Source organism: Enhydra lutris, unplaced genomic scaffold (genome assembly GCF_002288905.1).
Source record: "Enhydra lutris kenyoni isolate GAN:26980312 unplaced genomic scaffold, ASM228890v2 scaffoldscaffold26, whole genome shotgun sequence".
NCBI classification, from domain to species: Eukaryota; Metazoa; Chordata; class Mammalia; order Carnivora; family Mustelidae; genus Enhydra; species Enhydra lutris.
Window position 1 is genome coordinate 25,674,706 of NW_019154110.1, and position 72,089 is coordinate 25,746,794.

The 72,089-nt window shown below is 40.3% G+C and overlaps 2 protein-coding genes across 3 annotated transcripts; both read right to left on the reverse strand.

The window, feature by feature from the left end:
• Positions 1–9,976: 9,976 nt before the first annotated feature.
• Positions 9,977–30,827, reverse strand: LOC111151306 (SWI/SNF related, matrix associated, actin dependent regulator of chromatin, subfamily e, member 1). 2 transcript variants are annotated; one of them, XM_022509201.1, is made up of 11 exons: positions 30,644–30,734; positions 28,596–28,647; positions 28,382–28,425; positions 25,309–25,413; positions 20,004–20,084; positions 18,983–19,114; positions 18,556–18,727; positions 14,902–15,074; positions 14,273–14,374; positions 13,432–13,642; positions 9,977–11,256 (listed from the first exon to the last, which is right to left on the reverse strand). In XM_022509201.1, exons 2-11 carry the CDS (start codon positions 28,600–28,602, stop codon positions 11,048–11,050), a joined length of 1,236 nt encoding a protein of 411 aa, XP_022364909.1. In that variant the 5' UTR covers positions 28,603–28,647; positions 30,644–30,734; the 3' UTR covers positions 9,977–11,047. The 2 variants fall into 2 exon arrangements, with proteins under 2 accessions (XP_022364909.1, XP_022364910.1); XM_022509202.1 differs by lacking the exon at positions 28,596–28,647 and having other exon boundaries at positions 30,644–30,827.
• A 5,711-nt stretch (positions 30,828–36,538) lies between these two features.
• Positions 36,539–45,922, reverse strand: LOC111151728 (keratin 222). Its single transcript, XM_022509895.1, has 6 exons — positions 45,526–45,922; positions 41,889–42,017; positions 40,947–41,167; positions 39,338–39,414; positions 39,029–39,164; positions 36,539–38,631 (listed from the first exon to the last, which is right to left on the reverse strand). The coding sequence occupies exons 1-6, from the start codon at positions 45,619–45,621 to the stop codon at positions 38,403–38,405; spliced, it is 888 nt and encodes a 295-aa protein (XP_022365603.1). The 5' UTR covers positions 45,622–45,922; the 3' UTR covers positions 36,539–38,402.
• Positions 45,923–72,089: the final 26,167 nt, after the last annotated feature.

Here is a 72,089-nt window from a genome sequence, read left to right on the forward strand (position 1 = left end):
CTTTCCCGGGCCCCCTTGGGGAGACTCCATTGTGTGGCTTAGTTGAACTGAGAATGTTTGACAGATATCAAATATAGGGCTACAGGGGACCCCTGCTGGGGGCACCAAAGTGCCCAATAGAGAAGCAGCAGGATCGGCAGGATCGTTGTGCAGGAAGCTCCCCCCCCCCAACTCCCTGCACCCGCCGCCCGCCCAAGGCTCGCAGTCTCTCTCTTCTGAGCTCCTCTGGCTCAGGGGGCCAAGCAAGTGACCCCTGCTGGAGGCATTCAGTCCATCTCTCTTCTCTGTCTCCAAGGTTCCCGCTCCTTGGGCCTGTACCCGGGCCCCCCTCTTCTCGGATTATGCCCCATCACCTCGCTGTCGAGTAAGCTGTCAGGAAGTACGGAATGAACACGTGACAAAGATCCATCCCTCACTCCCTGGCCTCTGCCTACCATCTTCTTTTCTGGAGAACAGGCAGCTTGCTTTTGTCTGTGTCTGAGAAAGAGGCTGGGGACAGAGCTGGGAAGAAAATTGCACAGCAAATTCTCCCCAGATCTGGGAGAGCTGAAATCTTGTCAGGGTCAGGATTCAGGCTCCAGGGTCACCCAGCCAGGGCCACTGGGAATAACAGAGCAGTTTGCTGGTCTGAGACAGGAGGAAGAGGGCAGAAATGTTTGCAAACTGGGCACCCGGCATTGCAGGAATTGGCCTGGCCTATGGGCTTGGGCCTGGTCAGTTGGATTTCAGCTGAATCACTTCTCGGCCTTTTGGATAAGATCAAGTGTGGATTTCAGCTGAGGCCAGGAAGGTTCTATCCAGGTAGATTCCAGCTTCTTCTGTCTTCTTCCTAGGGTACAGCGAGTGGGATGAATGACAAGGAGCAAAGGTGCTGGGCATCCTCTCAGGGTGGCCACTTTGGACCGACCCCAGAACCGTGTTTGCAAATGGGTAAAGCTCTGGTACAGAGCTGACTCAATAATGATTCAAATTTCCTACAAGCTAATACTTAGTTCCTTGTCCACAATCCAGGCCAGGCCTTGGGTGTGGGGGTGGGGGAGGCCTTGGGTCCTGGGATAAGCGCTGGGTGGAGAACATAATGGGATGGAGCCTCACTGGTTTCCCTGGAGCCTTGAAACTGGATGAACAGGAAGCATCCTGTTTAAAACTTACACAAACAACCCTAAGCCTTTTCTAAAGTTCCATGGAGAGGGGGCTAGACGGGGGACAGGGAGCCTGGGGTGCGTGTGAGGGGCTGAGGAAGGGAGAGGCCGCTGGGCGGCTGTCTCCCGTTGGCACTAGACCCACCTCTGAGCCCCAGAGCTGGCCCTCAGCAGCTGGGAACCTGTCCTGGTGGCTTCCGGGCCACCTTTGTTATCCGCACACACGCCAGGGCTGGAGGACGCCACTCGTCCCGGCCTGGCTGTTGAGTCAGCCTCATGTCTTCATTTCGATGGCAGCTTGAATTTATTATCCTTCAAAGATCATCTGTTGGAAGGACTCCCACCTCTTGTTCCATCTCCTGTCCTGCCTGCGGGCCGCTCTGCAAAGCCAGTGTCTCTACCTGGGGCCTGGGTGCTCTGACGCCAGCTCCGGCGCCGGCAGGGTGGGGAGATGGACAAAATAATTAAGCCCCATGAGTTGAAAGGAGAATTAATTCCCTTCTGCCAACGTCGGTCCCTTCTCTTCCTGGGTAACTTCAAATGTATTAATCTAGGACTGTCCTTTGTTTTGGAACAGGTCTCATTCATAGCCATCGTGGAGGGGTTTTTGGCTTTATTTTTCAGTAGCGTGTAGCACATGAGAACTTTATATAAATATAAACTGAGTTTTGAAAAGAGAAGAATTGGGGGCACCTGGGTGGCTCAGTGGGTTGAAGCCTCTGCCTTCAGTTCAGGTCATGATTCCAGGGTCCTGGGATCAAGCCCCGCATCGGGCTCTCTGCTCAGCAGGGAGCCTGCTTCCCTCTCTCTCTCTCTGCCTGCCTCTCTGCCTACTTGTGATCTCTGTCTGTCAAATAAATAAATAAAATCTTAAAAATAAAAGTCCTTTGAAAAGAGAAGAATTAAAGAATCACCCCTCATCTGACCACAAACCCCCTGGATCTAGTTTCTGTCTGGACTCAGTTTCCCTTCCAGTCCTCATCCAGATGCATATTTAATTATACATGATATGATCTCCAAAGACATTTACTTTTTGAAACAACCTAACCGGAGAGCCTATGCATATGTCCCATGTGGCTCCATCATCTTTCTCATCATCATTAACCCCCCCAAAATACCTCTAGTCTCATTACTTATTTAATCAGCCTCCTGTGGTTGGAAATGTGATTGCTTCTTCTTTTACACTCTGAGCCTAAGTGTTCACCTATCTTTTCTGGGCTCTGTCCATCCCTGGGGGCCAGGCAGATGAGGTGGTCTAGCTCCTGCCCCTCTCTCAGAATTCTGCTCTCTCCTCTCTGTTCTCTGATTTCAACCACAAAGTGATGATGGTCTAATAATGCAGGGTCTCAGGGCGCCTGGGTGACTCAGTGGGTTAAGCAGTTGCCTTCAGCTAAGGTCATGATCTCAGGGTCCAGGATCAAGCCCCAAGTTGGGCTCACTGCTCAGTAGGGAGTCCGCTTCTCCCTCTGCCTGCTTCTCCCCCTGATCATGTGCTCTCTCTCTCTCTCTCTCAAATAAATAAAATCTTTTTAAAAATTCAGGGTCCCCACTCCACCACCTACAACCAGCTTTAGATCCCCTTTTAGTCAACACTGTGGCCAGCTTGTCTCAGCTTGCCCAGGACTTCCCCAGTTTTAGCACTGAAAGTCCCCACTCAGTCCCAGTGAAACCAACCGGAGGGTTTTGTCCCCCCAGCTCCCTGCGTCCAGTTCTTAACAGTGTCCTATAGAGGGCGCCGGTAGGCACAGCCCGGGATACAGGCGCCCAGGTGGAGGGAGCATTTGTTGGCCCTCCCAGGTGTGAGGCAATACCACATGACACCATCAGACTATCATTTTTGTCTCTGGCCAGAAGCAGTCAGAAATTAGCCCATCTCCTCCCCCTCCCGCAGGAAGCTGACACCTGTTGCAGAAGAGGGTGTTACCTCGTCAGACAAGCCTGGTGCTCGGAGCCCTCTCTGTTTCTTGGCGGCAAGAAGGCAAATCATGTATAAATATATTGCTCTTCATCTTGGGCTCTCAGACTACCCAGTGTGTTCTAGCCGATGACAGCTCTGGTGACCCTGCCAGCCAGACACTCCAGCTGTGTCCGCCTAGACTGTCTCGGGCCATAGCAGAACAAACTGGCTTACTTCTTTCTAAGCATGTCTATCAAGTACTCACCTGTCCCTGGTTTACGGACCTACCTTGGGAAGTGGGAGATCATAAAATTCACTTTCACAAATGGGGGGCGCTAATGGTAAGAGAATCTTGCTACAAGAGAGGAGACCCTTGCAGATCCTGCTCTGGCCGTTAGCCTGGCTGTGGCCAACAGCGAGTCAGCTATTTCGATAAGCACAGATTTTCTGGTGCTCCACGCGTCAGCCCCCTGCTTTCGTGCGTGACCCTGACTGCTGAAGCATAGAGGTGCTCAGCTGGGTTGCAAAGTGTTTAGAACCAGATGCTATCGTGGTGGGGTTGTTACCTATTCTTGTATTTGCTCGCTCTTTGTTATGAAGCTTCGTATTTTGGTGATAATTCCAGTTCAACGGGTATTCTGTGAGATCTGTTTTGTAAGGAGGGCCTGGCTGAAAACACCAACATAATGGTGTAAAAACACAGAGCTTCCATTTGTGACTTGACATGTCGTCAGCGTGGGTCTTTCCACCTGCGCAAGTATCTGGGAACTGCCAATTAGGATACGAGGCTTTGTTATGCTCTTGAAAGAGAAGGTGTTGGTTTTTAAGCCCGCCTCCCTCATAAAAAAATCATTTCAAGAACTGGTACTTTGAAAGAGTTGCAGAAGAGAGAAGGCCAGGGTCAACGGGCAGTCTGAGTCCATATGTCACCGCTGGAGGTATCCATTCTCCCTAGCGCTGGACTCCCGTGGGTCTGGGATGGGAGAGGGAGGCATCCTGTCTCCACCAGGAATTGTGTGATCTTCGACAAGTTATTTCACTTCTCTGAACCTCAGTCTGTCCATCTTTAAAGCTGATCTCGTCGGGTTGTTGTGAGGGTTAAATGAGATGGTGCCTGTGGAGCACTGAACTCTGAGCCTGGCCACGGGCCGGGGTTCCACAACACTTTGTTGAAGAATAGAGGGCCTCCCTTTACCTGCCCTCCAAGCTGACAGCCTACTGGCTCAAGCCAATACTGCATCAGCTAGAATATGGCAGTTAAGTAAGGCTTTCTTTGTATTTTGATACACTTGTTTAGTGGGTTTGACTGTTTCCCATGCTTTCCCAGGCAGGCACTTGGTCACTCGGTCTTGAGCCACTGTCATCGTCCTCACCCCCGCTATGCACTGCGTGCGTCCCATGTACCAGACATCGGGCAAGGTACTTTCATCTGCCTCTCGTTTGCTTCTCCCAATCACCCTGGGAAGCTGATAGTGCAGGAACTTGTCTCCCATTGTGCAGATGGCGTCCAGGCACTTGAACCCAGAACTGCACTAAAGCCTGTGTTCTTGACCCCACTCTTCACTGCCTCTCTTCATGGGGGGGGGATCTCACCCTTTACCAGTTGGATTTCACGGCTTTTGCTTTTGCAGAGTCCATCCAACTCTGCTCCTGGATACTGGTCACAACCGGTTTTGGGTGTCCAGAGACAACACAAGCAGCTGTCAGCTGCTTGTAGGATTTCATTGCAAGGAAAGTGACCCTGATCTAAATAAACTGGCATGATGGGAAACATTCAAGAACGACATCAAACATTTGGCAAAGTTCAGTTTGATTAGGCTGGAGCAGGGTTTTTTGTTTGTTTCTTTCTTAAGTAGGCTCCATGCCAGTGTGGAGCTTGATGTGGGGTGTGAACTCACGACCCTGAGATCAAGACCTGAGCTGGGAGCAAGACTTGTAGGCTCAACCTACTGAGCTACCCAGGCACTCCTTGAGCAGGATTTTGAGGGTCTGATCTCCCCAGAAGAGGCTATAAAGAACAATTCTAGGACTGGCTCCTATGGCTGGTTCCTAGATGAGTCACTCAGTTCTCTTCCTTGGACCTCAGTTTCCCCTTTAGGAAAATGAGGGGATTAAACCAAATTGATGTTTCTCAAAGCTTTGATATCCTAGATTCCTAGGCTCTAATTCAGTAGGGTTTGGTGGGGCCCTGGGCAGGCTCCCTGGGGAAATTCTGATGCTCATTAATTTCAGAATTGTCCACCTGGACCATGACTGACATTTGATTTGAAAGCTGATATTTCAGGATATGTGGAGTGTTTTTTGAGGAGGAGGAAGACCCATCCAGAGCGCACACACAGGAAGAAGAGGTGGGTAAAGTTTAGAAATGCCTGACAGCCATCTGATATTGGTACTTCCTGAAATTTCTGAGACTCAAGTCTTGTAAAAGGTTCCCCAAAGCTCACAGACTGACAGGAAACCACAACAGGGGTAAAATGCAAACATAACACACCCTATCAGACACGGGGGCCGTTCTCCATGCAGCACGGTAACTAGTAGCACTGAGGTTTAGAAGTCATTTGTTTTAAATCTGTGCATTTTTCTTTTTTTTTTTTTTTGGTGGTATGGAGAACTCTGAAGGAAAGGAGATGAGGATTCAAAAGGGAATAATTTTTACACATTTATCTCCCAGTATAAGAACACTGATCTCCAGGTAGTTTCTTTTGTCTTTAAGTCTTTCAGATTATTGATCCACAGTGATGAAATTCTAGGACACATACGCAATCTCCATTTCATTTTATTCTCTTGGGCTACAGATTTTTTTTTCCCCTCCAACAAACTGGTTTGTAGGGGTTGATTAACTCCGGCCCAAGATGACAAAGACAGATTTCACTGGTAAAGTGATCTACTCTAATATTAACTTTAGGAAATTAGAAAACAAGACTCAGAGGTATTAAAAACACATGGGTATATCGTAAGTGCTCAAAAAATGTTGGCCTTTAATATTAGGTCATCACAGGATCAGCTTTCACTAATTTGACCTCGAGTTACAAACTGCTGTTGACTCAGGGATCATTTTTAAGAAGACAAGGGCTCCTGAACCTCCAGGTAGCAGGAAATATCCTTCCCTTCTAGTGCAGCTTTCTCCAAGGACCTTTATCCAGACTACTCTGCGAGATCCTTCGGATGATTTTGGATAATGTGCAGATCTTCTAAATAATGTTCTTTAGAATAGTACTCATTTACATATAAACATCACTAGTAAAATATCTGTATTCAAGAGTATTTTCTTTTTGGGGCTTCTTGGTGGCTCAGTCGGTCGTGTCTGTCTTCAGCTCTGGTCATGGCCTCAGGGGCCCGGGATGGAGCCCTGAGTCAGTCTCCTGGCTTAGTGCAGTGCCTGCTTCTCCCTCTACCTCTTTCCCCCCCACCCCCTGCTCTCTCTCTAGCTCAAATAAATAAATAAAGTCTTTTTTTTTTTTTAAAGTGTTTTCTTTTTATGAAAAAGACCATGGTTTCACATTTATGCTGATATAAAGTTTCCTTCTAAAATGAATGATTCAAGTGGAATAAGTAAGTTGATTCAGAGAAAGCTGTTAAGTAGTAATAGTACAGATGGTACCCAGAAATGGTAGAAATTGGGGCTGTCCATGCAAATGACTGAGTTTTGAGAAGTACTGTGTTAGTGAATTAAACCCATTTGCTCCCAGTTTTGCTCCATATGGAACTATTAATCAACACTCATTTTATGGAGTTTGCATCTGTACTATTTTTTTAAAGATTTTATTTATTTATTTATTTGTCAGATAGAGATAGAGAGCGAGTGCACAAACAGGCAGAGTGGCGAGCAGAGGCGGAGAGAGAAGCAGGCTCCCTGCCGAGCAAGGAGCCCGATGAGGGACTCGATTCCAGGACCCCGGGATCATGATCTGAGCAGAAGGCAGCGGCCCAACTGACTGAGCCACCCAGACATCCCTGCATCTGTACTATTATAAACATTTTGTGTTGGACAGGACCTTAAGGTCATCAAAGAGCAACCCCTTCTTATTTTAGGTGGTTTCTGAGGTCTCGGGATGTTCCTTGACTAAGGGCAGTACATGGTGAAGGAACTATGATTTTCTTCCATTAGAGAAAACATGAATGCTTTCTAGTAGTGCAGACCTCAAGGGTAGAAAAAGGCATAGTCTTTTACCTCCAGTTCATTAAGAGACACTGAAAGAGAGAAGCTGTATCCTATGGCAGGATCTCAAGGTGCACTTGTCTTGAAATACCTGAAGGTCTTTTATTTGGGAGAGGATTACATTTATTCTATTTGATTTCAAGGTGTAGAAGGACAAGGGGGTTGACAGGAAGGCAGATTTTAGCTCAGTGAGAAGTACTTCAACTAAACAACGAATGAGCTGTGTTCAGAGAGGATGGGCTCCCCAAGACTAGAGGTGTTTATTTCAGCAGGACATGACAACCCTAGGGAACACAGGGAAGGGGATGCTCTCTATCCAAGGACCGGATAGGACCGAAGTTCTTTGCCACTCTTCAATGTCAAGGAGTCTGAGGTAGCTTTTTCTTCCTTTCAAATGGCTTATCATAGGAAACCATTATCTGCAATTGTCTCAGTTTTGTGTAAAAAACAAATCATTTGGGAATTTCCCCTCCCAACATAACACTTGATTAAAAAAATTATGCAAAAAAATTATTAGAACCTTTTTGGTACTAAATGAGAAAACATGTGAACATAAGCCCGCTGGTTTAACTACTTCCTGCAATGTATTTTCAAAACCAGGTGGGGATTTGCATTTTAATCAGGACTTTGTTTAACAATATGCAGTAATTATTAGAGAGGTATGTAGATCAGTCTGGTAATCAAAATTTCCATCATTTTACACTCAGAAAGCTGTTCTTAAGAGCTTATACTTGGACTGTAAAATGCAGAATTATTAGGTTGAATCAGGTGAACTCGTTATTTTGTAGACAAAAACCTACACTGGCAATCTCCTATAGTTCAACCTGATAATGCAGACATTTATAAACAGTTTTATAACTTTTGATGCATTTGGATATTGTTTTCTACTAAATCCAGAATTTTACTTTGCATACTGATCAAAGAAACATTATCACAGTAAGCAGAATTATAATTCAGCATGATTTCTTCTAAAAAGGCTCTGAGTTCCTTTTGACTTGTTATTGCACAGCGGATTTTTCATTTGCAAAGACGTTAAGCCCTCTAATGTGCAAACCATTAAGAAGTCAATTGTTCCAGCAAGGTTTGCCCAGTGGTGAGAAACAAGATAAAACTCTTGTGCATGCTGAAACCAGGTGGAGAGTCTGTGTGTGGTAGTGCTTGGGGGTAGAGGAGATCTATTCATGAAATGAGGATTGAACAAAGCATAATCCCAGCATCCTTGCCGGTTCACATGAGAAACCAAAGCTTCAAATTTAACTGCAGGCGGTGGGAGTTTCACACTGTCAGCACCAACTGTTTGAAACCCCAAACTGGTATCTAAATGTGATGGACCAAAACTAAAAAATTTAGAGTGACTTAGTTAAATGTCAGATTCTCTTTTCAAATATACCGAACTGTTTTATCTTTTCCATAGGATGTTCATACGGTGTTAAAATGGGATAGCTCCTACTAACTTTCCCTCCAATTTCTCTTTGTCAGAGTAATATCCACGTACTGCAGCAGAGCCATTTAAAAATACATGCTAGTTGACAGGGAAAGATAGGAAATTTGAAACTCTGGTGAGAAAACTAGGGGGCTGTGGGGGATTTCCCCCTCCCATTTTTTGTTAAAAATTAATGAAAATAGAAGCCTTTAAATTCTATGCATTCGTATGCAAAATAAATGCACTCCAAGTCATGGCTTTTTGGAGCAGTAAGGGCACGAGACAAAGCAGCTCCATCCATTTTGAAGTTGAAACAGGCTCTGAGTTTAAGTGACTTGCCCAATGCCTACAGGGATATGGGAAGAGGAAAAAAAAAATCAAAGACCTCAATTATATCCCACATTCTCAAAGAAACTAAGGAACATCTCCAACATTGGTGATTTCTGCAACAGATCACTCTGACACAGGGGAATATTAATTCAATCTTCCTTGCCCTGTGGTTAAAAGCAGTCAAATCATAGCTGATTAAATTCATTCTCCAGCCGGTTGCCCTAGCATGCTTGTGGGCAGGCTGAGCGGATGTGCGTTCCCCGGTGCCCTCTCTGGCCTGGCAAAGGCGCCACTTCATCGTCTCAGGGACTTCAATACCACAGAAAACAACCCGATGCTGCTCTGGCACTCTCTCCACACACGTACTCAACAACCTCTCTGCCCCATTTGGAGGGGGAATGCACCAACGGAGCTATCTAATCTGTTGGGTAGATGGCTAAATTCTTAGCCCTACGACGTCCAACACCCGGAAGCTCATCTATTTGGTTAGTTCTTCAACTCACAAGCAAGAGAAAGATCCCGTGCTGTTTAGAAAAACCGAGATGGAGGGTTGTTTCCACCCCGTCTGAAGCTTCCTTTCCTCCTCTCATTCTCAAGGGGCTGAACAAGTGCGGTCAGCCATAGGCACCGTGTCGTGAGCTCAAGTTCAACAGTGGTGGATTGTCGGAGTCGCTATAAATGAAGTCACGCCCTTGCGAGGTTTCCTGCACGTAAGCAGAGGGCTTACGTTTGTTTATTTACCTACTTCTTCAAAGGTAATTTAAATGTAGAAACATATTTCCTTTTTACTTTTGGAGTTAAAGGCCAACCTTGATACGTGACGTGACTATAAGGAAACTGATTTTTCGAATGTCTTGAACTTGAATACTCCATCGGTTTATAGACGTCGTTGGGTGAGCCAAGGGCCCTACCTGAGGATGCAAATCTGTAATGGCTTTGGGAACCCGCTCCCTGCTGTCCCTGCGTTATAGTAACAAAATAAATACACTTGCTTTGCATAAAAATAGTGATAAAAACACGGAGACTTTTTTTCCACTTATTTATTACATTTGGACCTTTAAGAAACATTTATCACCAGATACACCACTATTCAGTAAAAATCTATTCTAGGTTTTGGGAAGCATACGGGTCACAAACTACCTTGCTTCTAATCTCCAAGGCTTTACTAAGAGTTTATCAAAAAGGTAGGCTCTGATCTATGGGATGCTGAGCCTTGAGGTTTTGAGTTTCGATTATTGTAGAACAGTTTCAAAGGGACGAACTGAATTCCCACTGTTTTCCATCTGGAATGGGCTAATAGTTTTGAAGTTGTCTAGTCCACTGCGAGAATATTCAACTCCTTAAGCTTTGTGGCCTATTCTGTCTTTGGGAAACTTGGTAAAAAAGTACTTCTTTTTTTCTGTACAGTAAGGATGAATTTATCAGAACACACCCAATATGAATTATAACAAAAAGCCGTGTACATAATGTGTATACGTCATGTTCATTTTAATGACTACTTCATAAGTTGGTAACTATTCGAACTTTGGAGACTATTTCTGGATCAGTACGATCCAAGCTTAGTTGCAGTCAACTCCTTAACACAACTCTTGGTATGCGACACTGATTAAAAATAAAAAAGGTAAGTGAACAAATATATACTCATACATGATTATGTTTTCAAGAAGCTACTCTTTGTGGAAGTATAGAGGAATGGGGACTTTCGGGAAGCTGCTGAAGGGGACTGGGAAGTTTAAAGCTATGGCTCTGGTAAGCACCCCAGTGAGCTGTAGGAAGGCATTTGTAAGAGTAGATTGTGCAGCATCAAAGGATAACTCTCTAAAAGAGGTGGGCATTTTCTCAATTAATTTAAATTCTGAGGTTTTCAGTAGTTGAGGGCTAGAAATAAGACCCAAAGAAAAGAACCATCTTCACAATGGCTCAGGAAAGGTGACCGTGCCATTTGGCTTGTGATGCTAAATGGTCCAAAAGCCTTTGGTGGTGTGATATGGACAAGAAAAATATTAATACACAAACCACATAACACCATTAAAACTCAAAAACCATTTTTTTTTTCATTTAAAAAAGTATTTAGAACACATAAAACAAGGCAACATTTATTCTTTCTTCTCGTCTTCCGGGGCGGGGTCTGTTGGCGGCTCCTCCACTGTGGCACTGTTGCTCTCCGAGCCAGTGTTACTATCACTGGTCCCTTCCTCAGCCATACTGTCCACCCCCTCCTGCCCGCTCTCCTTGTCCTCAGGAGTAGATGTGCCTTCTTCACCGTTCTGTTGGCTTTCCGTCGCTTCTTCAAGGTGTGTCTCCTCTGTAATCACACATGTGTCACTGTCAGTTCCAAGACAAAAGTTTATTCTTCTAATTACGCCGACAGTCTCGAGCTATGCCGTCTAACGTGGTAGCCACTCACCGCACATGATATTAAGCACCGGAACGAGCTAGGGGGACTGAGGAACTGTTAGCACCTTTGAAACAATTCAGGTTTGAAAATGTACTTCTTGGCTGTAAATTTACAAAAGCTAAATACAGACCAAGTATTTCTGTTGAAAATTTAGCTTCTAAATTTAGATGTGCTACAGGTAAAAAACACACATCAGATTTTGAAGATTTAGTATGAAAATGAATGGAAAAGTTAATCCTTAAAAATGTTGATTACATATTGAGATATTGTTTAAGACATACTGGGTTAAATAAATATATTATTTTTTAAGATTTTATTTATTTGACTGATAGACAGGGGGAGTGGGAGAGGGAGAAGCAGGCTCTCCGCTGAGAAGGGAGCCTGATGTGGGGCTCGATCCCAGGGCCCTGGGACAATGACCTGAGCTGAAGGCAGACGCTTAACTGACTGAGCCACCCAGGTGCTGCTAAATATATTATTATTAATTCATTTGTTCTCCTTTACTTTAAAAAATGTTAGAAAATTTACAATTACACAGGGACTTACATTTTCTTTCTATTGGACATAAAGTTGTTCTGTGCTTTGGATTTAATTAGTGAGAAAGCAGGTATGGAAATGATATAAGGGCAATATTTTAGGTACATTGTTCAATGTAATGCTGGGTTGTTTTCTGTAAGAAATTAAGAACCTGAGGGTTTCTGCTCTAATAGTCTCAATTTTGTTTTTTCTTTTAGCTAAAAGGATAAAATCTGAGTGAAGACCCATAGGCATGCTCTACTCATAAATGACAGAACAGAGGCAAAGGACAGAGTGTTCTGTCTAGTTGCAAAATGAGCAAAGAATCATGCTCCTTACCCTAATTCTCAAGCTCCTGCTTTAACCATAAAAATATACTAATGCTCCAAATTTGTTAAGATAAAAAATATGTTCACAAAAAAACAGAAAAAGGCTCAGATAATGAAACTTAAAATCTGACTATCTGAAATGCTAATCTGCTGAATGAAATACTGTAGTAACATCTGGTAAAGTGACCTATATTCCATTAAATGTTTTCCTGACGTCAAACCGGAAGTTGTCAGTTGAATGCCAAGTATGACTACTGTCCCTCCCCTTGCTTGCAGTGATGGTCCAGGGAGCCTTTGGCTGTACTTCCTAGAACACTTTTAACTTACTCCTGCTTACACAGGGCACTGGGCAGGGTCAAAATAGTGCCTGAAGGTGAAGTAATCTCAAAATTTCAAATAATCGGTTTAATTGGTATTTTATGAAAGTTTTACATGTTATTTTGTGTCTTGAGGAATGCTTTTAACCAGGAAAATCAGTCTGCCTGGAAGTAAGAACTTCCCTTGGATGGTATCAACCAACCTTCCCCATAAAGGCTAGATAGTAAAGATTTTGGGTTTTGTGGTCCAGGTGTCTCTGCACCGACTCAACTACACTATGGTAGCCCCAAAGTAGCCACAGATAATACGTAAACACACAGGTAAGGCTGTGTTCCAACCAAAGTTTCTTTATGAAAGCAGGTGGCAGGACAGGATTTGGCCTGCAGGTTTTCCTTGCCCAACCCTGTCCTAGGACACCAAAGATGCTTGATCCTAAAAGCAACAACCACATATTACATTTTAGCAATAAAGGTTAAAACACTGAGTGCCAATATCACGTGAAATCCAGTCCAAAGTGATTTTATAAATCCAATATTAAGTGATTTTATGTACATTTCCTCATTTTTCCTCTGGAACTCTCAGAGGCTGGTACTAGAGCACCTAAAAGTGAGGAAACAGATTAAGTAATTTATCCACTCCTATGCTAGCAAGTTGTGAAAGAGTATTAGAGCCAGGTATGTCTGACTCCAGGGCCCATATTCTCAACCATTACTATCACTATACTTTATACACTTAACCCGGAAAGTGACATGACTCAATCTGGACAAATAACCAAGACCTCAAATAGCCAGACTAAAGACCAGTGCCTCACTGCTGTTTGTACGGACATTAACATTTTATGTTAGGATTTGGAAGGAGATGCGTAGATCAGATAGAGAATAGCCCTTGACACTGACTTTGTGGTCAGCGGGCAGGTTACCTGTCTCCATGGGGATGCTCTCGTCATCCTTCTTCTCTTCAGTCTTACTCGCAGCTTGCTCTTCCTCAGGAACCATGCTGCTCTGACTGCGTTCAGCTTGCTCTGCTGCCTCTTTCTCTCTTTCCTCCTGCCTTTTTCGAGCCTGCTCCTCTGCCTGTGCAATTTCAGCAGCAATTTTTTCCATATCCACTTCTACTTTTAAACCGCACAACTAGTAGTCAGAAAGAAAGAAAACTTAGTAGTGTTCTTTTCTTATGACCTCTGAACCAGAGAAATTATTTCATGAGTGGGTTTTCTTGGTTATGAACTATATACATATATATGGGTGTGGGGGGGTAGCGATTCTAGGTCTTCTCTGAAACTCCTGTGTCTACAGGAAAGGAAAGTTGCTGTAGTGGCCATGTACCAGCAAGTGGCACGGAATGGTTGGTGAGGCAATGCTGAAAGCACTGGATTTACATAGAAGGCTTCCAGTTCCTATTTCAAGCTACCAAACACAGGATCTACTTGTTTTAACACAAAGTGTACACTATAAGCTACATTTAAAGAATAAGTCTCAATAAAATGAAACAACTCATGACTGCATGCATTTAAATTAAAACGCCCAGGGATTCTAGGGACTACAGGCTAGTTAGTACATGTGTGGATACTATATGATATCTTAAACCTACTGAAATTTTGTCAGAAAATGGGAATAATTTCAAAAGCAAAGACCTTACCATTAGAGCAAAGTTCACCCTATTTGAAAGTGAACAACATTCAATAAAAACACTATTTTGGAGAAAGGAACAAGAACAAAGTCACAGTGATAAGAAGTACAGTGAACACATTGAATTAATACCCTTTTAAGTTCATTGTTAAATGAATCTGTGCTTTCCAGGAATTTCCTCTTCTTTTCCTGGTGTCGCTCCTCTATTTGAAGAAGTTCAGCTTCTAGTTTTCGCTGAAAGACATATGATTAGGCTTTATTACTACTGAATTATTTTCTTGAAAGCAAAATACATTTTTTTAATGGACATTTCTTAATGGTCCATGCTTTCTCACAGTGTGACAAAGGTTTTTGAATTTTTAAATTAAATCACTTACTGCACAATGTGTCTAGCTAAGATTTTAAAAACATAAAATGCAGCATAGAGGAGTGACTACAATTAACAAGTATACGTCAAAGAACACTCCTTCAGGAATTTCTTCAGGAAAAAATATTTAGTTAAGCAATAAAGGTTGAGAAGATATCTTAAAAATTCTTAATGTGCAAACTTTCTATCACACGAGTCTGTATTACAGTTTTAATGACAACTTATTAAATCTCCGGGAAACCTCTACTTCTGCAAGCCTCTGCCCTGAATCAGGAACAGGTTAGACTGAACACAGAAATATTTAGCTCACAGACTGGTGCACAGTATAAAATTATGCCACTGGGGCTCCGTGACATAGCCCCAATTTATTATAACAAATGCTTTGTGTCTTTACCTGATGAACCATTAAGGATTGGACCTGTCGTTTGAGGACCTGCATTCTAGCTGTTGTGACAACAGACCGAACATCTGGCACCACACTCTCACTGAGGATTTCACTGATGAGGCGGTGGTTTCTCTGGAAACGGGCGGTGGCTGTATGCTTCATTGAAAAGCCATCATCATAATCTGGCATAAACAAGAAGTTTGGAAATAAAGTTGCCAGCAACCATAAACAGGACAGAGTGACAATGTTAACACCTGAACACCAAGGAGTCTTGGTCCTCACTGGTCTAACAAGCGGGACCTTCCCTGCTCAGGGAGGAGTCTGTTTCTCCCCCTCTCTCTGTACCCCGCCAATGCTCTCTCTCAAAGAAATCAACCAACCAATCAATCAATCAACCAAATCTTTAAAACAAAAATAATCACAAGGGGGCCTTAAGGGCATCATGGGAGCACTGGGGAAGTCATTCGACAAAAGTCTTGAGGAGGACATAATGTGTTCATTGGCCAGGGTACTGGTTATTCTCACTCTGTCTGAGAAGGTCTTGAATGAAACACAAATGTGATAAAAACCATGTATCTTCTGGCCTGGAAATCCACAATGGGAAGACTGCATGTTACAGCGAGACTGCAATGCTGCTGAAAGGTTCACTCTCTTGGTGGCAATTTAAGGCATTTACACCTGATGACAGCACAGGAACTGAGCAGTGTCTTTAATACTAAAGTAATACAATGAAAATGCCCACTGCAGACAGAACATTATCTCTAGCAATACTGTGTCCCAGACCACCACATACATTTTATTTGACTAAAAAAACCCATTAAAGCCCTAAGGCAATTTTATAGAAAAAGAATATTTACTACCAAATTTTACTTTTAATTTTTGTCAATCTATACATGTACATGGTTTTCAGTGCGTAAAGATACTATGCTGTTTTCACTCCCCCAAGTTCATATACATATGGCATGGATCTGGTTTATATGCTTATTTTTAATAGCTATGCAATAGTGTTTCCTTCATTTCAACCTCTGCCTTATCACCTCCACAGTTTTGGACATATCTGCTAAAAAGCCATACTATCATTTATTTAATATAGTCACTTAAATTAACTCACTTTTTAAAAAAAGCTTCCTCTTAAACAATACACATTAAAATAAAAGTTCCTGGGCGCCCCGGTGGCTCAGTCGTTAAGCGTCTGCGTTTGGCTTGGGTCATGATCCCAGGGTCCTGGGATCAAGTCCCACATCAGGCTCCTTGCTCAGTGGGGAGCTCCCTCTCCCTCTCCCTCTGCTCCTCTGCCCCCACTGGTGTTCCCTCTCGCTTGCTCTCTCTCTCAAATAATAAAAAATCTTAAAAAAAAAATAAAAATTTTTAAAAATTTAAAAAATTAAAAAAAAAATAAAAGTTCCTCTCTGAACCACCTAATCATCTTAGTGTCCCACCAGAAGTGGAGGGACCACACTTTAGGAAACTTTGCTTGAGGCCCAAATTGTACTACTGTGTCAGTTTAGCACCTCCCTTATTATCTGGTAATTAAGTAGTTCCCAAAATGCTCATCATCATAAACACCACAGCTACAAACTACTTTTTGTCTCCTTTCAAGTAGTTTCTTTAATATACTTCTGAAATGAAAATTACTGGACTATAGGATACCATTAAAAAAAAATTCTGGGGGTGCCTGGGTGGCTCAGTGGGTTAAGCCTCTGCCTTCAGCTCAGGTCATGATCTCAGGGTCCTAGGATTGAGCCCCATATCGGGCTCTCTGCTCAGTGGGGAGCCTGCTTCCCCCTTTCTCTGCCTGCCTCTTTGCCTACTTGTGATCTCTCTCTCTGTCAAATAAATACAATAATTTTTAATAAAAAAAAATCGTGACCTTATTTTTTTTAAGTTTTTCATATTCACACTTAAGATTATACATGGTATATTCATGCTATCTGAACTGTATATACTTCTTTGTTTTTTTGCTTTCCTCTTTCATTTATATGGTTCCAGTGTTGAACTCTGGTAGGGGAAATCAAGTCTTAGCAATCTGGGCTTGTCTTTTCTTATCCTTAGAGTTGTCTGACTTTTGGGGGATGGGCTTATATTTTCTAGTTATTTTCAAATTCACCAGCTCTTCATTTTACCTCATTCTCTAAAATGTCATTTAAAAAACCTTTCGCTGTCTTATGTGGAAGCTGCATAAGCCTTCTCTAGAATAGCAGCAGGCAGCCACTACGCTCACAGGCCTTCTCTTGGACTGATGCTAATCCCCACCTCGCAAACGTTCCTCTTCTGCTATTTCCGAGGCATAAAGTCCAAGGTCTGAAGTCACTCTTATCCTGGCATCTTCATTTTCACCTGTCCTTTCTTACCAGCAGCTTTCAGTTCTTATCTTAAACTTTCTAAAACATAATGGGCTGAAGTCTGAGGAACAGAGAAGAGGATCTTTTTCTGAAAACTGTTGCTGAGTGAATCTCTGAAGTCCTGCTCAGTTCACTGTCCCCTCTCACCTAAATAAAACTTTTAACTGCTTCTACTTGTGGCTTCCATGTTGCTAATCTTTGGTGATACTCTTCTACTCATCCTTCCAGTTTTTCGTAAACTGGATCTTCTATTTGTTAGTTCTGTATGCTTTTCTTGCATTAATCATCCAATCTGAGTAATTCTGGCCTGTGTTTGCTAGCATGTCCTTAACACTCAGTATGGTTTCTAATCCACATTCTATTATTATTTACATTATTCTATTCTCTTCTGTATTTATGAGAGTATTTGTCAATATCTTAGTCCATCCTTTTTAAAAACATATTTCCTCCCTCTCCTATGGGGTACATGTTTATTCATGTTTTTAGGTGGCATTATTGCTTCCTTCTCCACAGTATCTTTCAAGTTCTTACAAGCCTTCTCTTTATACCCCTACTCTGAAATGGGGTCTTATTTTCTTGATGTATTGTTGCTTGTAGCTGGAGCCTCTAGCCCTTTCCACATCATGGCAGCACATGAGAAAATGTGATTTATACAGCAGGCGTGACTCGTAGAGGAGTATGGCCCCTGATGCAGGGGCTAGTTCTGAGGCTCCTTGCAGCTTCAGACCCTGCCTGGCTGCACAGACCAAGGATGTAGTCCGTATACCTGCAAACGAGTCATGGAAAGCCAATCAGGAAGCTCTGCTGTTTGCGTGTACAGTGTGTACATGTATTTGTGTGTGTGTGTATAAAGTGTGCATGTGTGCACCCTCATGTGTTATCACAGGCCACGCTGGATTTCGGAATTAACTGGAAAACAATTTCACAATGCTTCTCCCCACTCGTTAACTTTCTCTCTGGAGAGCCTTTAATTCAACAAGTTTAAGGAATCAATAGGAAAACAGGATGTAACCAGAAAGCATGAGCTTTTTAAAAGCAGTTGAGGCAAAATTCTGATTGTGACTCAAAAACCTTTCCTGCATTCTGAGCATAAAGATTCTGATAAATAATAAATAGGTTTTGCTATTTTCTGCACTAACAAGGATGTATCTTTTTTTTACTGGAAACTTCACATGCAGATCTTAAGATTAAGTAATCAAAATATTGAAATGGCACTTATATGCTTTGTTTTCCATTTAGGGTAGGACATTAACTTGGCGATTGCTTGTATTTTAAGTTCTCAGAGAACGCATAAACAAAACCCCATTTTTGGTTTTTTTACCGTCTGGATCTTCAGCAGGCTGGATGCTCATGTACGGCTCTCCTTTCTCCATGCGAGACTGTCTCTGTCGACTTTCTTCCTCTAAAGCAGCTTCTGCACGACTTTTTGCATTTATGTAAGCAAGGTATGCGGGGGAATTATGATAGGCCTTCATAGATTCATTGTACTCTATCTGAAATTCAAATATTTTTCAGTTTTGTAATTAGCATATTGCAGGTTATACGGATGGCTTTATCGCATTTGAATATCAAAAGGCAGAATTATCTCCTTTTTACAGACAAGGAATCTGAAGCCTAGAGAAAGTGACTTGACCCAGCAGAGACAGTACTGCCTCAGCTGATTAGATCTTTTGTTTCTTTCACATAGAACAAGCAAATGTTTATGCATTTTACATCATCTCCACCCCACACTGAGGTCCCCATTCTACCTTTTCTGCTTCGTATTCGTTTAAATATTCTTGTTTTTCTTCATCAGTGAGATCTCGCCACATGCCACCAATAATCTTGCCAATCTCCCACAACTTTAGGTCAGGGTTGGAAGCTTTTACTTGGTCCCAGACCTTAAAAATGAAACATGAAATTTCAGTATGGATGCCTAAAAATACAGAACTTTAAAAATACTTTTTATAGAGAAACTTTTAAACATAAACAAAGGCAGAAGGAATAGTATCAAATCCCCATGTTCTCATCAGCCCACTGCAACGATTATCAATAGCTGGCCAATCTCATTTCTTTTGCTGGATTAATCCATGGCAGATCTCAAGACATCTCCAATCACTGGGGGGTTAAGATGAGATAACCCAATAACACAGTCTCTGTCTCTCTAAAAGTTCATAGAATTTAGAAGGAAAGTGGTTAATCTGCATAACACAACAGACCATATCATCAAATACATGTATAATAAGCGTGACCCCAAATTTCTAAATAGTGGTGAAAACAGCTCAAAGCTCTTACTATTAATAAAGATACTGGCTCTCTTTGTTACTTTAAGAGAATACAGGTTCATCACCAAACCAAACCACAAGGGAAAATTCAAAAGTGTAAAGAAAATGAAAATCACCAGGAGCTTACTCTGTAGAGATAACCACTGCCTTCTAGACTTTTTTCTTCTTCAAACTACATACTGTTGCTATTGTTTTTATAGAAAATAAGATAATATATGTAGTTCTATATGCCTTTTTTCACTTCACATTTTTCTCATGTCACTGAATTTCTCCAAAGGGCTACATAACACTGTCTAATGGACTTAAACGGTTTATTTAATCATGTTCTTCTTGCTGGATTTTAGTTTCGGAATTCTGAAATCAGAACCAAGTTCTTTAAAAACTGCAATTCCTTATCCTTTCCTCTGACTCTACACAGAAACCCTGGCTGTGCCATTATGAAATCTGATGTAAAGCGAAGCAGCAAAGAGAGTAGTCCTTCCTCCCTCTGGCTCCTGGCACCTACCTTTCTGCTGTACCTCATGTAGGGCATCAGCGGCTTATCTGGTGGCTTTGGGGGTTTTGGAATCGTAATACCAGAGGATGCCTACAAAAGAGTTAAATACATTCATTATTCAATTGCAAGTAATTCACCAGCAAAACGAAAAGAGAGTCCCTTAAAAAATTCTAATGCGCCTTTCTTCTACTCGTCCATGGATACAAGATTCTTATATTTTCTCCACTGAAAATAGCTATCACTGCAAATTCAGAAATGTTCACATCAAAAGAAAATAAAGAAAATGACTTTAGGTACATTATTTTAAAATATTTTACTTAGCAGATTTTTGCTACTGCTTTGACAACCTGGCTGTAAGAACAAATAAAGTATTACATAATAATCCATACACTGAAAATACATGGTTACATATCACATGTCCCACGTTTAGGACATAACCTAGCACCCTTTAATTGTGCTTAATTTACCATTACACATACAGTCAACACTTGATTATCTGTTGGAGTCTGGGCTCCTTCGGCACTTACCACTCTCACACTGTCTGCAAGGGTCTTTGTATCTACTTATACTACTCCAGGAATGCACCACACCCCTACATAAACAACACCCCTACAAAAACTACCTTCTAGGTTCAAAACAGAAAACAAAATACCTTATTTCCTTTATCAGGACTAGAGATTTTATTTTTCTTAAGGTTCTAGGTCCGTATCTAGTGGCTTTCTATAAAGGGGATCAAGAATTATAAACTAAAGTCATGCCTTTTCTTGTCCTCAGTCCTAATAATAAAGTGGGAGTGGATGAGTTTACCCAGGGGCAGAGAAATTGTAGACACAGGGCCCAATTGGGTTATTTTTGAGGCCTTATATTGATTAAAAATTCTGGTTTAGTGGGGAGAAAAAAAATGAAAACACAAGGAGGAGGGAAGACTAAAAATATTTTTTCAAAAGGTAAAGAAAAAGGTGGAATAGAGGGAAAACAAAGGCAAAGAAAAAGATGAGAGACCGGTTCTTTCTATGGGCTAATAGCTAGGTAAAAGAGAGCAGGCAGCATCTAGTGGATGCCCCAGATAACTGCGATCCACAAGCGCCTATTTCTGAGCTTAGTTTCAGCTTAACATATATGACTACCTTTGATCAAGGACCCAGAATAAGTTCATCATGGCTGAATCACATTTATTTCCCCCCAGTTTCTAGGAGACAACGGATATTGATTCTTCTTGCCAGGCTACAGGGAAGAGGTGCTGGCTTCGCTCTAATTATCAAAGGACAGGGACTGGCAAATCCTCATAAGAAGACTAAGAGATATTTTGTTCCCTTGCCCTTCAGTTGCTGCTGTGGTAAAACTCTAGACAAACTCCTCCTTTCTGGGTTGGGACACCAATTATAACCTTATTTTTTAATGCACACTAATGTCTGAGATTAGTGTGTCTGCCCAATTCCACTGCTTTCAAACAATGCTTCCTCCTCCTACGACAAGGGTCTTTCTCCATCCCTACATACTTTCAGTAACTCTGCTTCTTCTTACATGAGATTGTTAGAAAGCATATCACCTCTGAAGCAGTATTTCCTCTCTTCTTTCCACTCCTCCCATACCTCATGCTGGCGCCTATGCAGACAGACCCTGTTTTTTTTTTTTTTTTAAACCAGCATTGGGCAATGGGGTGAGGTAAGCCAGAAGGGATAGACACTATCAACAGCAATCATATGAACAGCCAGTAAGACAAGACAAGATCGGTCTCAAGGTCTGTAGCTCTTTCAAGGAGGGGTAAGGGAACTCCTATGAGGCTAACTTTACATCATGGGTTCAGAGCAAGATACACAAAGGTCTGATTTTTCATATGTAAAGTTACTAGAAAGCATTTCCAATTTATATCCAACACAAACCTTCAGAATTCCATGAAGTGGGTTACAAATAAAGTTGGAATTGTGCCAATAATTGAAGTTGGTATATCACCACTAACAAATTTTCTTTAAAGAGATAAAGAACTCTAAAATGTCTATGTTTTAAATATATTGACTTAAAACACTTCAAAAACGAATCATAGTAATATAAGCTCTACTTTTCAAAAAAACCACATTTGATAACATTAATAGATTTGCTTATTCTTTCTTCCAAAGGTAGGTACCCAAAATGTCTACATATTGAGGTTATATTTTCATTTGAATGAAACAAGGCTCTATTTCATTGATTAGGCAATTTATAAATACAAACCAAACCAAACCAAACCAAACCCAAACAATAACCACAAAGTTAAATTCTAGCTGGTTTTCGGGACACTAAAGATTTATATGACTAAACATTCCTAATTTATTTATCATCTCAGCAGACATCTTTCTACCATGTTTTAAACATTACTCTTTACAAAAAAAAAAAAAAAGGCAATTTGCCCTCAAGACACTTTAACCTTATTTTGATAAGAGTCCATCAGAAAAAACCCCTGCTTTCCTGTACTCCTCTGACTTGAGGAGTGAGAGCTGCTGGGCCCCTGACTAAATGGCCAAGTGGTTACACCTTTGGAGGGAATGTCTCCTTTCTTAGCAGTTTCTTTCCTTGTTTCTATCAGGAAAGCTACCTCTAGCAGCAATTGTCCCTCTTTATAATTTTCTGCTTCTAACTGGCAATGAGTTGGGGGAATGTAAAAACTATGCTTAGCTAAGTTAAAACTGTGCTTATATAACAGTAATTCCTGGAATCACCTCTGAATAAAGATCATGATTCTGTGAAATTTATTTTGGTCACTCAAGAGATTTTGTTGTTGTTTCTTCTAATTCTTCCTTTTCTCTGGTAGAGTTTTCTTCTAGAATGGACTTCCATTAGCATAAAAATAAGCCATTTTTAACATCTCGTCTCAAACTGTTTTCACACCTGTACTTAGGAGAATGTTAACCACCATCTGAAAGGACTGACTAGGAACGAATTCCATCTCATGGCTATCACAGGCACTCCAAAAGTTTCAACACGCTGTAAAAAGTCTCACAATTGGGGCGCCTGGGTGGCTCAGTGGGTTAAAGCCTCTGCCTTCAACTCAGGTCATGATCCCGGGGTCCTGGGATCAAGCCCCACGTCGGGCTCTCTGGGCAGCGGGGAGCCTGCTTCCCCTTCTCTCTCTCTCTGCCTGCCTCTCTGCCTGCTTGTGATCTCTGTCTGTCAAATAAATAAATAAAATCTTAAAAAAAAAAAAAGTCTCACAATTATTCAAGTGTACTAGAGTCATGAGGGAAACCAGATGTTCTACTGAGCCTATCGGAAGCTACCAGATAGGGTTTCACAGACTCATTCTTTCACATCGCTGACTTAAGGCTATTTGCAAACAGTGAAACCACATAGGAGCCTAAAGGAATAAAAAAGGTAACACATTATCAGGGTCATCTTAAAATAAAATACTTCTATCATGGTCAAAATCATATCCATTAAGTCCTAACAAAGCTTCAGTTAGATATATAAAAAAAAGTTGCGTAAAACTTTAGGCATAACTGATTTTCTTAGACAGCAATTTAGTGACCTAAAAGTTGAAGAGGCTGGGATTAAGAGAGGCTAAAAGCCTTCAGTTTCTAGGTCCCTTCAGGTTAAGTCTAGACAGCAGTTTTATTACACTTCAGTCTGGTGCGGAGGACAATAATACCAAAAAAACTAACACAAAGAACCCAAACGGCAAATTTTCCATGCCCAACAATCCTCCTGTACTAATCCACCCCAAAGCTAGTGCCAACTCCAAATGCTAGGTTCGAACATCCCCAAGAGGAAATGAGGAGGAACAGGTAATTGACTCTAGCCCTGAGACAGTGGATGACCTTTCCTTTTCCTACTGAATGTTCTCTATTAACAGAGAATTCCCACAGATACATCCAAGTTAGGAACAAAATGCTTATACAAACTGAAACACAAATGATTCTAATAATACAGTTATCACCATTTCTATTCCATTCATGTAGATAATCAAGAGCTGACTGTATAGAGCTATTAAAATGTAATCATTCTCTTGTTCACTCCTCATGAATAATTAACATGAATGATCCAAAATTGATTCTGCTCCTTGTTTAAAATTAAAATGTTCTTTATCATTGGATAACCTTGCCACCCATAACACTTCTGAAACACATTTAGGCCAGGGGAAAACACATACCGATGTACATAAAAATTGTATGCATTGTGAAATGCATACATACACACACTTTGTCAAAATTCTTTTCAGATACCATGAAATATGCATGGCACATAAAACTTGATATGCTTATGAAGTACAAATTATGCAGAAACAATGAAAAATTTAGACAAACAAAACCTATCAAGCTAAGCAATATGCTTACCAAGATAGACATATAGTTTGATAGTTATAAGCTTTTTGCTCTAGCTTGACTACAGGGTGAGAGGGCTCTTTTGAAGTCACATTAATTATTTATGAATATAGCAAACAAAAACCAAGTATTAAAAAGTTTACAGCCATTCTGGGTTGAATAAATTCTCACCAATGCCACATTCCGACATATGTAGGTATTTGGCTTTTGGATTTATTTTTATTTACTTTTGGTAAATCATTTTTACATTTATTTCTTTGCTACTCAAGCTTCCTTGAATGCAGTTTAAGATGATTCTAAGATAAATATATGAAATACATCACCCAATTTTGGGTGTCTTAGGTTGATCATCTAAATGAAACATCCTCAGTTTCAGAAATCATACCCCTGTCCTACAGATTATAGTACATTTTTAGTTGTCACTATCTAGTCTGGTATGTCAAGTTAATTTCATTCAACTTGCATTCTGCAATTCTTTGAAGTTATATTAAATCTCTTTTTAACTGGAGAGAAATGAATCTCAGAAAGTTGAATATTAAATCCAAAAGACAAATAATTATGTGTAGCAGTTCAAACTGGTAGGCCAGCTGAAAAAAGCCCAGGTCCATAAGCCGGGCTTTTATTCAGAAACTAAGTTCTTGAGCCTGATGCTAATTACCTTAAATGAAAGATACTCTTTATCTCAAAAAAAGTATTTTAACCATAAGAAACTCTAGGTTTATCTACATATAGTATAAGCTGTAAGTGCCCAGGACTTTAGTTCTACCAACCCCCAAACAGAATGGATTCTTCTTTTCTTCTACATACATATCCAGATTTCACTGTTCTTTTGTTTTTTGTTTTTTCTGTTTTTTTGTTTTTTTCCAGTTTAAGATCGTACAATGAATGTAGTCAAAAAGCCAGGTTAAAAAAATTTTTTTTTAAATGGCTGTGCTGCTGATTCAAAAGGACCTAACTCTGGAGGCATTTCTGGTCAAATCCAGTTGTTTGCCGGATGCTGTAGTAGTTGATTCTCCTACCGTGACCCGGCTGTTGGTGCCCGGGTTCCCTCCCAGCCTGTAGTTGTTGTAGGCGAGATGACTGTATGGATTGTATCCCACAAACCCTGGTGTGCTGGGCATTTGCTGATGGAAACAAATGAGACAAAAACACGAATGAGAAATGAGCTCAAACGAGGAAAACACAGAAATGAAAAATGATCTGCATATGGCATGCAAAAGCAACCTGAATTTAAACAAGCAATGATGTGTTGTAATTGTTCTTTATCTTTCATTGAGAAACCAGTCTGCAAGTGGTTTTTTTTTGTTTTTTTTCCCCCTTTCTTCCCTTTCTTTCTCTTTGCAGGGGCAAGTCGTGTTTGTCGTCAGCGTGAGTGTGTGTGCTTGTTTTTTCGGAATAAGCAATATACCGAAGTGTCTCAAACACTCCGGATTACTTTATGGTCAATAATATGATATAACAACTTAGCAACAGGTGTTTGAGATAGGAAGGCCTGACATGTGATACACTAGAAGTCTGAAACACTGTACATGCAAAACAAAATGTGATTTACTTGACAGTTATGCAGATGCCGCCAATGTACTTATCTACTAAGAACAAATAAAAACAAGAAATGGATCGTGTCAGAGACAATTTTAAATCCTTCTATATAATGTGAAAAATGAAAAGGTACTCAAATCAGGAAGCCAGAGTAGTCAGTAGAAAAGAACATATGTGGGATTCAATGGGTGTCACATACATGATTTCAAAACAAAGACTTGTAAGAAATGCATGGATTTCATTCGGGGGTGCTATCTGATCTTTTAAACCCAGTCATTCATTTTTTTTAGGCTTTCTCTTCCATCTCTTCTTTGATCCATCTTCCATAGGTCAATCATGAACACTTTCTGCCATTTAATTTTAATGTGAACTACTTTCCTAGTTTACAGACTTGAACTTTCTTTTTTCATCTAGTTTCGATACCTTTGACCCTTTCAAAACACAACTGCTCATTGCAGAAATGGAATTTTTGGATTCATGAATTATGTGTTGATGTAATCACAAATGGGCTCTTAATATAGCAGTGCCCCTCATGGTTAATACAATGACATCCAATGTTCATGAGAATAAAGGTATAATGCATAAAAAGGATATAGCAAAGAGAAACCCAAAGTAGGGAATTTTATCTAATGAAACTCAACCAAAACAACTAATTTAATTTTAACATGCAATTAACAATATGAGCCCTCAATTGTAGAATGTAAAATACACTTAACACATCCCAACTAAGCTGTGGCTGTTATGAACACAATTTTCTACAACATGCCGCTGCACATATCCATGTCCAAAAGAAAGATATTCAAGCAGATATTACATTTGAAACTCTTTAGAAGAAGAGAACAACTGATCAATTCTAGTCTGTATAGTTATAAAAGACGCAAATTAGGCATATTTAAGTAGGCAAAACACAGATGAAGTATCAAAGGCACAAGAGAAGTGTATATTACTTGGAGTGGTACATTGGGTGGTGGTGGTGGTGGTGGTGGTGGTAGTGGTGGTGGTGGTGGTGGTGATGGTAGAATGGAAAAAAAAAAAGGAAGGAAGGTAATTCATTTGATATCCATTCTGTTGGATGTCCTAATCCCTAGTCTTCTTTATTTTATGTGTCAATGTGAAATTACAATAGTACAGAAATAGGACTAAAGAAAGGCCAAAAAAAAAAATCCCTTTCTACATTTGAGAAGTCATAAGGGGACACTTGGTTTTTGAGCTATTTTTATTATCCCAAAAAATCAAGTTTGTCTTCCAGAGATTATACACTGTCAGAGGCCGTATATACGTCAAAATGACATCTTCAAAGGTTGCATAAAGAATGAAAATCACTGTTCAACATTATGAGGCAAAATGTAATAAAATTATGGGAATTAAAAAAAAATCAAAACTAAAACATTACAATTATACCATTTCCAAAACTGAAGTACATGGTTAGCTCTTTGAGGTCAGGAATCTCAACTGTTCAACTCCACCTGTATAGCCACTAGCAGAGGGCCGAGGAGATGGTCATTAAGAAATGTTCTTTGATTTAATAAAGAAAACAAACCAAACACAGGACTTTAAGATCTACTGGAAGTAACTTTAGAAACTGTATGTTACATAAGTTGAAATGAGAACATGAGATACAGTATCTCTTTTAAGAAGTATCTTACTAAGGAGAAACAAATTGTTGATAAAGGTAACTAAAGCATACATCTGAGGGTTAGTAAGTAAGAGCAGTCATCTAGTGGAGAAAAAAAATTACACAAGGACCTAATTAGTAGGCTAGCCTGCAATTTTGGGGATAAGGGGTCAGGAAGGAGGGCTAACAGCTATTAAAGAACTGCTTTTGTAGGCCATGGTCAATGTAAACAATGTTTTTTTTAAAGACAAAAAAAAAAAAAAAAGAAAACCCAAAAAACAACAAGGAATCCGTTTCAGCAAGGCCTGAATAGTTCCGGTTATATCTGTTTTGTGGATTGGATGATTATTTTACATGCTGTCCAAGCTGGGCCAGAACTTGCTTGATGAAAAACCTAGTTCACAAGTATTATTTAGAAACTTGAAAACATATTCAATAGGCAGGATCTGACCCACAGATAATGAAATCCTTACTTAAACAGCTTGAAAAATAAAAATTTACAATGAGTGTTATTATGGTACTGGAAGCTTTACTGTTTAATATGAAAATTATATATAAACAAGGAGAGAAAGTGTAACCAGCTGAAGGTTAGGTTTAAAAATAATAACAAATGCCAGACTGAGCATTCACTCAATATCAACTTTTAAGACTCTTACAGAGATTAACTAGAAAGAGATGTTAAGCTTATCATTTATTTCCCATTTAAAAAAGAGAACTGAGCAGAGGAGGTTGGAATTTCAGCAGTATGTTTCTTTAAATGTTGGGGTCGGTTCAAGGTAAGATGCAGAGAGTTATTTTATTTAGTAGGAAGTGCTGTTTTTTGGCTGAATTTTTCATCCTGTTGCTGTGATGATTGAGTGACTGTCACTGGAAGACATCTGGGTTTTTGTATCAAGGCCAGACTTGGCTATTACATTAACAAGAAAATTAAAACTTACTGTTGCAGGAGCTGGGGTGGGAGGTGGGGCATAAGATGGTCTTTCTGTTTGAAAGAAAATAAATAACTTCTTGTAAACAACTGAGATATAATACTATGCAACAAAACTACCAATGGTCCTGTTTTGAAGAAAAAAAAATGAGAGTATTTTGGAATTCCCATTTGCTAGGGCATTAGTCTCTTATTAATAGATAAATATAAAAAATGAAACTTACTTGACATTTTGGAAGATTAAGTTCTCAGTTCCTTAAGAATGAATCTGAGACACTAAAATAAAAAAAAGAAAAAAAAAAGAAAAAAAAAGAGAATCAAAACTCAGCAAGCATAAGAGATGTTTTCCTAAAGAATAGGGTAGTTTAATTGGTATTTCTTAGTAAAATTACACTATCTTCTAGTAATCAAATCCTTTGCATATTTTACTAAATCTTATCGGTCATTTGGTTCATCAGAATTAAACGACTAAAACAAATTACTGGGGATATTAAAAGTAATATTAGACGTGTACTTTCAAGTTTTTTCTTGCCACCTCCTGCATGGAAAACATTCTGCTAATGCCATGTAAACATTTAAACTGATAAAAATATGACAATAGAATGTGATGTATTACCAGGGCCCACCCCAACAAGGCCTACCAGATACTAACAGCTCACTGATCAACAGCAGCTCTACTTTCCTCTTAGAGTAACAACTTCTATTAAAACAAGCCAGCATTTTATTTCTGGAGGCAGTGCAAAAGGTAACTGGTTGATAAAGAGCTTCACATTCTCTTAGAGTGGTAAATAGCTTTGTATCTCCTGGGAATAACTTCTGAGCCTCTACCTGAAAAATTTATTAATCCTTCACAGCCCATTTCAAAATATATATCTCAATGGAGATTTCGTGATAAATTACTTGGGGGAGAACAAATTGCTTCCTTCTTTATACTCCTATCCAATTCACCTAAATCTGTAACATTGTTCATTACATTGTATTATACCTGTTAATATGGCTAAACTGTAGAACAGAGGCCATCTCATTCATTATCGCAGTCCCAGCACCTAGCTCAATGCTTACATTTGGTCCTAGTATTACCAGCTCTGAACAAGAACATGAAGGCGTGAGTTTGTTTCTTACATCAATATACATCACACACAATGTGTACAAAGAGACAAACATTTTAGAAAAAGAGCAAATAACTTCTATGACTACTGGAGTACTTTCATCAAACATTAGGTGAAACAAGCATGATGCTTTTGCTGCTCTTCTACATTTTAAGGGAATTCCCTGGAACATAAGGAATCAGAGGACTGTGTGAAAAGAAGTATTTTTTGAACGGCCCAACATGGGTCTCTCCCTCTTTCGGTTAAGAACCGGGCAGAAACCATGGACTCTGGTGATCTCCTTCCTGCTCAACATGGGGGTGAGGGTGGGGGTGGGAGGGTGGCTGTCAACAACAAGTAGGCCTCGCTGTGGGGAGCGCTGATAATAACTGCCAAAGCTCCCCGGTACATCACACTATTGTTAATACTTCAAAATTACTGCTGTCGTCTGCTACGATAAATTCTAAGGGTGGGCTTGTACATTTATTTGTCTGCCACTGGACCCATCCCTGGCGCCTAGCATAAAATACTAGATATTTGTTGAAGACTTTCTACGGGGCAGGCTTATCACTTATCTCGGTTCATGGTCACAACTACCCTTCGAGACATGCATTGATATCCGTACTTTACACAAGAAAAATGGGAGCCTCGGCGGCGAGTTTAAGTAACTTGTCTAAAGCCACACAGCCAGGAAGTGCTAGAGCTGGGTTTCAAACCCAGGCCAGACTGTTTCCGAGCTTTCGCTCTCCGCTCTCCACTCGAAGCCACACCGTGTGTCCTCGGTCGCTGCCGAACCAAAGGAAAACCACCTTCCTGGGGCGGGCAGGAGGGGGGATGGACCACGGACTTGGCTTGCCCCAAGGGGTTCCCCTGAGGTCGCTTCCTTCAGGTTGTTGTGCTGAATGCACTTCACTAACAACTCCACTAAAGAGGAATGCATGGGTGCTCTGACCCATTTCGCTGGGTTAGTGGAAGGGGCAAATCTTGCCGCCGGGGAGGGGCCCCAGACGGGACTCCCGAACCCCGCTCCGCTAGGCCTCAAGGAGGCCGCAACCGGCCCCCAGCTCTGGGCCCGCGGCCCAGCCTGAACCCCAGCAGCCCCCGGGAACTCGAGGTCCAGTCAAGCCGGGACACCACAACTCGCCACCCTCCCGACCCGCTCGGGCCCAGTCGGAAGCACTCACCCGCGGGCAGAAAAAGCGCCCGCAGCTCCGGCCTCGTTTCCCTTTGTCCCGCGCACGCCCCGCCCCTCGCGTCCGGAGCGTCCGCACTCGCACTTTCCACACTCTTCTTAATTGCTTTCCAGCCCTCCCCCGACTCTTTTTGAAAAAATAAAGCTCCAGGTGAGGACGCGATGATGCTTCGTCTGGTCAGGGATTTTTTTCAGGCCCCACACGTTCTACAAAACCCCACGAATGTGGGCACTCTCCCGGCCGAGCGCCGATTCGTCACGGCGGAGTGGGCGGAGGGGCCCGGCGGCGGGAGAGGCCGGAACGGCCGCCGCGCGGGGCCGGAGCGGCTGCAGGTGTCGTGGCGGCAGGCGCTGGCCTCGGCTTCCACGCGCGGGGCCGGAAGACGGCGGGGTCTCTCCGGGTGGAGGGGCTCGGAACCACTGCGGCCGCGGCGGCCGGGCCTCCGCTGCGCCGGCGGGTGGTGGTGGTTTTTTTCCGGGTTCTTCCTTGCTCTTTCTGTCGGTGAAAGAGTATATACTTCAGCAAGCGAAGGATGGAGGCGAGGGCGACCGGGTTCGCGCAGTTTCCGTTCCCACGCGCGCCTCGCGGGGCTTCCTGCCTTAACGGCCAGGCATGAAACCTTGACCAAAAGCAACACGGACCTTTTTAGTTTTTCCAAACGCGCGTGTGTTGTAAGTGCCAGGTTTCTGAGCCGGGGCCCAGAGATGGAAATCCCTCGGCCAAGGCTGTGCGCCCTTGCCGCGCGGGGAGTGCCACTAGTCTCTGCCCAGCGCTGCCCTGGCTCATCCCCACTTTCAGCTTATCTGTCCTTCCGGATCCTGCTCAGATTCTCACTGTGGTGCCCTCCTGGAACTTTCCCCCATAGTCCTTCCTCTGAACTCCCACGGTTCTTTGGTAACTTCACTGTACTCTATACCTGATCTATTGTATTGAACTGCGTTTGTCATCTCCCGCGCACTACAGCGCATTACAGGACATTGCAAGACCCATTACAGTGAGTCTTGAAAGAAAAGTTTCAGTTAATCTGCATCTTTCTATTGCCAGTGCCTACTTAGGGCTTGCTGCATTGTCAGATGTTCAGTAAATGGGAACAGAGACAACTTTCTAGTCTAGTCCAAGGTTCTTCCCACTAAGTACATTAGTTTATGAGTACATCATGAGTACATTAGTTTACCAGTACTACCCCCTTCCTTGGCTGTATAAACATCTGGCCTGTGCTGTGGGCCACTGTGAAGGGAGAAGGATCTGTAATTTTTTTAAAAACACTGTTGACATTTGGTGACTGATTGGATTCTTGGGGTGCTCTTAGGTGCTTTTCTTTGTGCCAGCAGGGACCAGGGCATCTCCAGAAGTCTGCACAGCCAGGTATAAGTGACATTTTCTGTAATTCTGCTTCCAATATTTTTATACTCATAAATAGGGGTTGGTGAAATTGAAGGGGAAGACTGAAAGAGAGGTCATCAAAGGGTAATAGGTAGTCTGAGTGGTACTTGAGTTAATATACAGTTGACCTTGAACAGGGGGGAATAGGAGGGGTGGGTTGGGGACCTCCCCTGGTTGAAAATCCAGCTGTAACTTTTGATGCCTCCCAAACTTACCTACTAATAGTCTACTTTTGATTGGAAGCCTTGCTGATAACATAAGTGGTAGGTTAACACATACTTGGTACCTTAGATGTGTTATGTACTGTGTTCTTACAGTAATACTTAACTTTGTCTTAAATTTTTTTTGGCATTTCTAGGCTCTACAGTTCCTCTGCAACTTTTTTTGAATTGTTGCAAATCTCCAAAAAAATTTTCCAATGTATTTATTGGGGAAAAAAATCCATGTGCAAGTGGACCTGCACAGTTCAAACCCATGTTGTTCAAGGGTCAACTGTACTTGAAATTGCATTTTTAATATAAAAGCATCTGAGACCTGGGCGCCTGCGTGGCTCAGTGGTTAAAGCCTCTGCCTTTGGCTCGGGTCATGATCTCAGGGTCCTGGGATCGAGTCCCACATCGGGCTCTCTGCTCAGCGGGGAGCCTGCCTCCCCCTGTCTCTCTCTGCCTGCCTCTCTGCCTACTTGTGATCTGTCAAATAAATTTAAAAAAAAAAAAGCATCTGAGATCTATAAAAGGCTAATGTAAGATGCATGGAGCCTCAGCAAGGATCTTAGTACCTTCTTTCTCTGGTCTTGTCCAGCACCTCCTGCCTGGGTTCTTCCCTGCACTTGGGGTTATGGTGGGGGATTGGGCAAATGCAATGCTGGGGCAGGTGCTCCACTGTGTCATCTCCAGGCAGTCCTCGGCAGGTGCTAGATGTTACACTGTAGTGAGAAAGGGATGGCACAAAAATGGTGGAAAAAGAAAGGAGGGGAGCTGATTGGGACAGCGACACTGGCACTTTCCCACCTCTTCATCTTTATTTAAATGCCATCTTCTCAGTGGATCTTCTCAAACCTTTTTAGAATTGCAGCTCATTTTCCAGCTCTCTCCATGGTCTTTGCTTCGTTTTTCTCCTATAGCTCCTATCATCACCTAACGTACTATATTTGTTATAGATTTTATTTTGTTGTCTTTTTCTTCCCATCGGAATAAAGGCTTCTTGGGGACTTTTCACATCTGGAACAGTATATGGTACGTCCAGGTGCTCAGTATTTGCGGAATGAATCAATGGGTATCTCATTTTCTCTGCTTGGCTCTTTTCCCACTCCCAGAGAGTTGTAAAATTAAGAAAGGAAGAATACAGACAAAATATAATGGGAAAAAAGTCTGTTCCCTAGTCCTGAAGAAAATAAGACTGAAGAGAAAAATATTCAGCAAGATAGACTGTTTACACTGAGTTGTGGTGTTGCCACCCCCCCGCCCCCCCGTAAGCAAACTCAGGTATGATCTTGTATGTACTGGGATATTTATGGGAATGAGAGGACAGACTTTTGGAATGGTGATTATTCCTAGAAAATATGAGATGCATCATTAATTATGACTATTTAAACTATTATAACTATAAAGGTTGTTAGGAGCCCTCATAGAAGCCTAGTCTTAGACCAAAGTAGTTTAGTTTTCTTTCTGGCAGCAAGACCCAGAAACTTGGCCTGCTTTTCTCTCTGACACTTACCTGTACTTTTCTGAGGTTCTTCCTCCCCCCCACCCCCCGCCCAAACAGGGAAGCCAGAACTAGTGAGTGATTAAGTTGAATTTAAGCCCAGGTCTCTTTGATTTCTTTCCATAGTACTGTGGGAAAAAGCTGAGGAAGGAGACAGAATGTGGGGTAGAAAGAGAACCGTGGCTGGAAAGGAAGAAGGAAAAGGAGAAATGGGAGACAACGAGGAAAAGCCTGCAGTCCTTGGATTCTTAGGTAGTCCATGACTAGGCCCTAAAATTCTGTACAATTTTTTGTGCTTCTCAAAAAGTAGTTCAACAGATTTTTCAGAGATCTGTGACAGCAAAAAGATTTTGAACCAACCACTGAACCATGTAGTTTGTAGTATTTTTAATGAAGCTATTTTAAATGGATTTTTTTCTTTTTCTTTCTTTTCTTTCTTTCTTTTTTTTTTTTTTTTTAAGATTTGTTCATTTATTTTAGAGAGAGATATTGAGCAGGAGGAGCAGAGGGAGAAGAGAGAATTTCAAGCAGACTCTGTGCTAAGCACAGAGCTTGAGGCTGGGCTCCATCCCAGGACTCCGAGATCATGACCTGAGCTGAAATCAAAAGTTAGACACTTAGCTCACTGCACCAACCAAGTGCCCCTTAAATGGATTTTTTCCCCCTTAAAATAAGGAAAGGGATGATAGAGTTCTTCCTGGGCCAAAAAGCTTATAAAAGCCTGGTTATAGGCAAAAGGGTGAAATAGGTTAATTTTCTCAGCTGTTTCTGTGAAAGCAGAAGTCATGGGTATTCAGTTTCTATCGCTAGAAATATTTGTGAGACATTGAAGCCCAGTAGATTTACAGGATAGAGTAATTCACAGTGTTTTGTAGAATTTGACAAAGTATGGTTTGCTTGTATAAATTTCCGAGTTGCCTGCAAAATGCCTTGGGGATTTGGGACATGCGCTTTGACACATGGTGTGGGAAAGGATGAAAACACAATGGTCCTGGAGAATCTGGGGGTAGCGTCTAGCATCCACAGACCTTATTTGAGGGTCTAGGGCAGGTATGAGCAAACACCGGGGATTGGAACTGCTGCAGACCCAATCTAGCTGCCTCCTGTTTTTATAATTAGGACAAAACCATGCCTATGTATTTCCATATCATTTATACTTGCTTTCAGCTACAAGGACAGAGTTGTATAGTTTTTACAGGGATCATATGTCCTGGAAAGCCTATAATATTTGCTATGTGGGCTTTTACAGAGCAAGTTTGCCAGTCTTGGCCTAGGGTCTAAGTGGATGAGGGAAACAGGAAAAGGCCTGTACTGATCGCATGTATACCTTCCTTTAAAATCTGTATCTGTAGGGGCATCTGGCTCAGTCATTAAGCATCTATCTGCCTTTCAGCATCTTGGGATCGAGCCCTGCATTGGGCTCCCTGCTCGGCGGGAAGCCTGCTTCTCCCTCTCCCACTTCCCCTGCTTGTGTTCCCTCTCTTGGTCTGTCTCTCTCTGTCAAATAAATAAAATCTTAAAAAAAAAATGTATCTGTAGTATGTCCATCGATTAACAATCTGTGGGTCCATGCTGGCCCTAATTTATAGACACAGAAGTAAATTCTCTGTGCACACACTTTGATTTTATGTGTATACACATTTGAATAATGTGTGTATACGTGTTATTTAACTAAAGTTTAATTTTGGCCCATGTCCCATAATACGTTTCCACTTGAAACTTTCAAATTAAATTTAAGCATTTTTTTTTTTCAGAGAACGTTTTTGTACTTTCAAAACTATTGTGGTAGAACAGCTCCAATTAGGCAACTCCCTGGGAAAAGATAATTCGTCTGGCAGCAATGGAAGAATCTGAAAATTTTCTTTACTGTTGTGTTTTGAACTATTACTTAATCATCGTCAGCTATGATTGTTCTCACAAATTCCCAATGACAATTTTCATTCAAATGGTGCCGTATATTTGAGTAGTGCTTTATCAAATATTTTCATGTGTATATTATTTCAGACAACTCTGTGATGTAGGCAGGGTAGAAATATTACCAAGCACCGCATTTCCTATTGTTTTCAAGTGTGAAATTGAGGCCTAGGGGGACTCTGGTGATTCCTTCCTGCTCACACGGGGAAGTAGTGACCGCACCCGGGCTAGGATCCTATAAAATTGTTAGTAACTGGAATTACTCTTTGCTTTCGTATTTGTATGTTAACATACACAAAAATCAGAATGAAGAATATTAATTTCTACTCATCCATGCAATGAGGATAGAATCTTGTAGCCCAGCTGTCAGGATTAGAGAACATGTATGAGCTTGCTCAGGACAGTGCCAGGAGCGGAATAAACACTTAGCAAATTATGGCTATTATACTTTTCCCAGGGTTATGGGATTGTTTTGATTCTCTTAATTAGAATATATCATTTATTAAACTGTACCATTCTTAACTTTTCTTTTGCAAAAAAAGTACAAAAACTATTATCTGTCTATGGTTGCAGGTTTTTTTTTTTAGATTTTTTTTTTTTTTTTTTGACAGACAGATCACAAGTAGGTAGAGAGGCAGGCAGAAAAAGACAGGAGGAGGGCAGGCTCCCTGCGGAGCCGAGAGCCCGATGCGGGACTTGATCCTAGGACCCTGAGATCATGACCTGAGCCGAAGGCAGAGGCTTTAACCACTGAGCCACCCAGGCGCCCTATGGTTGCAGTTTTATTCCCCAAGGGAACTAACAATATTGGAACAATTAAACACAATACAATGTATCAAACTCAAATAAAATGCAGCTTTGGAGTTCATGTTTCAGGTTTTTTTTTTATTGTAGTGGTATCATTTACTTTGGTAAATTCATATCCCGATTTAAAATGCCCCAAAACAAATAATTTTTTTTAATAAATTCAAGTACTGTATTTTAAAATGTACATGTTATACACACAAGAGCTGCATAGCGGAATTACTATAACAAGCAATTACATTCATGATGCCCAGTACTGTTCTGAACACTGCATGTAGATTATACTAGATATTGTTTTATTATGATTACTGTTGCTTAGTACAGTAACTTTAGTACAATAGTTTATATGATTGCATTTTTCAAAGCATTAATGAAGTTAGTAGTAGCATAGCATTTAACTAATATTGAATGAAAACACTGTATACGATGTATTTTAGGACAGATGCTTACACAAGAATAAGCATTTAACATGCTATTGTATCCTTGACAAAACAAAATCATCCCTTTTGCTAAATGGAATAAGAGAGGCTGAAAGGAACCTAAAGGTAATTGAAAAAGAAAATTTTAAAATTGTATATCCCTGTATTATGTTAAAGATGATTTAACATAATTTTCTCCTGGTTAAAATATATATTTTGTTCTGAGTGAAATGAGAGCGAGAGAGATTGCAAAGACTGGTAAGGAAAATGCTAACTGAGCGGTAGCCCTTTGATGATACTTTAGCTGGGAAAAAGTATGGTAAGTTGTACTCAACATTTTTTTTTTTTTTTTTGCTTAGAAAAAAAGTGATAGCCTATAAATTTCTAATGTTTTAAAACAGGTATTTATTATTTAAGGTCTTAAAATAAGTAAATATGCCTGTATTAAACAAATTAAGTTGTTTAAAAAACTTTGCAACAATACTTGGCTTATTCACAAATAGATTTTCTGTCCGTATTTATTACAGTTTGAACAATTTAAAAACGGAAATCCTGCACATACTCATCACTTACATAACAATATTGTTCTCTTAACTCACATAAATGATTGCAAGAAATATTTATAATACTTTTACCTAGTATCTTACCTAATGCTCACATTGAATATTCAAATTAGTCACATTTAATTTTACAGAAGGAAAAGTTGGGATGGTGAGATTAGAGAACTCTATTCTAGTAATGGTAGCAACAAGATTTTCATCTTTTGTTTGTGCCACTGGCCTTCTGATTTTTTGTGGGGGAGGACACAACCTTAAAGTTCCTTGAATAAAGTAACTCTTCGGAAATCAGATCATATTACAAAAAGCTTTTGGATGAAGATTAATTTAAATTTATTTAATCATCAGATTAGCCAGGAGTGTGTTCTATAATTTGTTTGGAAGTGCTTGTGGAAAGTAGCTCTGATATTTTTCTAAGTATGCAAATGATTGTCTCAAAAAAAAAAATTTTTTTTTTTTTTTATATGTGACTAGTGAGTCCTCTTTAAAAGTTTGTTTACGATTGCTTTCTTTTTTAAGTAGAAAAATCTTTTTAGCTATAACCAGTCATGGAATAATGATGAATAAGTCAGTATGATTCTTAATATAATACAATCATACCTAAACAGATTGTTCCTTTTCCTTAGAATACTCAGCCACCGAGTGAAATTTCAAAGACTTTTAACCAAGCCACCTTAATGCTTATAGTCTCTGATAAAATTTCAAGAGGAAAAGAACACTATTTGGAGTAAACAAAATAGAAACCATACTGAATTTCTGATTTTATTTTGAAGCTCCTCCTCTTCAAAGAATGCATCCATAATTAGATTCAGAGAAATTGTGTCCCTTCCTGTTTGTTTTCTGAAGAGAATCACACATTAATCATTGCATACATACTTAATAACTTACATTTTGGGACAGAAGGCAGTCAGCATGGGCCACCATGGTCCACCCTAATGTCATTTTCAAATCCAGTCAAGTACTGTCAGATTAATTAGTTGCTGATGGAGGTTTGATAGAGGGGATACTGCATGATCTTCTCATGATAAGCCTGACTTCTATATCTGGTAGATTATCCTGCTTAGTCTGTAAACACCCATCATCAGTGGCTGCTAAATGAAGATCAAATCGAAGAGAAACCGATTTTTTCCTTAATCGAGGGTTATCTTTAAAGAAGGAGCCTTCCCATTCTTTAATAACTTCATCCACTTTCTCTGTCCTGAAATGATACAATAAACCTTTCCATGTGAAGAAGTATGGATCTATTAAAAATATGTAATATGGATTCCATATGAAAAAGAAATCAAGAAATTTATGTAATTCATAATTGACACATTTTGAATTATAACTCACAATTTACATTGTGGAGTTTATAATTTACACACTTTAAAAATCACACAGGTATAATTTCCAAGGAATTCTATGGAATTTTCATGTTTTGATTATATTTTTGGAAAAATGGTGAATTAAGGATTGAGTACTCCTATATCTGAGTTTTGTTTAAATATATTTACTCATGTCAGATTTTTAAAAATAGCATATTAAAATTATGTTTGAAAACATGCAAAGATTACTGAAGTTTGCATGTGCTTATTAGTCAAAGTTATTTTACTTACTGAATAGTGCCACGAGCCTCAGTGCTCTCCTTCACAATATTTCCATTTAGTATTGCCTGTTTGGTCACTGTTTCCACTTTTTCGTTCTCATACTTTTGTGGGAGTTTCGTTGAAAAAGATATTTCATTTATAATGGCTGTGAAAGTGTTATCGTGAAATGTTAAATCACAGTGTTGTAGTGCTAGTCACAGTTGATTCATATGTCAAACTTCATTCAAATATTGTTTTTGCTACTTTATAGTATTTAGTTATAATCCTTATAAATGGCACTTTATTTTTTAAGTTTGTTTACTTATATCAGAAACTCACCTGAAGGTAAAACAAAACCAACTCTACTTGTCGAAGGTTTTTGTTCTTTTTTCTCACCTTGGATACAACCATAATATCTGAAATTGGAAAGAATTATATTATAGAAGCAACACTGTGTTAGCATATAATTGAAACAAATGTTCACCAGTAAGAGAATGGATAAAATGTAGTGTATTCATACAATGGAAATTCTATCTAACAATGAAAATAAATGAACTAAGGGTACACTGTTTCTTTATGGATGAATCTTCTAGTATAACACTGAGTGGGAAAAGAAAGGTAATTTGTAGCTAATTTTATAAAGGTTAAAATAGGCAAAACAATTTCATATTTTGTTCAGGGATATATATACATATTAGTAGAAAGGAATATTTAAGGCTAATAAGCATCAGATTCAGGAGCCAGGTTAGACTAAGAAAGAGAATGGGGGTTTGGGATAGGGTTAGGTGCCTGGAGTGGGGGTGGGAGACTTCAACAATACCACAAATATTTTCACTTCTCAAGCTGGGGGAAGTGTGTACATGAACTTCATGATATTCTTGATATTTTCTTGTATATCTTAAATATAGCATAGTGAACATTTTAAAAATTGTATTAATGGAATATTAAAGACCACTTTTTCAACATCTTCAATGATTAGGCATTAAATAAAATCCACAACCACTTATTTTATTTAACAACAAATTATATGTGTGTGTATATTAACATACCACCGTTTTAAGCACTTTACAAACAATCTATTCAATGCTCACAGGAATCCTATGAGGTGGGTAGTACCATTCCCATTTTATGGATGAAAAAACCGAGGCACAGAGAGGTTTGGTAACTTGCCTGGTGTCACTCAGCTAGTAAGCGGTATATTTTGAATTCAATCCATGTTTTTCAAAGCTTTAGTAAATGTCAAAACTTATTATAGGTTAAAGAAGTTTCATCTAATTTTGTAGAAGACTCAGAATTCTGGAGCAAGCAAGAATAAGGGTTTCTTTCTATGGGAACATGGAAAATTGGAGGGTGTCCTGTGCTCAAAGCCATGTGACCTTTTAAGTGATTGCCGATTATGAAACTGAATTAGTAAGAATTCCTCTTTTGTGATATTTTGATACTTTTGTTATCAAGAAATCTGGAAGTCTTTTAAATCATGTATTCAGAACTAAATTATTATTAATTTTGGCTTTTGATCTGTGGTGGGAGTGGGCCCTGGGTGGGGGCAATGTGGTAATATGTGCATTTTCCAAGCTTTCTTTGTGGGTGGTCCATAGAAGACACTAACTAATTCTAAAAGAGATGTATGACAAGGAAAATGAGCAAGTCCAGAAAGGTCATTCTTGTAGTGATTGAGAATTATTTACATTTTGCTATAGGCATGAAGGGCTCTTTGTTGTAGCTACTGTCCCTGACTTTGGCCATTCTGTTCATAATTTTGGGAGGCTGGAACTAGTTCTTCCACATATTCTCTACAATGCCTACTAATCCTATTTTGCTGTAGGAACCCAGGGAGCATGCCATGCTGATGATGGCTTTTTAGACGTAATTTCTCTACCTCAACAAAGACAGAAGTTCTGTATTTCTGGTCACTTTGCCACTAACAACTGTATATGGAATTAGGTACCTGATTTCTTCCTTTTCTAGGAGGCGGCGATAAGTGGCGATTTCTTGTTCTAGCCTCATCTTCGTGTTGAGAAGCATCTCGTGCTCTTGAAGCTGCTTTTCAATGCCCCGCCTTACTTCCTGCAGCTCTTTTTCTAGTCCTTCAATCACGGCCTCTAGATCTTGCAGCTGCATCTGGTAATGTTGCTCACTGGCATGTAGGGAGTTTTCAAGGCCCCTTTCCTGTTTTATATAGACCTTCATCAGTGAAATCAGTGAAACAAAATGTGCTGCTGAGATCTGATTTACAATGTCTCCATTCTATCGTGTTCTTCCAAAGTTTGCCATAATGGTATGTCACTTAGGCAAAAGATGCTTCCTTACAACTGTGTGGAGGACTCAAATGAAAAAAATTTATATCTAGATAGCTAGAGAGCTTACTATTTCAAAGGAATCCCGTGATAATTCTTATAGCCAAAAAAAAAATCTGCAGTGTGACTGACTTATTATCACTCTAATTTATTTGGCTTTTTAAAAATTGGAAATATAGAATATTGAATGTTAAAGCAGAGCAGGCTGCTTAGAAAAGGCATTTTAGGAAGGTATTTAAATATTTTTTACTATTAGAAATTTTAGGCTTGGAGATAGAAGACTCCCTCCCCTCCCCTCCGCCCCCTCCCCCACAAAGGCTATATTCTCCCACTGCAGCAATTAGAGAACCCTAGGATGAGAAGAAAGGATTACTTCCTTTTTATAGCCATGAACTAGACCTTGAACGAATTGAGAATAGCCATGGCCATGATGGGGGAGGTTAGTTGAACTAGGACCAGGGATAGAATTCTGTGGCCTTGCTTTTCAAGTTTCTTGCTGTAAGGTAATGGGCATTATTCCTTTCTCTCTTTCTCTCTTAATCAACAAATGTCTGGGGACTCAGTGGGCCAGTCTCTTTTGAGCTCATTCTCACCACCGCCTGGAGAGACTCAATTTCCACTTGCAGGTGGTGCCACTGGCGTCGCGCTTCCTTGAGTTCTGCTCGAGCTGCCTTTAAAGCCTCTTCATCTTTGTCCATTTTTTTGCTCATATCTTCTTCTAGCTTTAAGAAAGCCACCAGCCACAAGAATAACAGAAACAAAGAGCGCTCTTGAAAATGAGACCTTTAAAAGTCATCCTAGAAACACAGCATAGGTGCCTCATCAGTTTTTCTTTAAACTGTTAAATTTCAAAAGTGCGTCCCAGGGCTTAGTTACTCATTAGTCAGATGTGGGAGCAAGTGAATTGCTTCAGTGTTCTGAGACATAAAATGAACCTCAGGCATTTCTTCCTAATATGACAATCTATGAAATGCAGAGAAAAATACTTCTATTAAATGAAAAGTAACATTTTGGAGGATCTAAGTTTGAGGCCTCTGATTCTTAACTTTCTATTATTTATGGCCTTATGAGGAAGATGGATTGAAACTTAGCTATTATTCCCCCCTGTATTTTCTTGTAGGCTGCTTTGTAAAAGCAGATAAAGTTATGTATCTGAAACCGATCAATTCTGGAACTGGGCATATGGACAGAGATTAAATACTGCTGGGAAGTTATATTATGAATAATTTAGAGAATTAGGTTATCATAGGCATTAGAGGCTCTAAAATGACTTCCGTAGAAGGAGAACCCACAGTCGATTTACCTTATTTAAATGATCTTTTTGGAAAGCATGTTAATCTTGGGTATCTGGGGAAGTAGCCAAAATTACATCTTTAAAGATTGTTTTCTAAATGTCATCATAGTAAATAACAAGTGGAATATGTTATATTTGGCTTTGAATGTTCTTATGCTGATGTTCAAATCAAATGAAAGTATCCTTTGACAGAATTCTCAACATTTGGTCCCAAGAGCAGCAGGGGCAATGTATGGAATTGATTGTAGTATTTTGTAGCAAAATTTACAACTTATTAATGCTTTTATTAAAATGCATTTTGCAATAACAAATTTTAATTTGATGGTACGATAGATTTTTTTTTTAAAGCACTGTTGGGGCGCCTGGGTGGCTCAGTGGGTTAAGCCTCTGCCTTCAGCTCAGGTCATGGTCCCAGGGTCCTGGGATCGAGCAGGCATGGAGCTCTCTACTCAGCAGGGAGCCTGCTCCCCACCCCCGTGCCTACTTGCGATCTCTGTCTGTCAAATAAATAAATAAAATCTTTTTTTTTTAAAAGATTTTATTTATTTATTTGACAGAGATCACAAGTAGGCCGAGAGGCAGGCAGAGAGAAAGGAGGAAGCAGGCTCCCCGCTGAGCAGAGAGCCCGATGTGGGGCTCGATCCCAGGACCCTGGGATCATGACCTGAGCCGAAGGCAGAGGCTTTAACCCACTGAGCCACCCAGGATCCCCAAATAAATAAAATCTTAAAAAAAAAAAGAAAGCACTGCAGTAAATGAAAGTTCACAAATAAAGTTTAGGGCAAGGCATTAAAGAACAAAATTCATACATCTCTTTTGGTTTGTTGTATCACTTTTTCTTAGTGTTAAGTTGGCAAAGTTAAGCAGTAACGCTTAGCAGAACAACTACAAAAGAGAATGTCAAGAATGTAGGAAATAGGAGAGCATAAGAATGCTTGTATCTGCTGGTCTTTTGGATTTTGTGTATGGAACCAGTAGCTATGTTTATGTGGTAGCTAGATGCTGAAGATGGTCCCCAATGACCCACACCTCCCCAAATTCATGTCCTTGTGTGGTTCCCTTCCTTACCAAATCTGGGTGGCCCTTCTGTCTTGCTTTAGCCAGCAGAATGTGGCAGAAGCGCCAGCTATAGCCCTAAACCTCAGGAAGCCCTGACAGCTTGCACTCCTGTGCTTTTGGGAAGCTTTGGGCCAACATGTTAAGAAGTTTGGATACCCGGCTGGAGAGACTGCAGAGAGGACAGATGGAGAGAGACCCTGAGGGGACCCAGAGAGAGAGAAACAGACCCAATTGTCTCGGCTGAGCTGGCCTTCCAAAAATCCCCTGCCGAGGCGCCAGACAAGGGAGTGGGCCACCTTGGATGTCCCAGCCCAGCTGTGCCCCAAGATGATTACAGTCTCAGCCAATGTCATGCACAGCGGAAGAATCACCCCCACTGAACCTAGTCAACCCACAAAATCATGAGAGAGAATGTCATGGTTGTTTTAATCCACTAAATTTGGGGGTAGTTTGTTCTACAACAATAAATCACAAAAAGCTTATGTTTCTTTATTTTATAATAATGAATCAGGCTTCCCTGAATTTATTCTGACTTTCTGAATTCTTTGGGAAAAAAAAAAACTTCTAAAGTAGATATACGTTAAAAAGACCCTAAACAAAACTTACTGTAGCCTTGCCTTTTCCCTTTAATTTGCTAATTTTGGCATTGTGACTTACACAATAAATAACTTTCATTGGTACCATGGCCAAATAAAATGTTTATTTGGTTTATAATTTTCAGAAATTATCATCTAGTAATTTTTTCCTTTCTCTTTACAAAAGGTGAGTGAACTGTTCCAATACTTAAATATCCCAGTGACTTTGATTGATCTAGGATATTGATCATTCTTTGTGAAGAATGAAAATATTACCTAGAGGTAAAATTTATATTGTCACCAAAAATGAATTGCTAATTAAATAAAGTCCTATGATTTCCTAGAAATATTTTTTCACTTTTGGTGATTGTTCTTAAGTTCACTCTTTGCTGTATTTGGGTGCCTGGAATAGAATTTGAACTTAGATACAATAGGTAAAACAACCGCCAAACCCAAAAACCAACCCTGAATTTTTAAATCTTCTTCCTAAAATATTTGTTTGTGCATTTATTTAAATGTTTGAGATCTTAATTAATTGCTAAATGTGTTGTCACTTTAAAACCAAATAAGTCTATGAAATTAGGATTTAGCCAAGTAAGTCTATGAAATTAGGATTTAGCCTTTATTCAACTGGGCTCTCCCTCTTTTTAATACTTAAATATTTCATGACTTGTACTGGAAATAAATATTTCTCATCTTGTAGTAAAAAAGCAAAAATCTGTAAGTCAGTATCAATTTGGGGGATTTTGATTCTCCCAATTTATATCACTGTTTCTGAATGCCACCTTCACATACTTAGATAATTTCTATTTATAACAATCTGGTATAAAACTGATGACAGAAACCTTTCAGAAATATTTTACTTCGTTTTATCTCTACGAAGTGAGCAAGCTAATGCATGTTACCATAAAGCTTGCCATTTTAAAGACGTTATTGAAACATTCTCTATAAATAACTCTGTAATATCTTCGAAGGGTATCTGAAATGCCTCCTTCCTGAAGGATGACTAAAAGAGGTTAGAGTGCCCCATTTTATTGCACGTTGGCCCCATGTTTTGTTGATAGGAACCTCACCACTGATGTAAAAATCATCAATGGACATCAATCAAATGGCCACATAACAGTATAATCCCAGCGTTTCCCCCTGTGGTCCCAGTCACATCGCAGTAAAACCTAAATTCCTTCCCCAGTAGACGCTGCATTGAAAAGGAAATACTGTACCTCAGAGAGGCCGGGACAGGAATTGGATAGACAGGGATTGTCTCCTTATCCTGGAAGGTGCCTGTCTGTATGAAATCATTACCTGGATCCTTGTTGAGAGCACGGTCTCTATCTGATTTCTCGTGAGGAGCTTTTCATAGTTTGCCCTGATCTCATTGAGTAGCTGGGACAGCTCCATTCTTTTCCCATCCTCCACCTTGGCTAAGTGAACCTTATCGATAGGATGAGTCGCTGCGGCAGAGCTGGTCTGTCTGCGTCGAGCAGAGACTGAGCTCCGCGGAGCCTTAAAGACGCAGAGCTCCGTTTTTCAGAAGCACCATAATTCGCGTGTTTCCAATCAGTTAGGCAAATAGGCAGATCCTTTTCTCCTGCTGTCCTTGGTAGAGTAGAAGCCTCAGACTCTCCATAAAGGAACAGGAAGAGGAAAACCTCCTCAGCATTCCTGAATTGGTTCTCCGTAAAATTGAGCGTTTGAGGGGTGGGGGTGGGGGTGGGGGTGGGGGGTAGGGATGTCCACTTAACCTTGGGTGTAAAGAAATGGGGAATAAGGTGAAGAAAATTGTATTTTGTTTTCCCCCAAGATTCTGCATGCAATTAATGAGGGCTGAAAACAGGATAGCTAAAATTTTCTTTTATCGTTTTTCTTGCCATTTGGATTATTTAAACAAAGATGTTGTGGTGGGGCATTAGAAGATGTTGTAAATCTTGAATATTTGGACAGGAATTGGGAAAAGCTACCATCAGATGAAGCTGACAGTTTCATTAGCCATGGGACTGACTGTATTTCTTTCAAATGCATACTGTGTGGCTCATGGCAGCCTGCTGGTCCCATGGCGCAGTTTGATGTCTTGAGGTGGATTCCTGAAGGCATACCCAGAGGAAGCGGCAGTGAGAGCTGAGAGTTAACATTTCCAATACTTTAACAAAGTTGAAGAAATACAACCAGATGGTCTGTGTTCAGGGGGTCTTCACTGGGGAAGACTCACTGTAGGGGTTACTCCTTTGTTAGTAAATGTATAGTAAATGACAACTCATATAACATTTGCACAGCCCTCCTACCTTTAAAAAGCATCTTTATGTCTATCATTCCATCTAAACTTCACAATCCCTGTCACTTTGTAGTCTGAAAAGGTGACAAGCCTGAGGCCGGAGGGGTTGAGCGTCTTGCTCAAGGTCCTAGGGCTATGTCATGGCATCTTTGGGACTGGAACAGTGACTGCCTCACTGTATCCCATATATTGCCCCATCAGCCTCTGCATTCTCTCTCTCCCCACCTAAATTCCTTGCTTACTCTGGCCAGCTGGCCATTGGAAGTGACTGAAATATTTTGGAGAATAGCTCTATCGTCATTGTTATTTGTAGAGTGGCTTGGCTGGAATTGTATCCAAAGAGTAGTTCAGGAAATAATCAATCCTTGGCTCTAGTGCTCACAGGACCTTTGAATGTGCATTGTGTTCTTTTAATTTCTGAATTAATTCACTGCTGGCCAGGCCAGTCTGTCCTGGGGATTCCTATAGTCCCCTGTAAACAAAGCTGGCCATCCATTGACCCTCCAGAGAAGAGAGGGGTCATTCTTGTCCTCTGTTTAACCTGACCCATGCCTCCTCCACCCTCCCCATCAGCCACAAATGATTGGTCTAGAGATGAACCCTTGACCGAAGGATAGCCAATCCATTAGGCAGAGACCTATGTGGTAGCCTGGTACAAAAGCTCTGACTAGGAGCACCTGGGTGGCTCAGTGGGTTAAAGCCTCTGCCTTCGGCCCAGGTCATGATCCCAGAATCCTGGGATCAAGCCCCCATATTGGGCTCTCTGCTCCGTGGGGAGCCTGCTTCTTCCTCTCTCTCTCTCTGCCTGCCTCTGCCTACTTGTGATCTCTGTCTGTCAAATAAATAAATAAAATCTTTAAAAAAAAAAAAGCTCTGACTGAAGAGGGTCACTTATGATTATCAAGACCAAACTGATCCCCTTTCTCGGTTACTGCAACAGAGAAATACGAAGAGAATCAGGCACTTGGTAGTGGGAAGAGAAGCAAGAGAGTAAAGAATTACAGTCACTACGTAGCTCCTGCTCATCTCTGTGGAAAATACAGAAAGCTGAACTAGATTCCGCAGAGGGCTGGTCCTGTCACTCTACATTTTAAGCAGGACTCCAGATATTTCCTATGTACCCTAAAGCAGTACTTTCCAATAGAAATGTAAGGTAAGCCACAAATGCAATCCGCATACTAGAATTTTAACCTTTCTAGTGGCCAAATAAAGAGAGATAAACAGAAACAAGTGAAATGAATTTTAGTATTATATTTTTCTTTAACCTGATATAGCCACGATATAATTATTTCAACTTGGAATCAAACTAAAATATTACTGAGCTATTTTACGCTCTTTATTTTTGATAGTCTCTTTGAAAGCCACGTGATGGGGAGACAAGATGAAGGAGGCATTATAGAGGAAGCAGTTAAAAAGAAAAGTGGTCGGGGTCAGATGGTGGAAAAGCAGGTGATGAAGGTGGGGTTTTATTTGGCAAGTAATGGGAGTCATTGCCGGTTTATGGAAGGGGACATCCCATGGTCGGATTAATTTGGAAATAGTGCCAAAGATTTCAGAGTAGGGACACCTATGAGAGAAGCGGTATTAATGAAAAAGAAGGAAAGTTATTTTAGAAGGTCAGGGTAACTGGAATCTGGAAGCTGAATCTGAGTAAGGCTGTAGGAATAGAGCAGAGGGGAGAAGAAATGACCTCTTAGAGCTTTAGCAAGGGGCAGCTGTTTACAAAGGAAGGGGAGGCAGGGACAGAGGTGACTCAGGTTTGCACTCTCTGTACCTAGTACCTCAGGGATCCTGTGATCAGAAACAGGGAAGACAGGAAGATAATGAGACAATTCAATCCAGACCCTTAAGCAGCAGGATATGGTGGGAAAAGACCAATGGTTCAGTCCCTTCCTGCCAGTTACTAACAAGGTGAGCTTGGGTAAAGTCCTGATGCTTTTTGAACTCTAAGATCCTCATCTGTGAATTGAGATTAATGATACACTTCTCATGCTACTTCCACGGCTTCTAACATTGTAGATACTGTTGTCGTCATCCTCAGTTTACAGATAAAGACATTGAAGTCCAGTTGACAGCAGAGGCAAGACTCAAGGCCAGGCAGTCCGACTCCCCAGTCTACCCTTCACAGCACAGCTGCTAACGTCTTAATAATCAGAAGTAAAACCCTGGCATAAAATAGAGGTCTTTAAATCCTTGCTACTTAGAGTGGGTGCTGGTTAAAGCTCTCAGGCCACGTCCCAACCTCCCAGATCAGAATCTTCATATTATCAAGATACTTAGTTGATTTGTGTGCACACTGAAGTTTGAGAAGTACTGTTTTAAAATCATTGGTTCTCAAACTTGCTGCACAATGAACTCGCTTGGGGAACTTTAAGAAATACTGATGCTCCAAACTCCTGCCAGAGAGTTGGAGTTATTAGCTCAGGATGTTTTGCCTGGGAATCAGCATTTTTAAAATTCCGCGGCTGAGTCTAACAGGTGGCAAAGTTTGACAATTATAGCTATACATGTTACAAATGTTTCCTTCTACTCCTTCCCCATCCTGCTTCACCCAAACGAAATGGGTCGTTAGTACAGGTGTAGTAAGACTAGTCGTTAAACCAGCAATGGCTGGTTTATTCATGCTGTGATTGGTGCACATCTGAGTCAGGTAGATACGACATTATGCCTTGTTTATTTTTCTGTAACAAATTAATCTTTACTTTGAGCTCCCATTCTGTAGAGGATGAGTACTTGAATCTCCTCAATTGGGTTTCCTGCCTTTTCTCCAGAATGTTGCATCTAAATTTCAGGGAATTTCGGTAGGTGGGATCAGGGCTGGTCAGGATGGTCCTTGATGTCATCCCGTCCGTCCAAGTCTGTGTTCACTAAGTCAATGACTGTTCTTTCTGTTTGTCCTGTTCACATTGTTGGGGGAAACAATTAAAAACAGTAACTCCCAACCCAGAAAACCTCTCTGCAAAGGGAGAAGAGAATGAAAACACTTTTATTATTGGATAAACATTAAATCAGAATGTGAGGCACAGTACAGGTAATCCACTGAGATTGCAAAAAACAGAAAGAAATCTCACTGTTTTGTGTACCAACTGCATACAACCCATGCATCCCCCTTCCCAAGATAAACAATAGCTAGTCCTCAAGTAGGAGGACTTGATGTAGCAGCTGCTTTTAGGCAACAGGCTTGAACAATGGAAATTAGAAAGGGCCCATGGCAACCACTCATCAATGAGCTGAATACAGACAGGCCTATCAGACAACCCACCTCAAAAGATCCGTAGGCCCCAACCTACCAATGGGCTACTTACAACCAGGCACGGTTACCAACAAGCAGGGAAAATTTCATAGTCCCCATACCTCCTCACCTTCCCCTCTAAATACAGCTCCCACCCACTGCCTCATTGCAGACCCCCTTTCCTTTGCTGCCCTGCCTGCTGCTTCCTTGCAGTGTAGTCAATAAACTACCTCCTTTGTTCTGCCTCAGGTGAATCCTGGCACTGGCCACACCCCCAGCCCCCAGCTCTTGATTGTTGGCTCACATCTGGGGGCCCCCATCCGATCGATGGGGGAGAGACACCACACTTGACAGCACCATTAGTCACACATAATTCATCCGGTAATTTGGTGACTTTCCCTGGTTATGGGGTGACCGTCTGTGTTCACTAAGAGGCTTCACATGAAGGAAAAATACACTTTATAACAGGATGTAGTTTGGAGAGAGGCTCCTACCTCCCCACGGAAACAGACAGGACTGTTTTGTTCCCAGGTCCTTGAGGAAGACCTTCCAGGTCAAGACCCTCCAGGTGATAAATGGGTCAAAGGCTTATTTCGCTTTTAAAAAGATTTACTTACATTTCAAAGAGACAGAGAAAGTATTTGCAATTATACAGTTTCTGAAGTAAATGCTCTAAGAGAGGGGGAGTTTGTGTGTCTTCCCTTATTTTCTATCTGGAGCAATAGGGGTCTCCTTTCTAATTTGCATTTGCCCTCACTGCCTCCAGCTGCCTGCCCTCTTGGAGACTCCGCTCTGGGCCGAGAGCCTGGGAACCGTTCTGCTGCTTCCATGTGCCAGTGACAGGGAAATAGCGGGTAGGTTGTGGCCCCATCTGCCCAGACACACTGCTCAACCCAGCCCTATTTGGCCCTTGTCCCTTTCCCGGGGCCACAATCCAAGAAGCAGTCCAGTCCCCAACTTCCCTCCCGTTTTACTGCTTTGCAGGGGCTCGGACTCAGAAGCAAGTCCTGGGGCTCCTCTCCCAGGGATCCACCTTTCTCCTTTCTCTTCTCTCCCTCTGGTCCAGAGAAGCTCTTCTCTTCTTGAGGGTTCTAGTCTAGGATGGTTCCAAGACCTGTCTGTCTGGTCGTGAATCCTGTGTGCCTGGCACTGAGACAGCTGACAGAAAATGTGTGTGGAAGGAATGATATTTCTTCTGTACCTTTTGACTCAGTCCTGAGTCCTCTTCAATCGAAGACTTTATAAATGGCTTTATTCACTCTCCCCAAAGGCAATGAACAGAGTCACTTATTTGCTCCAAGGAGGTGGGAGCCGGGCTAGTGAGGAACTAGCAGGAGACAGGTAAGCAGTTCAAGAACATTACACACCTCACGTTTTGGTGTTCGTAAATCCAAGGGTCAGGCATGCACCCACCTACCATCTTGGTGGATTTTTGCTGGGTGATATGAAGAGATTTGCATTAACCTTTGTGGGAAATAACATCTCCCCTGACCCATTTCTACTTAAGATTGGATTTTTGCTTTAAGGAGGAAAAAAAATACATGGAAAAGAAAATAATGGGCAAATTTATTTTTATGCATTCCCCTTGGGCACATATGTATGCACTTGGGCCTCCTTTAAAGTACTTAATTTTGGACGCCTGGGTGGCTCAGTGGGTCAAAGCCTCTGCCTTTGGCTCAGGTCGTGATCCCAGTGTCCTGGGATCAAGCTCCACATCGGGTTCGCTGCTCAGCAGGGAGCCTGCTCCCAACCCCCCCCCCCCGCCTCTCTGCCTACTTGTGATCTCTGTCTGTCAAATAAATAAATAAATAAATAATCTTAAAAAAAGTACTTAATTTTGTTGTATACAAGAGCCACAAATCTTAGTCCATTTAATGTTTTATCCTACGCATCGATGTGATCAGGTTTTATTCTAACAAGCATGCCAGATAGAACTGACGCAACACATGTTTATATTAAATGGATTTCTTCTCCAGGCAGTTGTAAATAAGAACCTCTTTTCTTTAGACAAGACATATCAGTCCAACTGATCTTTTAATTTGGGTGAGAATCCCATAGAGCTGGGGTATTATTTTATTTATTAAGTGTAATTTCTTCAGTAGCTAAAGATCCTGGTTTTTTTTAACCAACCATGGATTTTAATAAGATTATAGATGCATAATTAGTCAGCAGATAAAGATATATTTTTATATAAAGATGCATAATTAGTCAGCAGATAAAGATATATTTTTGTTGTTGTTGTTGTACTTGTGAAAAATCATGTTATGTGACAGGCCTTTATTTTCCTGGTTTGTCCCCTTTTTGTTACATTGTTGGTTTTCCTGCTCATAGGAGCATGCCTCCACATGATATGGTTTCATCTTGTTTCATGTGTCAGTTAGGAATATAATTAGACAAAGATTTGTGTTGGAATATATCTGTCAGCATTTTCTCAGCATGCTTCAAGGTGCACGTGCAACGGATATGTACGTACAATACGTCTTGCACATACATTTCGTACAGAGTAAGTGAGCAGGCTACGGTACACACACAGGCCTGCCCTTGACTTCATTCTTTGCTGCTGCAACATACGAATGAAAAGCCAGACCATTTCTCCAGTCGAGGACTCTGCCTTTGGATCCTGTCTCCTCTCGTATCTTCCTACAATCCTTCCTCTTCCTACTTTGTTCACTGCAGCACACAGTGCTGGCATGCAGACGTTTCATGCTCAAAAATGAGTGCCACCAGGGGGTGAGGGAAATTGAAGATCCCCGTTACATCCAGTTTCAATGTATTGCAAATACAGCTCCTGTTATACTGGTAGCTTTACAGACTATAAGCACTAAGCAAAACTATTTGGGAAATTCAATTTTCTTTTCCCCATCACCTTTTCTTCTGGAGGTGCCTTCATTAAATTCCAACACTGGAAGGTATAGTTCTTTTTTTTCTTTTTAAGATTTATTTATTTTAATTTTTTAAAAGATTTTATTTATTTATTTGACAGAGATCACAAGTAGACAGAGAAGCAGGAGGTGGGTGGGGAGCAGGCTCCCTGCTGAGCGGAGAGCCCGATGCGGGGCTGGATCTCTGAACCCTGAGATCATGACCTGAGCTGAAGGCAGAGGTTTAACCCACTGAGCCACCCAGGCACCCATAAGATTTATTTTTATTTGAGAGAGAAGGAGAGAGAGAGAGAGAGAGACAGCATGTACATGAGCAGGAGGAACAGAGGGAAAGAGAATCTCAAGCAGACTCTGTGCTGAGCGTGAAGACTGATGTGGGGCTCGATCTCACGACCCTGAGAGCACAACCTGAGCTGAAACCAAGAGTCAGATGCTCAACCCACTGTGCTGCCTCTGAGCCCAGATGGTGTAGTTCTTAGGCTGAAACTGTGCACCTTTCCACTGGTCCCACCTGAGCTACATTATTTGCTTTGCTTTTCTGATCCTTAGGACAGAGACCTTTGCTGGGCCCTGAGTACAATTTTCTCACCAATTAGACAGGTGTTCCCTTAGGTTCCCTTTCTGTCTTTGAAATACTGGTTTTTCTAAACTCCCCTTCTTTCACTGATGGCGTTGGCCCTGCTGTCTTCTAGTGTTCTGGATATTCTGCTTTTAGTTATTTTCCCCTCATCTTGGTTTATTCTAAACAACTGAATCTCTTGCACTTGGATCCATCCTTTCTTGAATATTAATCTCTGTTATCTTCTTCTTTTCTCTTAAAAATATTTTTAATAGGGTTTTTTTTTTTTTAAACTTAGGCTCATCTCACAGGTTTTCCACTGTACCCAGAAGTTTCTAGCATCCTGATGGGTCTTCTGCACAGTTTCCCAAAGGCGTCTCCTAATTCTGCGTAACTCTTTCCCTGCATACAGCTGTGAATTTTTCTTCTCTATAGTTTGGTCTGTTTTTCTTTTTATTGTATTCTGTGACTAGTGTTTGATGGTTGATAATACACATGTTTTTATTTATTCAGGATCTTTTTACTTTTTTACTGAATTTTTTATTTTGAGGTAATTGTAGATTCAGTTGGAAGAAATACTACAGGGAAATCCCACATACTGAGATTCCCCGGTGATACCATCTTAGAAAACTATAGGATAATATTGCAACCAGCCAAACTGTGGAAAGAGCCCAGATGTCCATCAACAGATGAATGAATAAAGAAAATATATTGTATATATATACAATGGAGTATATCAAAAGTAATGAAATCTTGCCATTTGCAATGACTGGTTGGAACTAGAGGGTATTATGTTAAACAAAATAAATCAATCAGAGGAAGACAATTATCATATGATCTCACTCATATGCAGAATTTTAAGAAATAGGGGCACCTAGGTGGTTTGGAGAGTTAAGCCTCTGCCTTCGGCTCAGGTCATGATCTCAGGGTACTGGGATTGAGCCCCCCATTGGGCTCTCTGCTCAGTGGGGAGCCCGCTTCCCCCCCTCTCTCTGCCTGCCTCTTTGCCTACTTGTGATCTCTCTTTCTCTGTCAAATAAATAAATAAAAATATTTTTAAAAATTTCATAAAAAAAAGAATTTTAAGAAAGAAAGAGGACCATAGGGGATGGGAGGGAAAAATAAAACAAGATGAAATTAGAGAGGGAGACAAATCATAAGAGACTCAATCAATGGAAACAAACTGAGGGTTGCTGGAGGGGAAGGGGGATAGGTGGATGGAGTAACTGGGTGATGGGCATTAAGGAAGGCACTGGGTAATATATAAGACTGATAAATCAGGGGTACCTGGGTGGCTCAGTCGTTAAGGGTCTGCCTTCGGCTCAGGTCATGATCCTAGGGTCCTGGAATTGAGCCCCTCATTGGGTTTCCTGCTAGGCGGGAAGTCTGCTTTCCCCTCTCCTACTCCCCCTGATTGTGTTCCCTCTCTCGCTGTATCTCTCTCTCTGTCAAGTAAATAAATAAATAACTTAAAAAAAAGACTGATAAATCACTGAAATCTACTTCTGAAATTAATAATATACTATATGTTAATTAACTGATTTTAAATAGACAAAATTTAAATAAATAAATAAAAACAAACACTCCCCCCCAACCCCACAAAAAAAATGGAGTCTCAGAAGAGATACATCCAGGCTTTTCACAAAAAGACATTTTGCAAAAGAAATTTTAGCCATATAAAACAATTTTTTAAAATTTATTTCCCCAGATGGAAGATACTATCTAACCTTGAGTATTAAATGAATGGCATTTAAAATATATAGATTAATAAAAATTTTATTTCTCCATAATCTTTAAGTGAGGTTCAAAATGCTTGGTAATTATTTTCTCCTTAACTAAACTGTGAAATTCTCAAGGGCACACAGTGCATGTTTTATATTTCTTTGGAACCTGCCCCAACTCCCACTAATTTAATGGGTTTTGCCATTAATCCTTTAGACTTAATGTTCATTTAATGCTTTTGACACATGAGTGAATATCAGAGTAGATAATCTTTTATTGACTTTATATGTTGTCTTAAAAATTAATTGAAGATTGTTAAACTTCTCTCAAAAATGTTGAGAAATGTTCATTGCAAGGTTCAGGTTTGTTTGGATTTCTTATTGTATAACCAGGAGAAGCGTTGCTCTCTTAGGGATTACTGTTGTATATTTAGGATAGAATGAGAATCTTTTCCTCTTGGGTGTGGGCTGTGTTCAGATTAAAGACACTAATCCAGCATACCCAGCAATTACCCAGTTTAATGCAACATAATTATCTCTATAGATCATATAATTTTATGTGAAAATTGTACTTCTATTTCCATGAATAATTTTATGCATTTAGAGAAAATGCTGGGATCGGTAGTTTTGACCTTTGAAAGTCATCATCTTTGAAACCTCCCCCTAAGCAGCCACAAAACTAGCCACCATGCTCTGAATGATACGTTCGTTGAAGTTAGCACTGTTGGAAAATTTGGGAAACATTTCCTATTCTCTTTGATAAATTCTCAGTGTTAATCTAGAGATTGAGTAAATCAAAACCCCTTCTTTTCAACTATATGATTCTATACGATAACTTTGATAGTTTAGTTATATTACCTTTTTACTTTTAACTATACCTTCACATTTTTTAGCAACCAATAAGTTTGGAGCTATCTATTAAAAATAATCTGGTATTAAAAATGTGCATGATTCAGGGGCACCTGGGTGGCTCAGTGGGTTAAGCCTCTGCCTTTGGCTCAGGTCATGATCTCAGGGTACTGGGATTCAGCCCCACATTGGGCTCTCTGCTCAGCAGGGAGCCTGCTTCTCCCCCTCTCTCTGTCTGTCTCTCTGTCTGCTTGTGATCTCTCTCTGTCAAATAAATAAAATCTTTAAAAGTTTTTTTAAAAATGTGCATGATTCATCTTCTGATTTAGTGCTGAACACAGTTGCTGACTTCTTAAAGACTGTAGTCTTCTGCAATACTGTACTCCTTGGTGGTACAAAGTGTTCTGAAATTAGTGAATATTTTTTGTTTCCTTTACATTTTTTGGCCCCTCAATTTGACGTTTGTTTTTCTTTGGCTTCTTACGCCACTGGTCTATTCAGTTAAAAAAAAAATAAAGTTTAATACATTTTAAGATGTCTTTTGGCTTAAATCTTAAACAATTACATTTGGAAATTAATGAACTTTCTGAAATTTAGTCCAGTCTATATGAAAAACAAAACTGTTGTAGGGCCAGAATAGTTGCCCTTCAGTGATTCCACATTCTGCCACACCTTTTATGAATATTTTCACACTGTTGCCTTCGGAAAAATTCATTATACTAATCCATTAAGCTTCAACTCCTTCTTAATTGCTTTTTTTTTTTTTTTTCAAATATCTCATCTCACCAGTGGCTCAGTACATCTATCATTGCTGACTCCTGAAATGAAATTAAATTTGGTGATAGGTTGACATGCAGGTATGACAAGCTCAGTTACTCTCAAAAATCATTACCTCTGAAACTCCTCCAAGTAGCCAGAAAAACTAGTGAGTCATACCTTGGAAGGGATGGTCATTGAAATCAGCATTGTTTGAGAATTAGGGAAACATTTTCAGCTCTCTTTGAGAAATCCTAACTGTTAATCTTTTAGGGTTCATTTTGGTGAATGAATGAATGAATGAATTACTTAAAGGCATTTTTGGTTCATAGTGTATCTTCTTCAACTGTAGTAGATAATAACAACTGTTTTCCAAAGTGTTTGCGCTGATTTATACTCCCATCAGTAGTAGACATTGAGTTCCAGTTGCAGGATATTCTAATTGCTTCACATCCTTGTCAACACTTGATATTGTCTTTTTAATTTTTGGTCACTGATGAGTATGGACTGTCATCATATTATTGTAACTTTAGAGCTTTGTGAGCTTTTCCTTGGCCTCTCTGGCCCTTATTGAACTCTCATCTATGAATTCCCTTGGCACTTATCATCTGTACTACTAATTTTGGTGCTGTGTGATATTCTGATGCCATTGAACGTTAGCTTCTAGATGGGCATACTTATTGTTTAGTATCTTGAGTGTTTAGCCAGGCACTTGGCCCAAGTTGACTGCTTCAGACCAGAACTGAAAACCTCAACATTAGACCTCCTGAATTGGAGGTGTACTCATTTTTGTTAAATTCACAAAGATTTAAAATTTAAAAAGATTAAAAAAAAACTTCAAAATCAAGTGAATCTGTTCATATGACTTTCTTGTATATAAGCCAAAAAAGGTCTCCAAATATCTTGGTGACATTTCTTGTTCCTATTGTTAAAAGATCAATATTGTATGAGTGTATCATGGTCTTCACATCTCTTTCAGTCTGACTGAACATTGCACGGTTTATCCTACATTCATGACCAAGATTAAATGGTCTTTGATTTGTCTTACTTCTTGTTGGCTGATTTGTGTGATGCTTCTTAAACTGGTCTTTGGTGAACATCTTTTATTTGTGATGAGACAATGATGGCCATCAACAAATTCTTCAACAATTGTATTAGGATATTTTTGTTGGTTCTGTGAAAAAAATATGGAAAATGAAACATCAATTTTATGTTCATGGATTTGAAGGAAATTGATAAAGCATTCCACTTTAATCAAAAGTGAGATAGCTCTTTTATTGGGCACTGATTACTTACTGAATAGAAAGATAAGCATGTAAATCTCATTGATTTCAATCTTTACTTTTTTTTAAAGATTTTATTTATTTTTTTGAGAGAGAGGGAGAGAGCACAAGCAGGGAAGGGGTAGAGGAATAGGGACAAGCACAGTCCTCACCGAGCATGGAGCCCTATAAGGGGCTTGATCCTGTGACCCTGATATCGTGCCTAAGCTGAAGTCAGACCTTAACCAATTGAACCACCCAGGTGCCCCTCAATCTTTACTTTTTAAAGCTTCACTAATTTGGAGTGGTTTTGATATAAAGTCCAGCAGAATTATGGTTAGTGCTTTATTATTTATATATTTACATATACTCTTTTTTCTTTCTGGGCTGTCGATTCATCTACAGAGGGACCTGTGCCAGAAACTTGGAAAGGTAACCTATGACTGCCTTGGCCAACTTACTTAACTTACTCTGTGTCTTAGTTTCCTCATCTGTAAAATGGGGATACTAATAGTCTACCTCATAGGGCCATAGTGAGAACTGAATTAGTTGACACGTATGAAATGCTTGGAACAGGGGCGCCTGGGTGGCTCAGTTGGTTAAGCGTCAGATCATGATCCCATGGTCCTGGGATCAAGTCCCACATCAGGCTCCTTGCTCAGCAGGGAGCCTGCTTCTCCCTCTGCCTGCTGTTCCCTCTGCTTGTGCTCTCTCTCTCTGGCAAATAAATAATGAAATGCTTGGAACAGTGCCTGAATGATCCAAATTTAGGAGATGGTTCTAGCAGCAGTATGGAAGATGAACAGATAGAGGTAGAGACAGGTTGCAAAAAAACCCCTCAAAATCCCAAAACAAAAACAACAGGGTAGCTTTCCAACTTTATTTTGGCAACCCACAAAAGAAATGCATTTTATACTGTAACATCAGTACACAACACAACACCAACACACACACACGCACATGTATATAATTAAAACAAAACTTCTGTAAAATAATATTTATCATTCATAGCTAACGTGGACTTTACTGTTTTCTGTTTCATTCCATTTAAAAATGCTGACTGGGACCTAATATTTTTAAAGATCTACTAACAGGTCAAAATCTGCAGTTTGAAAAATGGTCTTCAACTCACCTATTAGCTTAAACCTTGTTTCATAACATTTTGTCTTCCGTGAAGCATCTTTATCTATTCTGTCTCCTTTCTTTCTTTATATCCTTTGACCTTTCAAAGTAAATGTACATTAACATGTCCCCCCATGGGTGTCTGGGTGGCTCAGTCAGTTAAGTGTTTTGTCTCTTGATTTTGGCTCCAGTCATGACCTCAGGGTCATGTCAGGATCTGCACTGGGTATGGAACATGCTTAAGATTCCCTGTCTCCCTCATCCTCTGCCCCCATACCTGCATGCTCGCTCTCTCTCTCTCTCTCTCAAAAATTAAGATAAAATAAAATAAAATAAAGTAAAATATCTCCCCACATTTTGAGTTGAACAATGTTGAAAGGAAAGCATTTGAATATGATGTAGTGAAAGCTTCTAGGACATTTATTATCATTTATATAGGTGTATATTTCCAAGAAAAAAATTACAGTACTATTTTGATAAATATCTCAGTTGAAACTATTCCACAAGTCAGATCCTTGGTTTCAGATGCCTGTAAATGCTTAATATAAATGATAAATTCATATGAAAACTCAATTCTCTTGGCCCTGGAATATACTGTTCCTTCAAAGAAAATGAAATAGGATAACGGAAAATCTTTCTCATTGAACTTCCCTTGATTTTATTTCCCCTTTCTTATCCAGTTTCAAACTCATGACTGAAAAGAAAAATAGAATTTCTTATACTCTACATTGATTGTTTGAGAGTCATAAAAATTGTAATACCCAGTACTGTTTTAAAAGACTGAGTTGAAAATATTGACTTTTAACTTTTTGTGTTTTTATTCATTCTGTTTTTGAATTACGTGGCTCCGAATGACTATTAAGCATACAGTATGTTGGATATAATGTTCTTGTTTCCTGAGCAGGGACAGTAGAACCACAGTGCTGCCCTAAACTTGAATTCAGTTGAGCAAACATTTCTGGAGTGTCCTCTATGGGATGGCAAAATGCATGAAAGTGGGGGAGGGGAGTTGGTTTGTAAATCAAAGCCTTGGTCACCACCTTTATAGAGCTGGCGAGGAGGGTATTAAAAATGGTTGGGCGCCTGGGTGACTCAGTGGGTTAAGCCTCTGCCTTCGGCTCAGGTCATGATCTCGGGGTCCTGGGATCGAGTCCCTCATCGGACTCTGCTTATCGGAGAGCCTGCTTCCCCCTCTCTGTCTGCCTGCCTCTCTGCCTACTTGTGATTTCTCTCTCTGTGTGTGAAATAAATAAAATCTTTAAAAAAATGGTACAGGATGGGCCTTATGGAAGTTTGTTCAGCCCTTGTGGTATAATACTGTGGCTTTTAATTAAGAACGTAAATAGGAGCCACCAGATTCCTATACTAGCCCCCAGCCCCACCTTCTCCTCTTCTTCACCAAACTCACAGCTTCTCACCTACCAGCCCTGTCCCTGGAGCAGGTGGTGGTGGGTCTCCCTTTCATTCTCCAGGCACATCTTGATGTCCTGCTGGCAGCCTGCACCCTGGCTCTCTACCTCCCTGTGAACTTGAGGACCTGGATCTCCAGGGTCAGTATCCACATGTGGGTCTGTGAAAGCTGAGTCTGCTAGTCGGCGTCAGATTCCGTCAGCCTGGCTTCCATGCATGTTTTCTGAGGATACTGTGAAGTTTGAGGTTTTCCCCAGACAAAAGATGAAACAAAGAGTTATTCAGGCAGATGAATATCAGAAAGTGTGTCTATTCATGTTGTAAGAAAGAAGACACAATGCATAGCCATTTTTTCTCCTCTATTCTAGCCCTTCCTCTTTCAAGTGAAACAGAGATAACTTTTCCACTTGGATACCATGTTTAAGGGGGTGAATTTTTTTTTTTTAAGATTTATTTATTTATTTGAGAGAGAGAGATGGCATGCACCCAAGGAGGGGCGGAGAAAGAGGGTGAGTGAAACCTCAGCAGACGCCTTGCTGAGCTCAGAGCCTAACAAGGGGCTCGTTCTCAAAATCCTGAGATCATGACCTGAGTGGAAACCAAGAGTTAGATGCTTAACCGACTGTGCTACCCAGGGACCCCAAGGGGGTGAAGTTTTCAGATTTGAGGAAAGGAGGGCATTTCATCTTTTGTGTTTTGTACCAAGCCAAGCATTTCAAACTGTGGTGAGCACTTGCTTTTGTGGAGTATGAAAATGCTGATTGCGTATGAGAGCATTGATTCTCAGAAGAATATCTTTGCTCCTCTTCTGGGTATGTGACAACATTTGGAGATGTTTTGGTTGTCACAAAGGATGATGGGGGATGCTACCGGTATCTAGTGGATAAAACCTATAGATGATATAATTATAAACTATAACTGATAAAGTTGTACAGGCAGCCACCCCCTGCCCCCAAATTATCCAGTCTCAAATGTCTAGAATGTCAAGGTTGATACACCCTACCTTAGAACCTGACATTGGATGTTGTGTATTACAGAATTTTCAGCAAATCCCTTGAATTAGGGTGAATCTGACCTAACTTTAGTTCACTATAACAATTCATTTCACCACCTTGATTTTTTTTTATTGTTTTAAAAATTTAGTTGCCTAGATTCATAGATTTTAGAATTGGAAAATACCTTACGGATTACCAACTCCCCTGTTTTATAAATAAAGGAAAAATGAGGTCTAGAGATGGATGCATTTGGAAGAGTGACTTATCTAAGCTCACAGTCTGAGTTTAGAGATAACCTAGGAATGGGGCTCAACTCTCCCAGGTTGATGCAAAATACAGCAACTAGCTAATGCATTATTACTTTAATAAAATCTTCCCTGTGGTTAAAGTGTGCTTCCCAGAAGACAGAAATGCCACTGCTATCCTGTTTCCTCTCTCACAGCTTCTGAAACATCAGATACTTGATAAATGCTATCACAAATAATCTTGTCTTTTGGGAGTACAAGTGAAAATTTATGTATGTGTGTGTGTATTTAAAAAAGATTCTGTTTATTTATTTGAGGGAGAAAGAGAGAGAGTGCACAAGTGGGCAGAGGGGCAGAGGGAGAGAAGAAACAGACTCACTTCTGAGCAGGGAGCCTGACGTGGAGCTCCATCCCAGGACCCTGGGATTATGACCTGACCCAAAGGCAGACACTTAACTGACTGAGCCACCCAGGTACCCCTGAAAATTGATTTTTTAAAAAGATTTTATTTATTTATTTGAGAGAGAGAGAGTGAAAGAGAGAGAGAGAGAGCATGAGAGGGGAGAAGATCAGAGGGAGAAGCAGACTCCCTGTGGAGCTGAAAGCCAAATGTGGGACTCAATCCCAGGACTCCAGGATCATGACCTGAGCCAAAGGTAGTTGCTTAACTAACTGAGCCACCCAGGTGCCCTGAAAATTGATTTTTTAAAACGGAAAACATTGTTATTCAAGTGTAAATGTGTAAAATCTTCTTAATTAAAACACAACATATATATGCCTTGATATTGAAGGAAATCGTAGTTGGATCTTCATGAAGACATTTCACCTAGATTAATTCTCTTAAGCTTTCAGACAGGAGTCCTACCTTACCACCTACCTGGAGATAGAAACAAGTGATCTCATTCTGGAAATGAGCCTGCCCAGTGTTTCTCTAACAGTGAGCTCATGTTGACATTTGCGGTGTCTTAACTGATTCAGAGGCTGGAGTATTTTCAAAATAGGGGTGGATATGTGCAGTTAATTTTGCTTTTAGATATTTTTCATATATTCAATGAACACTCTCCTGTCTGAGTTAGTATTAAGAAGCCAAAGATCTTAAAATTTCAAGAGCTTTTAAAAATAAATTTCATTAGGGAATACAATATTTTGGAAACCTATTGTTGAGGTGAAATCATGAAATTACCTGTGAGGACAAATTGTTTTTTTGGCATATTCACCCAGGAGGAGACTGTTACATACTGGAGCTCAGGCAGACTGTGGTTCTAGCTCCATGGCCTGAATAGTCCACTTCAGCCTATTCATCTGAATCTTAGCAGAATTGGATGTGATCTGCTGAGGTAGCGGTCTGCTCTGAAATGTCATTATAAAACAGAGCCATTTATCATGGAAGAGAAGTCGTCCTAATTTTCTGACCATGACTGTGTTTCTAGTTTACCTTGTTGTTGAACCTAATTTTAGCATCCTGGTGATTCTGTTCAGTGAGGGCTTCACAGGGAGTTCTCACGTCATTGAGGAGCTCGGTTAGGTTAGCTCCAGGTATGACAACTGTCTCCATATGCCTGTCAGAGCCTGTGGTTTCTGGCGGGCCTTCCATTTCCGGAATAGGAAACAACCACCAAGGGATTCAACCATGATGGCACTAGAATTCACTTCATTTATTAGAATTTTCCTTAACCTCGGGACTCCTGGGTGGCTCAGTGGGTTGGGCATGTGTCTTCAGTGCAAGTCATGATCCCAGGATCCTGAGATTGAGTATAGCATCGGGCTCCATGCTCAGCTTGGAATCTGCTTCTCCATCTGCCTACTGCTCCCTCTGCTTATGCTCTCTCTCTCTCATTCTGACAAACAAACAAACAAACAAAAAGACTTAACCTCATCATTAGATTGGAATTGAGGACAGGAAATAAGGAAGAGGCAAGTTACACTTCAGCCTCTGGACAAACACATCTTCATGGTTCTTCATGAGATCAGCCAACTACTCCACCAGGTTTCAATCTGCATTTCCAGATCAGTGTTGGAAGAAGTGAGGTCATCCTAGATTCTGCTCAGGCCATAGCTGTTGGCCTCCACATTCTGGCATAGGGCCAGTTCAGACTCAAACCTGAAAAAAGTTTCAATTTCTCTAAGTGGTTATTAGGTTTGTGTTAATACTCTATTCTGAACAGTCTTTTAAAGGACTGTTCCAGAAACACTAAGCTTCAGTTTAACATTTTTTCAAAATGTAATTTGTTATTCACCTTTCACATTTTGGGGGGGGGGGGGGGCGTACCATAGCATCACTAATGAAATGCTAAAATCTTTTTCTTTGAGGAAAAACTCTAGCATTTTTATTTCTTAGCACACAGTTGTCACAATTTATTTCCCTCTTGTTCACGAGGGCTTTGTACACACATGTAAAGAAGGGCATTAAAGAATCTTCAGAAACACATAATAAATGGTACTTTTAGGAGCCTCACTTAAAACATACCCAATTTGGGGCACCTGGGTGGCTCAGTGGGTTAAAGCCTCTGCCTTCGGCTCAGGTCATGATATCAGGGTCCTGGGATCCAGCCCCAAATCGCACTGGGCTCAGGGAGCCTGCTTCCCCTTGCCCCCTGCCTTCCTCTGCCTACTTGATCTTTGTCTGTCAAATAAATAAATAAAAATCTTTTAAAAAAATACCCAATTCATAAAAGCTCTTACTTACAAACTATGTGATGATTCTTTGTTTGAATATAGAACTGCCATGACGTTTTTGTAGATAATGGCCTTCTCTGGTGTATTCAGCTAAAATATTTTTCCATCTTTAGGATTTCATTTATTTCTAAGAAGAACAATACTCCTTTTGTCACTTGTAATTCCAGGATAAAAATAAGCCTAGTGTCCCCTACTGCTTCTCTCCACAGCTTATGTTTTCCATTGTGCTCTTGAAGGTAACCACACCTTACTTCTGTCTGAAGCGTTCAGGGACTCATTTTACACTGTCAAGTCTGGTGTTGCTCATGGTTGCATTTGATATATGGACAACAAGACACAAAAAAGCTGTTCGTCGCACTCACATTCTAAAGGTGTGCACACTGTTTTTGTTGTTGTTTTTTGAAGAAGGGAGATTGTTCACTTTTTTTTTTTTCAAGATTTTATTTACTTATTTGACAGAGAGAGGGAACACAAGGATGGGGAGTGAGAGAGGGAGAAGTAGGCCCTGCTGAGCAGGGAGCCCAATGTGGGGCTTGATCCCATGATCCTGAGATCGTGACCTGAGCCACCCAGGCACCTCACTCACACTGGTATTTAACAAAGCCTGTGTCGGGGTCTTCACAGAAATTTTATAAGTTCGTGTTCTTTAAGGACAAATACATTAAATAGTTGTCTAACTGTATCTTCCTAGCATTTATCTCTTCTTTTGAGGATACAACAACTGCAGGCAATTTACTTAGTTTAATTTTGTTTAAGTATTTTCGAAACATTTCTGTAATTCCTTCCAGAACATAACCTATAGAAAAGTAAGCAAGTTAGAAAAAAAAAAAAAAAAAACTAACAACAACTGAACATAGCTAAGAAGGATATTCTGTTGCTTATTAAACTCCTTAATCTGGTTAAATCGAGGAAAGAATGGGTAATGGTGTCAGATGGTCTCCCATCTTTTCATATTTTGTCACTTTTCATATTCTGTTGTCCAGCAGTAGCAAAATTTCTTACCTTGTTTTTAAGTTCCTCAGTTATCTGGTGATACTTTAGTCCTGTTTTACTTCTTGACCATTGCCCCAGGTCCAAATTTCTTACACCATGCTTTGATTTTATATTCAAGTGAATGGCTTGCGGGCTCCATGGTGCCCTCTTGTCCTGCAGACCATGAGATGGTCACTTCGTATCCTTCTCATTATCATAGAGTGACCTCCTCTCACCTCCTCCCTACCTGGCACCCCCAAAGCTGGTGCGAAAAGGAGAAGCCTGAGGAGCCACCCCCTATCTACCCGCGCCCCCCAGGATTTTTCCTTTCCTATGATCAGAATCTAATTGCCATAGACTAGGGCAAAATGGGACAGGGTGGAAGGGTTTCAATCCTGCAAAGCCCAACCTCCAGGAGAGTGTTAGGGAGTTATCAGTTGGTATCTCCTATTCTAGCTGATAAAGTGGGTGTTTCCTCTCTGATACCATCACCCGAAGGATTTTCAATGACATCTGTAATACTAAGTCAACGTTTTGTTAATTGTTTGTTAAACTCCATAGAGCATCTTATTTATTTGAAAGCACAGAAAACGCCTCACGCTGGAGAAGTGAAGCAGATAACATTTGCAGGCTATCAGCCTACTTGTATTTTCACTTATTGATTTCTGTCCTCATGCATTTTTGATGCCTGTGCTTAAAAAAACTATTTTCCTTTGGAATTAGATGACAAATATACCATCTTTTCGGATGAAGGTATCTGAAACCAATTTTAGGGATTTCTGGTGAAGTAACAGCGGTAAGTCCTTACCCTATGTATATTGTTTTAAGTAAGAATAGAAGGTAGGAAGAAAAAATGGTCAGATTCCTTTTTATCATCTTCTTTTATTTTTTTCTTGCTTTTGCCAGTTGTAAGAAAATAAAATTTTAAGTTTTAAATTTTTCTCAAAGCCTACTTTGGGCTTTTGAAGTGATTAATAATACCTAACCGTAGATTCTTATTTAATGAAAGTGTAAGACCTCTGAGAAAGTTAGAGAAAAGGAGAAACTGCTATGCTATAACGTTTTGATTTACTATTAAACAGCAAGCTTTTAAGTTTTTCCAGGTCCTTGTAAACCTCTGCTGTGGCTGCCCCTTATTTCTTCTACAGGTAAATCCAACATATGCAGATTTTGAATTACAGCAGATTACCTAAACTTGGAGATAATAAGCATAACATACCCTACTTCCTCTCTCCAGATGCCTTTTTATAAAGGGAAACCCCTCTTCCCTGATTTCCATATTACAAAATACATTCTTCTTCATTATGCGTATTGTCAGAGGTAGTGAAATAAATCTTTTATCTATCTATCTATCTATCTATCTATCATCTTTAACTAAAGCTGTCACACTAGAAATACAATATTTTTTGGTAAATAAATTTGGTGCACTTGATGTTTTTTCCCTGTATGCCTTTGCTTTTTGCTTCATTTTACTTAAGGGAGCTCTGAGCCTGTTCCTATATCTTCAAACACCCTACTCACCAAGTAAACATTTATTAACACTTTTGTTGACACTGAAACAATTTAACACAGAATAAAATATTCAGATGGCTTATTTAGGAAACATTGATGTTAAGCTGATATTTGTGATTGGCAGGAAGGATCTTTGTTGTGGTATGTCTTGCGTTTTCCAATTTTGTTGTGTTCTTTTCTAAGTGATACAAACAAAATTAATATGTTGAATGAGAGAATCAAAAATATATTTTAAAAACTTCCAGGGTAAAACGATGACCCCCAACTGGTAAGAGTTTGTGAAGCAAATAGAATAATAAAAGGAAGTTCCATGAGTTAAAAAAGAAAGGGGGAATAAAAGAAAGGATAAAGTTTCTCTGTAAAAGGTCTAGTTCAACAATTGTGAACATGCCTTGGCTGCTGAAGTTAGACCATATCAAAAGATTTACACAAGCCCAGGGGTCATTCTCCCACGGTTCTTGATCTTTGTGTTTAATTCTGGGTGCCATAGTTTAAGAGGACTAATTAATTCCAAAGATGTCCATAATAGCCAATGTGTGTGGTCTAGTTAATGAAGAATATGGAAACAGTGTCAGAAGAGGCATGGCTCAAGAAATTGGGATTTTTGTTTAGAAAAGAAAAGACACATGGCCATTTAAAAATAACTCCAAAGGCTTGAACCAGGATCAAATTGCTTGAAGTTACACAGGGAGACAGATCTGGCTCCGTGTAAGGGAACCACTTCTAACTTTACACCTATTCTTTTTTTTTTTTTTTTTGATTTTATTTATTTGACAGAGAGAGATCACAAGTGGTCAGAGAGGCAAGCAAGAGAGAGAGAGAGGAGGAAGCAGGCTCCCTGCAGAGCAGAGAACCTGATGCGGGACTCGATCCCAGGACCCTGAGATCACGACCTGAGCCGAAGGCAGAGGCTTAACCACTGAGCCACACAGGTGCCCCCACTTTACACCTATTCTTAAATTGAATGATCTGCCTTCCCAAGTCACGAACTTTGTGAGCTCTGGGCACCTTCAACCAGAGATTGGAGACCTAGAATAATATTTCAGGAAGATTTTGTATTCTGGGTGGGAGATTGGAATAAAAGTCAAATATAAAAGTTTGTATTTATTATTATTTTTTAAAGATTTATTTATTTTAGAGAGAGAGAGAGAGAGCACAAGTGGGCGGAGTAGAGGGAGAAGAAAAGAGAATCACAAGCAGACTCCACAGTGAGCATGGAGCCCAAGGGGGAGAGCTCAATCTCATGACCCTGAGAACACGACTCTAGCCAAAAGCAAGAATTGGGTGCCCAACTGACCGCACCACCCAGGCACCTCACCAGTTAACTTTTTAAAACTCTGTTGGGTGGACAGCCACATGCAGAAAATGAAATTGGACCATTTTCTTATACCATACACAAAAATAAACTCAAAATGAGTGAAAGACCTAAATGTGAGACAGGAATCCATCAGAATCCTAGAAGAGAACATAGGCAGCATCCTCTTTGATCTTGGTGGCAACAACTTCTGGCTAGACACATCTCCAAAGACAAAGGAAACAAAGGCAAAAATGAGCTATTGGGACTTCATCAAGATAAAAAGGTTTTGCACAGCAAAGGAAACAGTCAGCAAAACCAAAAGACAACCTACAGAATGGGAGAAGATATTTGCAAAGTTTTATCAGATAAAGGGCTAGTCTCCAAAATCTAGAAAGAATTTATCAAATTCAACACCCAAAGAACAAAAAATCCAATCAGGAAATGGGCAGAAGACATGAACATACATTTCTGCAAAGAAGACATCCAAATAGCCAATAGACACATGAAAAAATGCTCAACATTGCTCAGTATCAGGGAAATGCAAATCAAAACCGCTAAGGGACGAGATACCACTTAACACTGGTCAGAATGGCTAAAAGTAATAAGTCAGGAAACAACAGAGGATGCAGAGAAAGGGGAACCGTCTTAGACTGTTGGTGGAAATGCAAGCTGGTGTAGCCACTCTGGAAAACAGTATGGAGTTTCCTCAAAAAGTTGAAAATAGAGCTACCCTATGACCCAGCGATTGCACTACTGGCTATTTACCCCAAAGATACAAATGTAGTGATCCAAAGGGGCATGTGCACACAAATGCTTATAGCAGCATTGTCCACGATAGCCAAACTGTGGAAAGAGCCCAGACATCTATAGAAAGATGAATGAATAAAGAAAATGTGGTGTATACATAATGGTATATTACTCAGCCATCAAGAAAAATGAAATTTTGCTATTTGCAACAACATGGATGGAAGTAGAGGGTATTATGCTAAGTGAAATAAGTCAGTCAGAGAAAGACTATCATATGATCTCACTCATATGTGAAATTTAAGAAACAAAACAGGAGCATAGGGGAAGGGAGGAAAAAATAAAAAAAGGGAGACAAACCATAAGAGACTCTTAACCATAGGAAGCAAACTGAGGTTTGCTGGAGGGGAGGGACTGGGGGACTGGGGTAACTAGGTGATGGGCATTAAGGAGGGCGCATGATGTAATGAGCGCTGGGTGTTATATACAACTGATGAACCACTGAACTCTATCTCTGAAACTAATGATGCAATGTATGTTAATTAATTAAAATAAAATAACAAAGTTAAAAAAAAAAAGCAAAAAATAAATAAATAAAACTGCAGGGTTGCCTGGCTGGCTCGGTCAGTAGAGTGTGTGACTCTTGATCTCAGGTTGTAAGTTTGAGTCCCACACTGGGTGCAGAGATTACTTAAAAATAAAATTTTAAATATAAAAGTTTGAAAAAAATTATGATTTTTATGTTGTTATTATTGTGATAGATATCACCAGCAGTGATACTGAAACTTCCTGGAAACTTTTGGGTGTGGAACACTCAGTGGGGAAAGCACAGTGACCTTGTCTTGAAATGGTGACACAAAGCCATTGTTTGCATAAAAACCATCACGGAGACTTAGAAATCTGACTTCTTGGTCTTAGGCAAACTAATACAAAAGTCATTTGAAGTCATTTATTTTACAGCTAGCTGCAAGCAATGAGTAAAGCTAGATGCAGGGCATGTTTCTAAGGTTAGGGTGTTAGAATGAATCAGCAGAGGTTGTCATGTTGTGAAACACTCCCCAGCTCTGCTGGTGTTGGTGAGAAGCGAGCCGGGTGAGGCAGTCCTATTGCAGTTTTTTTTTTTTTTTAAAGATTTCATTTATTTATTTGACAGAGAGAGAGATCACAAGCAGGCAGAGAGTCAGGCAGAGAGAGAGGGGGAAGCAGGCTCCCCTTCGAGCAGAGAGCCCGATGCGGGGCTCGATCCCAGGACCCTGAGATCATGACCTGAGCCGAAGGCAGAGGCTTAACCCACTGAGCCACCCAGGCGCCCCAGTCCTATTGCAGTTTTAATGAGCTCCTCCTGTATGCTTTCATGTTTGTTGTGATTTGGTTAATGAAGTAAATAGCGCCCGTCCCCCAACCCCCCCACCCCTGCCCAGGCCCACTCCCCAGGAATCCATGTACTTTATATGTGATAGATTAGTGATACATTCTGGGCTTGTCCTCTATATTTAAATGGCTTTAAAGGCAAATATAAAAACAATTGGTTGAAGTGTTATCTCAGCGTTTGCTCCTTTCCACTTTATCATTTCATATTGCCATTGATACTACAAAGGAGTAAATTGTTTTTAAAAGGGCTTGACCAATATTTTCCAAGTGTCCCATTTGAGCCACTGATAATTTTTAAAAGTGCATTACATGCAGTAGCATTTTGTTAATTGAGGAGGTTATTTGGAAAATATTACCTATGAGTTATGTTCTGGGTGATTTATATTCATCACTTTGTCTTCTCTTGTAGGTCTTTTGAACAGCATCTAATTCCATGAAGTCATTAAGCAAGTTTAGGCTCCTTTCCATAGACTCTCAAATCTTTTGGCTGTTTCCTCTTCTCTGCCTACTACAAACCTTGTTTCTTGCTTCTGATCTTTGTGAGGATGGATGCCATGTCCATTCTTGCCCATTGTCCCTTGAGGTCAGAATGACAAGAACAACCACATGAATTTCTGGATCAAAAGTCAACAGATGAAAATTCTTATGCTAGTAGGCACTGGCTCTCCTTCTCATCATGAGTAAGTCCACTCTCAAGTTGATGGATTATTAACTTTAGAGTTCCAGAATAAAACATACGCAGTTTTATGTCATGTGGTTTTGAAATGATTTTAGAGCAGGTCATAATGTGTGAATACCCTATCCTGAACATTTTATTCAGTACTCTGAGTAAATTTCATGATCCAAATGGTTCAGTAATTTCAGGTTTAAAAAACTGATATGCTTGAAACAGACCCTGCTGCATCTCAGTATGTTCTAGCCTTTTCTACAAATGATCATTTAGTACAAACACAACATCTTAGTGCATGCCAAGGAAACACAGAATGAGGGTTTTCAGAGTAGCTACGTGTTGTTGCTTTGACATGAGGGTAATACCAGCCATCAACATAGGTGCCAGGTGGTACACGACTAGAAGACTACATCTGGGAAGACTCATGGAGAGAGGCTTCCCTGATGTGGCCACGATGACCTGAGGCTGGAGACTGCACATGACTGGTTTCCATTTGTGTCCTCTCCCCATTAATCAGCTGATTCACATTTCTGAACTTTTCAGTACAGGAAAAACATCCAAGGTTTAATTTACTGTAATGGTTTGATGGGAAACATATGTTTGACTCAAGACGATGTTTCTCTTTTTGAGTAGTGGTTTCATGCTTAGCTATTAGCTTTGTTCTCTGGTTATCTGTTTAAGTCAAAGTCTTAGTGTGCCTGCAGGTTCATTTTTAGGTTTTATTCAATAAGCCTAGCAAATGAAAAACTACATTTTCTGGATTGTTTTTGATTATTGAAGTTTGATACTCTCATACAGCTCTTACTGATTTTATATTTGAAGGTATGATTTGCATAAATTATGTTCAGGTTTATCCTTTGCAATTTTAAATTTGGCTTTTCATGCCAAGTTTCAAGTTCTTTTCTTGAGGACTGGCTTGCGGGGTTGATTCTCTAATTTGTGGATCTGGTCCTATTAAATTCCTTATGGGAAAGACTTAACCAGCTTAGCTTTGTCCTGTGTCTGGTTCTTCCTGGGACTGACCCTGTACCACCTCCTGACCTACTTTAACAGGCTTCATTATCCCAAGTAAGACAAGATGGAGCCATGTGGATGACCCGGGGGTAAGAACTTCAACAACGAAGAGTGGGAAAAGGAGACATCTGCTTGGCTAAGTGACAGTTTTTGGCTAGAGGTGTGGCTAGACTTTGTAAGGGTACAAGTATCTGAGATCTTTTCTCTTTGGGGCTTCCAAGGTTTTCAGAAATCTGGCACCCTATTACATATCCCATCTTATTTCCCGCAACGTTTTTTTAGGGATGCTGAAGTCTAATTTTAGTTAT

Excerpts from the sequence above, each read along its gene's own strand:
- LOC111151306 (XM_022509201.1), bottom strand. Across the intron at positions 25,414-28,381 it reads CCACCCCAGCTCCTGCAACA|CAAATGCCCAGCACACCAGG; the intron begins GTAAGTTTTAAT and ends TGTTTCCATCAG. Across the intron at positions 13,643-14,272 it reads TTAACAATGAACTTAAAAGG|TTGTGCGGTTTAAAAGTAGA; the intron begins GTATTAATTCAA and ends TCTGACTACTAG.
- LOC111151728 (XM_022509895.1), bottom strand. The coding sequence starts at position 45,621 with ATGGAGCTGTCCCAGCTACTCAATGAGATCAGGGCAAACTATGAAAAG. Across the intron at positions 41,168-41,888 it reads TTGAGTCTCTCCAGGCGGTG|GAAAGGGGCCTTGAAAACTC; the intron begins GTGAGAATGAGC and ends TATATAAAACAG. Across the intron at positions 39,165-39,337 it reads TGGTTTTGTTTTACCTTCAG|CCATTATAAATGAAATATCT; the intron begins GTGAGTTTCTGA and ends ACACTTTCACAG.